The sequence below is a fragment of the Pteropus medius genome, unplaced genomic scaffold (assembly GCF_902729225.1).
Source record: "Pteropus medius unplaced genomic scaffold, Ma_sr-lr_union100, whole genome shotgun sequence".
NCBI lineage: Eukaryota > Metazoa > Chordata > Mammalia > Chiroptera > Pteropodidae > Pteropus > Pteropus medius.
In genome coordinates this window covers 3,988,582-4,060,670 of record NW_024349519.1, presented here as the reverse complement: position 1 = coordinate 4,060,670, position 72,089 = coordinate 3,988,582, and the positions used below count along the sequence as shown (strand labels likewise).

The 72,089-nt window shown below is 36.9% G+C and overlaps 1 protein-coding gene and 1 pseudogene across 1 annotated transcript; one reads left to right on the top strand and one right to left on the bottom strand.

Annotated features, from left to right (window-relative positions):
- Positions 1–18,893: 18,893 nt before the first annotated feature.
- Positions 18,894–55,238, bottom strand: DBX2 (developing brain homeobox 2). The gene is made up of 4 exons (XM_039882242.1): positions 54,641–55,238; positions 41,199–41,294; positions 27,276–27,463; positions 18,894–19,499 (listed from the first exon to the last, which is right to left on the bottom strand). The coding sequence occupies exons 1-4, from the start codon at positions 55,047–55,049 to the stop codon at positions 19,167–19,169; spliced, it is 1,026 nt and encodes a 341-aa protein (XP_039738176.1). The 5' UTR covers positions 55,050–55,238; the 3' UTR covers positions 18,894–19,166.
- Positions 33,710–33,828, top strand: LOC120618809 (uncharacterized; annotated as a pseudogene).
- Positions 55,239–72,089: the final 16,851 nt, after the last annotated feature.

Sequence of the window (72,089 nt, the reverse complement as noted above, 5' to 3'; positions counted from 1 at the left end):
CTTGGCTCCCAGAAGGCCACCTGGATCTGGTTAGTGAAGTTTCCAGGAATGAAGCACCAGCTATAGGAATGGCTCCTATGGTAGCGGCAAACTTCAGCACAGCTCGCTAATCAGTATTCCTGGACAATAAGACGCTGACATCAGCTGAGTTTTCAATCAACAATGGCACGAGCTGCCAGCAGAAGCTTCTCTTCAGATTTATGATGTAGATGACGTCACTTTCCCTCTTGCATATGTACTGTTTCATTTGGAAGTCAAGATTGCTGCCATCTAAGTGGGTTCCTGCTGTAAGGGATTTGAGGACATCCTCCTGCTTCATCTGTAGGACACCAAGGGCTCTAGACATTGTGAAAGTTCCCTTTAAGTAACATGGGAACAAAGAACAATGCCAGATGGGCCCCTCTCTGGGTAGCACAGAAAAGGTGTCTATATATTCTTAATTTGGGGAGTTGAGTAAATTTTGTCCTTACCAACTTATAATTTTATAATCAAGGCACAGTAAATAATAGAGGAAAATCAATGTCATGTCATTCTATTAATCAGGACTCTTTCAATTGCTAGTGATAAAACTCCATCTCAAACAAAGTTGAACAAAATAGAGATTCCATTAGCTTACATAAGTGAAAAGTTCTTAGGTCTCGCTGCAGGCATAGCAGCATCTAGGTGCTCATATATGGTTCTCGCTCTTTCTATTTTGGACAGCTCTTCTAGGCACAATGAATAGCTGCAGCCCACAAGCCCCACATCATGCTACCTTAGCAACCCCACAGAACAGAAAGCAACTTTCCCAACAGTTCCGGCAGACAATTACCAGGGACAACTCTTCCTGAACTAAGCACCATAGCCAGGGGACTGGGGTGCTCTAATTAGTCAGGCCTAGGGCATGTGTCCTCTTCTGCATCTGGAAGATGGAGTCCTTCATGCTTAAATTGTATGGAATGAGTTCTCCTCAGGAATGAATGGGATTTGTAAACAAATATGATAAAAAACAGATATGATCTTATCAGCTAGGCAGATAAGTTCACAGATCTTTCTACAATTGTCAAGAAGATGACAATGTTCTCAAAGGCGTAGCTGTAATACCGTAAGTAAAGTTTAAAGTTAAATATATTTAAGTGCCAAAATGCAGAAGGCAAACTGTGTTTGTGTCATAGACACCATTCTCTTAGAAAGAGTCATCAAGAAAAACATTTGGAAGCTGTGAGGTTACAGTAGTCTTGCACCCCTCCTTGCTATTCACACTGTATATACTGCCTAACTGGACTCCCTAAAACACTGCTAAAGAACCTTTGGTAGTTCCTCAATACTTACATAATAAGGCACAGGCATCTTAGTCTGAAGAAAAGAATAGAATTCTTTTCAAATACAGTCAATCATACATATAGTTTATGACCTTGAATAAACTATCTAGCCTCTTTAAGCCTCAGTTTACTCATTTGTAAAATTAAAATATAATGCCTACTTTAGGGGATGTTGGAGAATCAAATGAGCCTATCATAATATCGGGCACATAGTAGATGCTCGAGAAGTACTGTTTTTAGTATTATTCCTCCTGTTCCTCCACAGGAATAGCCTTCTCGCTATTATTCTCTTATCTGATGTTCCAAAAACTTCCCTTGCTCAGTGTAAGCTTGATAAAGGCAGGGATTCTTGCTGCTTTATTTGCTGATGGCTTCTTGGGGCTATACCTATAATAAAGTAAGTGCTCAGAAAGCATTCGCTGAGTGAATGAATAAATGAATGGTCTATCTTAACTCTCACCTCGAAAAGTTCATGCATTCAGGAGATAATCCCTGTTAAATTCATTTTTATAGTGCCCCAAATTCCTAGTTTAGAGCCTAGAACAAATATTTGTTGAATTAATGACTGAATGGGTGAAAACCCAAACAATTCCCTCAAGTACTGTTTTCATTTTTCAAACGCTAATACAGTCAATAAACATTTTAACTGCAATCATAATCATCACTCCTAGCATTTTAAACTCCATATTCAGAAGGAAAAATAATACAAATAATATGCCTGCATGTTCAATCAAACACACATACAAACTGAAGTTAAAAGCGTTAAGGAGTGGCATTTATATTGTTCAATGGCTTTAAAAATGTAAAGATTGCTCAATGATTTGGAGTACTTTTTTCTGAAAACTGTCTGCTTTTTAATCCCAGACAATGAATAGTAAATAGCATGTATTTAATAAAAACATTTCTGAAGTCAGAGCATGTTACTGAATGATCAATAAAATGTGCCTTTTAACTTATATGCAAGGCTGGTATAATCAGCTTTTTAATGACTCCCTTGACTGCAGCAGAAAGTTTTATAAATTCCAAATAGTGAGATTTTTATGAAAGTTATTAGCATACTTGGTCAGCAAAGAACTATACACCATTTCCTGGGATTTTTAACTGTTTTAATGAGGCAAACATTACAAAGAAGCTTAAAGGCTAAACTTTATTGGCAACATAATAGAACAAAGATCTATTTAGCCTTCACTAAGTCATTCCCCAATCACTTGCATATTGGATAAGCATGATAAAATAAGGAAGAGATTACTTGTTTTCTCCAAATCCTAACAGGACTGTGTACTTGAACATGATTTGAACCCATGTTAATCAATTTCCTAATGGAAAAATATGACCTCCTACCTTTAAAAATTAAATGACCCTTTGGAGACTTACTAAAAAGAAGACTTGCCCAACTTTACTAACATTAAATGACCCATACAAAACAGCATCTTGATGTATTAATATATAAATCAAAAACATCTGTATCATGTTTGGCTTAAAAAATACAATGATTTGAAAATAAAAGCGGAAAGTTTTTGTAAAAATGTGTACTTTATTTCAAAGTACACATTTAATGCAAACCATTAAACACATTTTTGATAATGTTCTAAAATTTAATTCAGTCATTTGAAATAAAGCTCAGAGAAGTCTATCTTTCTTCCTTATGTGGGACTATAGTAAACACTTGAACAACCTGAAGGTCAGGGGCACCAACCCTGTGCAATCGAATATCCACATATAACCTTTGACTCTCTAAAACTTAATTACTAATAGACTACTGTTGACCAGAAGCATACTGATAACAGAAGTAGTTGATTAACACATATTTTGTATATGTATTAGATAACATCTACTATATGCATAAGTATATACTGTAAGTATAAACTAAAGAAAAGAAAATGTAATTAAGAAAATCATAAGAAAAAATATATTAATAGTACCATATGGATTTATTGAAAAAATAAATAAATCCACGTATAAGTGGACCAACACAGTTTAAATCTGTGTTCCTCAAAGGTCAGCTGTACCTAGAACCTTCCAGCAGGGATTTTAGACCTGAAATCAACTGACTCTGAGTAGGCCTGTTGATAGGTTTCAGGAAGCCCCTGAAACCACTGAAGTTGTGCTCAAAGTTTTGTGTGTATACACAGACATGTCTTTTTTCCAGAGCAGAGTTTCTCACCTTGGCATCATTGATATTTTCCCACTCTCTGTCGTGGGAACTGTCCTATGGATTATAGAATATTTCACATTATCTCCAGCCTCTACCCACAAGATACCGCTAGTACGGCCCCAGTCATGACTATCAAAATGTCTCCAAACATTACAAATGTCCCTGGAGAACCACCGATCTAGAGGGAGGGTCCACTGCTTTTATCAGATTCCCAAACGAGTTAAGAGCCACTCCTTTAGTGTGTGAGACTAGTCACTTCACTGCTGAGTCCCATAGATATACACATGCTGGTCTGGTCTTTGGGATTCCCCCCAGAATGAAACCTATTGCCGTCACTCTTGTGGCAGGCCGAGTGGTGGGTCTCCCCATCACCATCCTTCCCTCTGTGAGATGCAATCGCCTAAAAATCTGGTTTTTCAAAAATCTTTGACTAAGGACTCCCAATTGCTGATGGCTTCAGAGAGTCTAAGGATGGTGTTCAAAGAAGGGGAGTCAGAGAAACCTGGTAGGTTTGTTGAGGTTTGTTGCTCATGTTATTTTGATTCCCTGCCACACAAACCGGGACCTGACTTGGGTAATCAATACACATTTAGTTAATGATTGGATAACTGGACTGTGAAACCCACGGCATCTATGAGAGCTTATTCTTAATTAAAAGACCCACGGTATAAAGTAGTTCTGAAGTCACATCTTCCCAAAGTTCTGATTTTCTCTGCCTACCTACCATAAACCTGTTGCCTCAGAGATCCACCCCGTGGAGAGCAGAGCCCAGTAAGCCCATTCCACACCATTAACTGTACTCAGTGGCAGTGGATTATCTCTATGCTCCATGTAAATTTGGCCCTATGTGTTGGTCACAGGTACCCCTGAAGGCATACAACACCCAAAGTATCCTTATCACCTCCACTGGAACCCTTGTGGGGTGTAGGATAGTTCTCATGCTCTGCTTTTCTTTTCCCTTTAAAACTGCTCTGACCATCCACTGTCCTTGATGTCCTTTTCCAAATCCTTCCAGTGCCCTACACACACACACACACACACACACACACACACACACACACACACACACACTCATACACACTACTTTCTTTCCTACCCCACACAGACTGTATTAAACAAAACAAAATTCAGCCACATACTATTTCAAGAGATACCTCAAAACATAATGGCATAAAAAAGTTTAGAAATAAAAGTGTGAAATACCACCCAAAAGAGAGCTGATATAGCACAAGGGACTCCAAGTACAATAGTATCACCAAAGTTAAATACATTTGCTACATGACAAAGGTTCAATTCACCGGGGATACAAATCTAAACTTACATGTACTCATAAAATAACTTTGACATATGTGAAGCAAAATTTGACAGCACACAAGCAACTTAACAAATCCTCTGTTACAGTAAGATTTTATCATAAATTTCTCAGTAATTGGATCAAACGAACCCTATATAATAAGTATATAAAAATTTGGTAATACTGTAACAAGCTCAATCCAACATACATATATATTTCAAACCTTGTCCATACAATCCACCTTCCAACCAATTCCTCTATGTAAACCTCCACTATTTCCTTCCTATTCTCTCTTTCAGCTAATTTCCTTGCTACTTCACTGAGAAATTTTAAGCAGCAAGAATTTCTCCAGACTCTCTCTACTACTTCTAACCACTTACTATCATCTGCACTCATACTCTGCCTTCCCACATTTACTGTAGATGAACTCTCTGAGCTCCAGTGTAAAATAAGTCCCTGCCCTTGTGCACTGGACCCCATCCCCTCTGACATTCTTTCTCTAGTAGTATTCCTTTCTCTCCTGTTTCAGTCTGCTAAATCATTCTTACTAGCAGTCCCATTAGCGTGACCCCATCTCCCCTGCAAATACTTCCCCTTTCTCTGCTCCCCTATGCTGATAACTACAGTCTCTTCTGCTACTCTCAAATCTATTTTAGTCCAGCTTTCACACCCATCGCTTCACTGAAACTGTTCTTGTCAAGATCTCCATTGCTATATCCAGTGGTCTTTTCTGAGTTTCCACCTCACAATGCTAATGTCAGCACTGATCCAGCACACTCTCCTTCTTTATTCACTTTCTTCTTTAGCTTCTAGGACACACATCCCCTTGGCTTTCCTCCCACATCAATGTTTGGTCCTTCTCAGTCTCTTACTGGTTACTTGTCTCCTCTCAGACCTCATAACATTAGCCCTTGGGCCTCTTCTCTTCTCTTCCCATACTCGCTCCCTTGGCAACCTCATTCAGCCTCAGGGCTTAAATGCTGTCTATATAATAATGACTCCTAAATGCATATCTCCAGCCCAGGCCTCTCTCCTGAAGCCTAAGTTTCTATATCCAAACGCCTACTGAACACCTCTGCCTGAGGAATTCATTAAGAACACAAACTCAGCATGTTAAAAACTTAATTTCTGATCTCCCTCCAAAAAACCTAACACTCACAGATTTCCCTATCTCAATAATGATGTCACCATTCCTCTGTGAGCCCAAGCAAAACAAACAAACATAAAAACTTGGAGTCATCCTTATCCCCTCTCATACCACCTTTACTCTGTCAAGAAATTCTTTTGGCTCTATTTTTAAAATATGTCCAGAATTCAACCACTTCTTTCTACTGCCATGTTAATATCATGGTCTAAGTCAGCATTATCTCCTCTGAGGATTGTTATACTATCCTCCTGACTTTCCTGCTTTCATCCTTCCCCTTTTAGTCTATTCTCAACACAGTAACCACAGTGACCCTTTGAAAATGTAAATCATATCATGCCACTGCTCTGTTCCTTCTCTCACTCAGTGAAAACCAAAGAACTTATAATGAAGTGCACCTCTTATTATCTGACCTCATCTCTTACTATTCTCTTTATTGCTTGCACCCCCCTCTAGTCACACTGCCTCCATGCTGTCCTTTGAACATACAAGCTCCCATTTAACACCATCTCCATCTACATGGCCTGTCTTCCTACTTAGACCCTTTGTACTCCCTGTTCCCACTGCCTAAAATACTCTTCATACATGACTAATTTCCTCACTTTCAAGTCATTGTTCAAATGTCATCTTCTTAGTGAATCCCTCCATGACCACTTTATTTACAATTGGAAAAACCACCTCCAGCCCTCCTGTATTACTTTTTCCCTCATAGCCTTTAACAGATTCTTACACACTTATGTGCTACATTCATTATTTATTATCTATCTTCCTCAACTAGAATGTAAACATTTAGGGCAAAGATTTCTGGCTACTTTGTTCACTGAGTTATGTCAGGCATCTCCATGAGTTCCCGGCACATTTTACACAGTAGATATTTGTTAAATGAAAAAAATGAATGATTGAACAAATAAATAAATGAATGAAAGCATAGAACACTGCACCCAACATTCTCGTCAAAACATAAATGAAATCATTATAAAATGTGAGCATGTTATAAACAAGTTCAAAAATCACGATCGTACAGACTAGTGAGGAAGCACACTTGCCGTTATAAAAGAGGAAGTACAGAGTCTATCTGAAAGAAAAAAGAGGAATGTCTCACCCAGAATTTTAAGTGCAGGTGCATATTAGTGGAAGAAATAATATCTAGGAAATTTTAAAGATGTGTATAGCTGAGGAGTAGAGTGGAGGAGATTTGAGTGTTCTAGGCAGAATGAAAGAATATGAGCAAAGATCGGAAGGCAATAGTGAGAGTACAAAGAGTAAGAAGCACTGAAAAGAGATGTTAGTGAATGATGAGGCTGGATTACAACTTAAGTAGGGACCATTTCACAAAGATCTGTGTGCATCCTATTAAAGAATTTAAACTTCATCCTAAAAGCAATGGGAAGTCTTCTGGTTCCTTCACCTCTTTATCATCAATGACCTTTCTCTCCACCCTATTAGCTACCCATCCCCATGGCCTAACCCTAGACCTCAGCAGCACCAGAAACTACATTACTTCTAAAATCTGAATTTCAAATACTACAGTTTCTAGCCACTAGATCACTTGTTCACATATTCGCACAGCTAAAAACCTTCACCTTCACCAAGACGCCCACTACACTGAACTCACCACTTTCTCACTAACAGTCATCCCCTGTATGTCTCATGCCTTTCCTCTTCTAGCCAAATTCCATGGTCCACCATCAGAATCCCATTCTTTTCAAAGACCCTGAGCTCTCTTACTCTTTTATCCTTCCATACGACTCTCCAGGCTAAACCCTGATTGTTAACTTGCCTTCCTCTTATTTGCACTGACATCTGAAAATTCGTAGAGAAAAATTATATACATAGACTTAGTTGTTTCACTTTAAATTCATATCACAACCCACAAATGGGTACTCAACAAGTCTCAGAAATCCTGCTCTATTTCACTGATATATTTACTTCCCACCCCTGTACCACTTCCTCTCCTTGCCCTCTAACCTCCCATACCCTTCCTCAGCCTTCACCTTCACTCTCAGCTGATGACTTTGCCTCATCCTTCATTGAGAAGCCATAAATGGGAAGATTCTTCTCACTCTTTACCTACAAACAGACTTGCCTCTGCTCTGCTCTCCTCAATGAGTCCAGCAAAGAAAGTGCTCTCTCCTCCTAAAGTGCTCTCTCCTGCTTTACATGTGACTCCATCAAATCCCTCTTGCTGCAATCAAGATAGTCCCTTTCTCTATGTTGTCATCATTCCCTCTCAACTGAATCATTCCATCGTTTTATCCTAAAATCCTCTTGTAGCTCCAACTTAAAGACCCCGATCACTTCATTGCATAAACCCCTCCGGTTCCATGCTCTTCCTCCACTCTCCTGCACAGAAAAACTGCCTCAAACTTTTTCTATACTCAACCTTATTTGCTTTTATACTTTTCATTCTCTCTTCAATCCACTTCTCTCTGGCTTCTCACTTCCTACCATCCCAGTTAAGGCTATTTTTGCTTATGTCATTATCATCCTCTCCGTAGTCAAATTCAATTTCTCCAATTTTATCTTACCTCTCAGCACATTCCAGGAGGAGGTTAACCTTCTAGTTCTTAAAATCTCACTGCCTCGATACAATATGTTGCTTTTCCTCTTACCTCACTGTTTACTCCTTCTCACTTTCTTTTGCTATCTCTTTTGCAAACTCTATTTATTGGTATTCCTCAAGAGTCACTCCTGAGCCCTCTTCTTCTCTTTTCTCTCTAAACTTTTTCTTCTATGATCCCATCCAATAGTTCTTAAGCAGTTTGAGATGACTCTCAAATTGATGTCTCTTGTATAGATGTCTTCTCTCAATCCCAGATACCAATAACCATCTTTCACCATTGTCTGGTTGAATGACTCACCAGCTTAATGAGTCAAAAATTAAATTTCCAATTCGAACCCATTCCTCATACTTCGCCACCTTAGTGAAGACCTTCATTGCTCATCTCATTGTTCAACCCACAAGTCTCAGAATCTTCACAATCCTTTCATTTCCCTCATCCATCACATTTAATCCATCAGAAAGTTCTACTGATTCTAGCTTCAAAATCTACCTCAAATATGTCTTTTTCTTTGTATTTAAAATGTCATCACCTTTTGTCCATGCCACCATCATTTTCTCATTTCCAATCTAGTCTACTAAATAGCCTTTATTTTCTTTCTTCCTTCCTTCCTTCCTTCCTTCCTTCCTTCCTTCCTTCCCTTCCTTCCTTCCTTCTTCCTCTTTCTTTCTTTCTTTCTCTTTCTTTTTTCTTTCCTTTCTTCTTTCTTCCTTCTTTCTTCCTTTCTTTCTTTCTTTCTTTCTTTCTTTCTTTCTTTGCTTTCTTTCTTTCTTTCTTTCTTTCTTTCTTTCTTTCTTTCTTTCTTTCTTTCTTTCTTTCTTTCTTTCTTTCTTTCTTTCTTTCTCTCTCTCTTCTTTCTGTTCTTTCTTTCTGTCTACTTTTGCTTACTTGCTCATCCCTTCCCACTCCATTCTCCACACACAGAAAGTGATTTTAAAAATAATAAAGATTATTTCCTCACTCTTCTATAGCTTTCCCTTATACTTAGAATAAAATCCAAACCTCTTAATATATGTTGTACAACTGGACCCGATTTAGTCTCTGCCCAACTCTACACACTCTCTCTCCTTGCTGATCAGTGCTCATTCCCATAGGCCTGGCCTCGGTTCCTCAGACACAGCATGTTCTCCTGTCTCAGAGAATTTGCACGTGGTCTTTCCTCTGCCACAAATCTTCTTCCTTCCAGTCTTTTCATATCTAGCTTCTTTTCTTCCTTCGGGCTGTACCTGAAATGTTACCACTCAGAGTAAAGTCTGTCTCACCTCTACCTTGTTTCTTTTCTAGAACATATTATAACTTATATTTTCTTATTGACTTAGATTGTCTGTTTACTGAAAGTGAATGTAAGCTGTATGGTCAATTGTCCCATCTAACCCATTCACCATCATATCTCTGTGGTCTAGCACAGAGCCTGGTACAACACATATTGGTCAAGTGAATTAAATAAGGAATCAATGAAATAGCAGGAGGGGAGTGATGTGATCAAACTCCTGTTTTAAGGTAGTGGTTCTTAGCTGAAGCAATCCCCTCTCCCCCCACGGACAGATATTTGGCAGATATCTGGAGATATTTTTTATTGCAATGACTGAAGTGAAGGAGGATTTGCTAAAAAGTAGAGGCTAGGGTTGCTGATAACACACAATAATGCTGAGGTTAAGAAACTCTATGTTAGAGATATCAAGATACATTTTGAAGAATAGACTATGGCTCATTAGCCTCTTTCTCAGCTGATAATGGGAACATCAGTTAGAAGGTCGTTCTAGGTAAGAAAAGATGCCCAAGAATGAAATAAAGTATGCAGGATGGAGAGAATTAAATACATGTTTAGAATGTATGGATATAGGATAAGTGTTTAGATTATACTTTGTGATTAATCATATGGGGAGGAAAAAGAGTCAGACAGACAGAAAGCCAAAGATATCTAGGATTACTCGCAGGCCTCTGGTTTGGATGTCTAGATGAAAGTAGTACATGCTTTGAGTCTGAAGATAAAGAAAGTGGAGCTCACTTGGAGAGGAAGATACACTCGGTCTTAATGAAACATGAAGTTAATAAATGCTTGTGGAACTCACAATATGAGCCTAACAATTTCCATTGCTGAAGTAAAAACCATGAATTATAAATTTGCAGAGATAAATCAAGACAAACCTTATAAAGGTGAAAACGATATGGTATGAATAAACAACATACAGTATAGTTACTAAAGATTTTTTATAATAGGGAAGAAAATAAAATAACATGAAACAAAATAAAAAGGAATAAAACTTTCAGAGATGCAGTGATTAAACACGCCTAGAGAAAACAGAGCTCATACAATAAAACACAAATACAACTTAAAATAAGTAAAGATGACAAAGAGAGTAGAAAACCTTTAAATTAAATGTGTAATTCCTTTTAGCACAAATGTGCAATGAAAGGGCCAGCTGTATTATTTATGTAAAAAGAATTTAGAAGTTTTATGATATATAAAAAAGACAATAGTACCCCATTTTAAACAATGGTGTTAATATATAATACTACACACACAAATTTACAAGATACAGTATAAAACCATACTTTTGACCAAGAGAAACTGTAGTTTAAGATCAAAGCTTAATTGTAAAAAGCTAGGATATTTTAAAATAGTGGTTGTAGTGAGCTGAAGAAAACCTCCTTTTCTCCCCCGAAGATATGAGTTCCTAATCCCTGGCACTGTAAGTGTTTCCTTAACAGGAAGAAAGAGTCTTTGTAGATGTAATTAAGGATCTTGAGATGAGAAAACTATTCTAGATTATTTGAGTGAGTCCTAAATGCAATCACATGTATTCTTATAAGAGGAAGGCAGAGGGAGATTTGACACAGACAGAAGTAGAAAAGGCATAGAAGAGGAGTCCATGTGATTATGGAGACAGATTGGAGTGATACAGCCATAAGCCAGGAAATGATGGCAGCCAGCAAAAGCTGGAAGAGGCAAGAAATAGATTCTACCTTAGAACCTCCAGAAGAAGCCAAACCTGCCAGTACCTTGATTTCAGCCCAGTAATAATGATTTTTGGCTTCTTGTCTCCAGAACTGTGACAGAATACGTATATGTTGTTTTAAGCCAAGTTTGCAGTAATGTGTTATTATAGCAGCCATTGGAAACTAAAGTAAAAGTATATTTTAAATATTTATATACATCAAAATATAGTTTAAATTTTATCAATATATAATAAAAGAAGATGTAGATAATACTGTTATAATCTGTGTCCCTTCAAAATTCAAATATTGAAGCTCTAACCCCCAATGTGACTATATTTGGAGATATGGCCTTTAAAGAGGTAATTCAGGTTAAATGAGTCATAAGTGTGGGGTTCTAATCTGATAGAATGGTGTCCTTAAAAGAAGAAGAAGAGACACCAGAGACTTTTTTCTCTCTACAGAGCATAAATTTCAATAGTTCCATGGGACTTCATTATATAAATTTGCTAAAATCGATTTAACCAATCCCATATTGTTACCAAAAATATATTATGAGAAGATGGTGAGGGCAGCGAAACTACTCTGTATGATGCTATAATAGTGGATATATGCCATTATACATTTTTCAAAATCCATAAAATGTAAAACAGCAGTATTGAACTCTAATGTAAACTATGGACTTTAAGTGATAATGACGTGTCAGCATAGGTTCTTAAACTGTAATAGTGGTGCTAGATGGTGCTTAATGTCGATAGAGGGAGAGGCTGTGTGTATGTGGGGACAGAGGGCATATGGGAGATCTCTTTACTTTCCACTCAACTTTTCTATGAACCTAAAATGACACTAAAACATAAATTCTAATATATTATCATGAGCATCCTTCTATATAAAACTATTTGCACATTTATGACTATTTCCTTAAGATAAATCCCAGTAAATAGAATTGTCTGGTCAAACGGTATGCTTGTTTGTGTTATCAGTTTGCTCTCCAGAAAGTTTTTGATACCTTACACTCCTACTAAGAGAGTATACTTGAGTTGATTTTTGATCCCTGACACAAAACTGCCTGGGTTATATTTCATTCCATACCTCCACCTACCCCATCCCCAAAATAGTGCTGTAAAAATATTATTGTATGTTTCTATCAACAACATCACTATTTTCTTAACCACAATACAGTACCAAGTTCACTCTGTCTTTTGATTACCAACTAACTGCATCTCTGAGAAAATGTATGCCATGCTAATTTGTCTTTATGTTAAATTTCAAAGACATTCCCACATGGATCCCAGATGTTGACCATTTAATGTTAGAAGGTGTTTCCTCATTATACAAATATGGTATGTGTCCAAATGTTGACATTGTTTAGTTTATGAATCAGTTAAAATAACTATATCACAAAAACAATGGTTCACGTGTGAGTCATAAATTAAACAATGCCAATTTCTTGATGTGTACCACATTTGTATAGTAAGGAAACACCTTCTTGGATTAAGTGGTCAACATCTGGAATCCATGTGAAAGCTTTAAAAAATTAGTGCTGTATTTTCTTAAATTGTCCCAGTGTAGAAAGAAATCCAAAATGGAGGCGATTTTTACAAAAATTTCTCTGCTTCAATATTCTTGCAAGTAGTGCCTCGCTTGGTTGGTACAAAAGCTTAAGTCAAAGAAATACAAGTCAAATTCCATTACAGGGAATATAAAGGGAGTCTAAGTCTTGTTCATTTGTTTGTTTGTTTGTTTATTCTAGATCTTTTACTGTGATATTGTAGAATACAGTTATAGTGGGTTGAATAGTGGTTCCCAGGAAGGTATGTTCATGACTCAACTTTAAAACCTGTGAATGTGACCTTACTTTAAAAAAGGTCTTGAGCACATGCAATTAAGAATATTGAATGCGATCATCCTGGACTTAGAGTCAGCTCTAAATCCAATGACAGGTGTTTTTAGAGAAAGGCAGAGGGAAATTTGTGACACAGATGCATAGGAAAGAAGACCACATAAAGTCAAAGGTAGAGACTGAAGTCACACAGCCCAAGCCAAAGAACTCCTAAAGCCACCAGGAACTGGAAGGGAGGCAGCTTCCTAAGAGCTTCAGAGGCACCATGGCCCTGCTGACTCTTGATTTTGGATTTGTGGCCTCCAACAACTGTGAAAGAATAAATTTATGTTGTTTTAAGCCACACAGTTTGTGGTAATCTGTTATGACAAACCTAGGAAACTACAATGAAAATTCATAGTAATAGGATTAGATATACACTGAGTTAATTATATCGCTATATTTTATTCAAATTTGACATGCCTGATTTTTTTGGTTTTTGATTAGAACCAAGCACTTGGTCGTTCTGCTTTGGGTTTAAATAATATTAAAGAATCCCTTATAACCTTGTTCTGATCCCCCAAAATTCTCCCCATGATTTTAAGCAACTTTGAGAGATTACCTAAAGAGTTGTGAGATGTGAGGGATTTAGGCTAAATAGGAAAAGCAGCCTTAAATAATCTTGGCCTTTAAAATGGTGACAGATGCCGGATATCCTTTAGTTTGCTTGATTTCTGCCCATGTTGTGGATAATATGTGTGTAGAAAAGCTAAATATCATATCAATGTGACCGTAAAGCATAATTAAAGACAGGTAGAACATTACCCTGCATTGACATGTTTGCTGCTGGCTATGTACTGAAATCCAAGTGTGTATGCTCCCTCAGATTTTAAAAGGATCAGATATATTTTAATAAACTTCAGGGTGGTTTTTTGGAAGAGGCTCTCCTTTTGGTACATTTGGTACACCTTGATATTCAACACCAAGTGTAAGCTCAAACTCTTTAAATTTTCACTTTACGTTTTGTGTTTGCTGAGCTTTCCTTGAGTTAAGAGAAATGAATATCAGATTGTTATTCTTGAGTACATTTTATGGTATAGTGGCCCGGGATCATTTTTTCCATGACCTACCATCTCCTGGCCCAGTCCCCTGGTTCACCTCAAGAAGTGAGAATTACAGTGGAATATTATGCCATCATAAATAGTCTTGAAGAATTTTTAATGGCTTGGGAAAATGCTCTCTGTATAAAGTTTAATAAAAAAAAAATCAAGATAATCTGGATATACACTATGATCCAAATTTGTCTAGACATACACACATTTATAAATACATACATTCAAAAGTAAAAATTTTCACGAAATTGCTAAATTAGCCACCTCCAGATGATGGAATTATACATAACTTTTTCTTTGTTAACTATATTTTTGAGTGTGTTTCTTTAAAATGAGCATGTACAACTTTTATAACCAAAAATAATAATGTAATGGAACCCAACTAATACCTGGAAGCTAAGAATCACCTTTGTGCAGCAAGGACTACATTTTTAAGGTAGTTGCTTACAAAATAAGGTCGCTTATTTCAGAAATGGTTGATAAAGAATTTACATTTATTCTGCAAAAATTTCCCTATGTATTCAAGAATATTCATGATCCTCGTTTTCCCCCACTTGTATTATTTGCTTTTACCTTACTCTTCTCACCCACCATGGGTACAGGTTGATGATAACAGGCTGAGAAGGTAGAGAGAAGAAAGTAGAGGGTAGGGTGCACTATGAACAAAAGTTACTGAATACTTCCCTTGAAGTCTTTCTACCTCTGGACCAATGTGCCCCAAATGGAGGAGAGATAGCATAGAAAACCAGCAATGCCAAGTAGCTTGTATTTTTCTGAATAGTGGAGAACTTAACCCCACCACCAACCCTACTGCCACTGCTAATGAAAAGACGGGATTTTCAGAAGATGGCAGAAGATAATTTTTTGCCCCAAATTTACTGGATCCAGTCACCAGGAGCATAGAATATTTCCTAAGTTGTTTGGCAAGATGACTAGGTCATAAGATCCTTGAGAGCAAGAACCATGCTCTCCCTCATTTGTTTTCATTGAGCCTAGGACAGTGCCTCACACGAAGTTCTCATTAAGTGCCAAAATCCAGAAAAAAAATATATTTTTATGGATTTCTGATGACTGCAGAGGCAGTGCCTAACAAGCTGATGAACACTATGAAAAGAGCTTTGTTGTATTAAAGGCCAGCAGTATTTGATGAAATCATTGATCATCAAGGGATGGGTTATGGAGCATACTGGGGAGTATGTAGCTTTTAAAAGGATGCATCAGAATAAGGTGTGAAGGTGGAGAGAAAGGACACATGAGGTTTGAACAAGCTTATTTAACTATGATTTTATATTTAAAAAGTGAAAGAAGTCTATGTATAATGATTCTCAGGGGTGGAGAGGGTGGTGTAGATGTTTAAGAGTATGAAATATGTCAAAAATCTAAGCACGTACTCCAAAACTGGTTAGAAGGCATGGCATATTAATGTGTATGGATTTTTAAAGTTTAAGAATCACTGAACTAAATAACTGGATTCCCCATTCAAACTACCTCATAACTATAAAAATAGAGTTGCCTTAAATATTAATGATTGTGGCCTTCTCTGTCTCCAGATCCAGTGATCATTCCTAACCTGCTTACATGCTTCCAACACTTTATATATAGCTTTATAAAATAATTACCTTTGTAAAAGCTAGAGGATGGTTCTCACCATTTTTTTATTCTCATCTGCTTAAGATCCATTTGACGATTTCTTTTCAAAAATTTTAAATATTTTTGTCTCTAGACTTCTAAGGTTCTGATGCTTACCAGAGCAGTATTTGTCTGGAAAGCAGACAACAAATATACTAATATGTGATCACATAGAGAAAAAGAGTCAGCATCTAGATAACAGAAGAAAATATACATGTAAGTACACTGCAGGTGGATGGCGGGCTAGCAGAGTACAAATTAAGAGAGAAGGGAGACCCTCGTCATTTAGAATATCAAGCTCAGTCAGTGGTCTTCTCCAACAATTCAGATAAGTGAAGGTCAAGAAAAGGCATGTTTTTGTGCATGTTTCCTAAGTACTTTTAATATAGTCATCCAAAGAGTACTTTTCCTAAGTCTTAACACATTCTAAAGTGGAAACCAATTAAAAGATTTATTTTTATATTCAAGCCCATCTTACAGAGAAAAGCCTCTGCTGGGTCTTAGAGCTTGGAGTGAAACCTTGGGGAAGATCATTTAAGTACCACTTAGCTCACTTCTAAAACCTGGCAATCAATGGCCATGACAGTTTCTCTCATTTGAGTTTCAAGTAATTCTAAAGAAAAATTGATCACAGATAACCACTTTATAATTTTTAGCAGTGAGTAATCAAAAAATACATTTCTATTTCACATTTAAATTAAACACTCCTATGGGGCTGTTCTCTATAGCAGGGGTCCCCAACTCCTGGACCACGGACTGGTACCAATCCGTGGCCTGTTAGGAACTGGGCTGCACAGCAGGAGGTGAGCAGCAAGTGAGGGAGGTAAGCTTCATCTGTATTTGCAGCCACTCCCCAGTGCTAGCATCACTGCCTCAGCTCCACTTCAGATCATCAGGCATTAGATTCTCATAGGAGTACCACTGCTACAGAGGCTTCATAGGCGTCATAGTTTGCAATTCTTTAATTTCCCTAAACGTCAAAATTAAGAAAAGAGAATTCTTAAGAGAAAACCATTCCCCAAATAAGAGATTTAAAGTACAATGTGCTTCTGAGTTTCTTTAGTAAATCTCATTGCAATCCCCAAAATGTATGTCTTACAATGCATCCCATAGCTAGGTGAATGCATTCCAGTGGTATGCACCCCCACACGGTTGATAAGATTTTAAGATTTGAAAGGATTGCCAGGGTCCAAATCCCATTGATTAACTTCATGACTATGGGCAATCACCCTAACTATACTGCTTCAAGTTCCTTGTCTGGGTAATAGGAATCCTAACAGCAATAGTGCCTACTTCATAAGGTTATTGTCATGAAGATTAAATGAGTTAACCGCCCTAAAGGCTTAGCACAGTCTCTAGCATACAAAAAGGACCCAATAAATGTAAATGAGGTTAACATCAAACAAAGAAAAGAAACCTTACTATAAATCATTTTTGGGGGTGATCACTTCATAAGTATATAAATACCTAATCACTGTTGTACACCTGAAAATAATATACTACTATATGTCGACTGTAATTGAAAGATAAAAATTTTTAAAGTCTTGCAATTTAAATTATTGTCAGCAGATCTGTCTCTACTGCCTACAAAAGGGCATTGAGACAAGCTTCTTCTGAGATGACTTTTAACTAAAAGATCTTGTGATAAAGACACAAGCTAGCATACACCAATTCAAATTCCATTCATATAAAATAATTTCCTGATGCTGACTAAAACTATTATCTTCTGAAATATTACCTTTTTTTATACTTTATTTTTCAATTACAGCTGACATTCAATATTATATCAGTTTCAGGTATATAGCATAGTGGTAAAATATTATCTTTCCTAAACCCTAAACCCTCAAAGTCTATAGCTAAGAGCGTAAGCTATAAATTAGAAGCCAATCTCTTTATGTAGCGTTCCCACTAACAAAATCCCACATCACAAACTTCTAATAATGTTTCTTGTCCGCAGATTAATAACCTAGTTCAAAACCACATCATTTCCTTTTTCTGCCTCATTTCTTTCAAAGTGAAACATAATTTTTTCTTGAACCAGAACTAGAAATTTCTAGATTAACTAAGCAAATCATTACCAGAAATGCAATTTTATAATAATAGTATTTCAGCAACTCAACAAAATATAAAATATCTTTGTGGTATCTGTTAATACATAAAAATAACCTAATACATATATAGTATATACTGCCTAAGTGGAAAATTAACTGTATAACTAGACATACAAACAGAAATCACTATAGATTCCATCAATGTCGTATTTTGAAGTCCAGTTAGAAACATTTAAAGAACTGTGACAATTCTTTAAGTCTTGGCCGGATGTCACAAACTACTTAGCACAGTTTTGTTTGGTCAACACAGTATTTTAAAAATTATTAAATTCAAATATCTTTAGGCGAGCCATTCCTTTTTTTTTTTTTACTTGACAGGCCTTTAAAGACATTTTACTTTGCAAACCTTGATTAAGGCCCAGCCTTACAGAGAAGAGATCAAAAGATAATCATTAGTTAAATGGGTACCTCCTTCACTGATGGCCTGATAAAGTCCAGAGACTTGAAAATTATGGATACTAATAGTTACATTGAGGAATTCTTCTAGCGTGTTTGTTGGATTAGTTTAAAATATATGCTTTCAATGTATGCATCTAACAGTGAATCATTTGATTAGGATTACTGAGTTAAGAATCATTTACAGCTGGATACTGAAAGAAACTAGAAAATAGAAAAACACTTTAAAACATGTACTTATCATATGAAGATTTGAATTAAAGTCTAAATTTTATATTATTTTCAAAAAATTAATAATATTTGGTCAATTGTTGGCTTTTCTTCATAGAATAGGAAGTGAATTTGCTCAATGCAATATTAAGAGAGGAACTAGTTTCTAGTAATGTATTTTAATGAATATTTATACATATACACACATAGAGACACACGCATATATACAAATACTCAGAGTAAGGACTGAGACAACTATTACTCTCATTCTTTTCAGTTCCATCGTACCTTCTGGGAGATTCCATTCCACTTAACAAATTAAGTCTAGGACCCAATTAAGAGAACAATGGGGAGGGTTTCCTAAAGCATTAGTTCATGTATCACTCCAGAGGTGTTAGGTTTTAGGCACTGATGAGGCACAAGCTGGCTGACTTTAGAGTCCAAACATTATTAGTTAAGTGTTCTTTTAAATTAACATGGAGGAATGCTTCCATTCAGATGGCCCCATTAAGTACACCCTTGTCTCCAGCTTCTTCTTCAGAACACATATACAAGGCACCTTGCAGTGAATTTGCTTCTGGAGGCTGTGCCCCTGAACTCTCATGAATGAGTCTTTCTGGAGCTTCTGGTGAATTTTCCCTCCATCTTGGACTTGAGCGTTGTTGGGAGACTTCCCAGAGTGATGGACATGGAGAAGGGAAACTCAGAGCAGATCGTGACAGGGGATCCTCTTGAAGGCCTGCTTCTTGAACACATCTGTTGGAAAGTACTTCTTTTTCTTTGGAATTCCGCCATTTCATCCTTCTGTTCTGAAACCAAATTTTCACCTATTGATAAATAATTAGACAAAATGATCACTTAGTCCATGTTACTTTGGCATTTTAAACTGTAATTTCTCCTATTTTGCCTTCTACAGAATATCTTATTATGAGAGCCAGCCCAGCAAAGTCCTTGTGGTTTTTCATATGTGCTCCTTCAAAAAAATCTGAGAAATTACTTTAGTACAATATTCCCCCACACAGTTAAGAAACAAAACTACCGTGGTAAATTAGTTATATCCTGTAAGTCTGACATCTTCAAGAATGATTTAACTCTCACATATTTTAAAATATCATTTAGTCTGTGCTAAATTATTTATTAAAAGGAAATGTTATCTACTAGTAATAGCATCTGAGTATTTATTTTGTACCAGGTGTCAGGCACTCTACGTGGATTATATAATTTGATCCTCACAATGACTGCAAAAAATCTTCATTTAATATCTAAGAAAACTGAACTTTAGAGCGATAAGTCAGTTCAAGGTCACACAGCTAGTGAAATGGAAACACGTAGACTTGAATCCATGACTGTTACACTCTAGTGTCCAAGCTCTTATAAATATTCAGACTTCATCAGGAACATTTTATAATGTTTTACTAAATTTCAGGCTTTATACAGTTTCTAAGTTTGATTATTCCCAGAATTTATCAAACTCGAATAATTGGGCTCAATAAATAACAACTGATTGTAATTAACCCAAAAGTACTTATGATGGCGGCTTCTAATTTGAGCCATATATCTTCCGGCTGCCCTACCTGAGCCTCTCTTTACTATTAACCTCCTTCTTTACCTACTGTGTAGTCAACTGTGCCTGAGCAGAAACCTTCACAATTGATTTTCTGATATTTCAAAAGCTAATCACATTGTTTTCCTGTGCATTATATTACATCCTTACATAAACAGTTTCATAGATAATCTATTTTCTAAAAAACTGGAAAATTTTTACCAAAAGAAATAATTATTAAAGTATAACCACCAAATATTTCTCCCAATGAAGGAAAATATTCTATTGAAGATATTCTATCTAGACAGGCAAAACAATTTCTTCATTATTTCAACTTGATTGGCAATGTTCAAAATGGCTAAAAAAGAAACCTACCCCAGGCGATTGAGTTTGAAAGACTGTATTTCAGTTACAATCCTGAGATTAAGGCTTTTCATAAGAAAACAGTACTAATGTGTACATACCAGAGCATTTGGTTCTATTCATGAACTCATTTATTATTTCCAGTGGGCATTTATGCCTAGAAAGCCCGCCAAGTATTTCTAACGGGTTTTCACTAAGACCATTATTTGTTCCCATTAGTGATTCTTGCCTTTCTCATCATATTCATTATTTTCATCTTCCTTTAGCTTTTCTGAATATCTAGACACTTTTTTTGAGTGTTATCTCAATTTTTAAAAAAATCATGAGTTTCTTCATAATCAATGGTACTGGGACAAATGTACATATTTTGGAAAAGCCATACAACAGAAAATAAGAAGTTTATATACAAATAAAGACACCACAAACATATGAAAAAGTCGCCAACTACACAAAGAATTAAAAGCAAGGACTCAGAAGCTTTTTAGTTTGATGTAGTCTCACTTGTTTATTTTTGCTTTTCTTGCCCTTGCCCAGTATCCAAAAAGATATTACTAAGAAAGATCTCAAAGTTTTATGCTTTCTTCCAGGAGTTTCATGGTTTCAGAGCTAACATTTAAGTCTTTCATCCATTTTGAGTTTCTTTTTATATATGATGGAAGAAAAGTGGTCCAGTTTCGGTTTTTTGCACGTATCTGTCCAGTTTTCCCAACATTATTTATTGAAGAGACTGTCTTTACCTCACTGCATATTCTTGCCTCCTTTGTCATAATTGACCACATAAGTGAGGGTTTATTTCTGGGCTCTCTATTCTGTTCCATTGATCTAATGTGTCTGTTTTTGTATCAGTATCATACTGTTTTGATTATTACAGCATTGTAGTATAATTTTAAATCAGGGAGTGTGATACCTCTAACTTTGCTCTTCTTTCTCAAGATTGCTTTGCTTATTTGGGATCTTTTGTGCTTCTATATAAATTTGAGTACTATTTGCACTTGTTCTGAGAAGAATGCCATTGGGAAAAGATATTTGCCAATTATATATCCAATAAGGAGCTAATATCCAATATGTATAAGGAACTCCTACAACTCAACGTCAAACAAAAATTAAAAAATTAGCAGAGGACCTGAAGACATTTCTCCAAAGACGACAGGCATATGAAAAGATGGTCAAGATCGCTAATCATCAGGGAAATGCAAATCAAAAGCACATGAGATATCACTTCATACCTGTAAAAATGGGTATTATCAAAAAGTCAACAAATAAGTGTTGATAAGGATGTCAAGAAAAGGGGAACTTCATGCACTGTTGGGTGGGACTGTAAATTTATATAGCCGCTATGCAAAACAGTATGGAAGTACCTCAAAAAATCAAAAACAGAGCTACCATACAACCCAGTGACCACTTCTGGGTTTTCATCCAAAGAAAACTAAAACACTAATTCAAAAAGACATGTACACATCCATATTCATTACATTATTTACAACAGCCAAAAGCAACCTATGTGTCCATTGACAGATGAAAGGATAAAAATGTGCTATATATACACAATGGAATATTATTCAGAAATAATAAAGAATGAATTGTTGCCATTTGCAACAACATGGATGAACCTAGAGGGTATTATGCTAAGTGAAATAAGTCAGAGAAAGACAAATACCATATGATTTCACTTACATGTGGAAACAAAAAAAAAAGAACAAAAAAATAGAAATGGACTCAGATATAGAGAACAAACTAATGATTGCCAGAGGGGAAGTGAGGAGGGGATGAGTGAAAAGGTAAAGAGAAATATGAGGTATAAACTTCCAGTTACAAAATAAGCCATCGAGAGTGTACATCACAGGGAATATAGTCAATAATATCGTAATAACTGCACAGCGACAGATGGTTACTAGACTTACTGTGGTATCACACTGTAAGGTATAGAAATGTCAATGTTGTATACCTGAAACTGATATTGTATGCCAACTATACTTTAATAAAATAAAAAAAAGAGAGAGAGAGAGACTCATGTTCTTAGCAGCATTATTCAAAATAGCCAAAAGGTGGAAGCAACCCAAGTGTCTATTGGTGGATGAATGCATATTATTGAAATATTATTGAGCCTTAAAAAGGAAGGAAATTCTGACACATGCTACAACATGGATGAACCTTGAAGACATTATGCTAAGTGAGATAAGCCAGTCAAAAAAGGACAAATACAGTATGATTCCACTCATATAAGGTACCTAGAGAAGTCAAATTCATAGAGACAAAGAATAGAACGGTGGTTGCCAGGGCTTGGGGGAGGGAAGAATGGGAAGTCATTGTTTAATGGATACTAAAACTTTTTCAAGATGAAGAACGTTCTAGAGATGGATGGTGGAGATGGTTGTACAACAATGTGAATATACTTAATGCCACTAAATTGTAAATTTAAAAAAGGTTAAAATGGCAAATTTTATGTTATGTATATTCTACCACAATAAAAAAAAAGCCACAAACTTGGAGAGGATTTTTGCAACAGCTATAAAAGGAAAATGTTACTAACCATAATATTCCAAAATTTTTATTCACAGTCAAAATAACTGCTACATATCAACGAAAAAGACAATATGATAGGAGAAAAAATGGTGCAGCCTTGAAAAGACCAATTCACAGATTAAAAATAGCCAGTAAAATGACTTTAAAAAAACCCAGTTCTGGTATTTAGGAAAATTCAAATTAAAAAACAATAAATATCATTTCCAATGAAGTTGACATTTTTAAAAATTATGAATAGTGGGGGGTTTGCAAAATGGGACTGCTTGTTATTAAGAGTGCAAATTTTATATAATTCAGTAGCTTGATATAATATTACACTTGTAAAGGAATTTTTTAATCTATCACAGTTTAAAATGTACATTAACACATAAATCCCAGTCCTAGTTCTCTGTCTCACAGAAATATTTTTAAAGTGCATGAAGATATGCAGTAGTGAAAACCGGAAGTAACTTAAAGTTGAGGATGCCTAAATGAATTATGTGTATCTATGCAATGGTCTGTTATGAGATATTGAAAAAGAAGTAAATTTTTATGAACAGACATGGAAGGATGCATCTCATGACATTTGAATGGGGAGGGAAAAGGAAAGTGCAAAATAATAGGTATTGTCAGCAGCATTATTTATAATAGCCAAAAACTGGTAACAATCCAAATGCCCACCATTAGAATGTATAAGCTGGTACACCATGTGATGATGTACAGCAATCAGTAATGAGCTACTGTATATGCAACATGAATGAATCTCACAAACATAATGTTAAGTGAAAGAAGCCACATACCAAACAATATGTACTGAATAATTTTATTTATACAAAGTACAAAAACAGGCAAAATTAGTCTATGCTGTTAGAAGTCATAGTGGAAGGAGCAGGTAGTGACAGGAAAGGGACATGCAGGGGCCACAGGTCCAGGTAAAGTTTTACTGTGTGATCTGGGTGCTGGTTACACAGGTGATTTGTACTGTTCTATAGAAAAAGTCAAAATATGCAGAGTATGGTCCCATTTTTATTTAAAAATATGTAAACACAATTCTAGGTCTCAGCTATTTCATTTGTAAAATAGCGAGAAAAGTAGCTATCTCATACAGTCATTTTAAGGATAAACGACATCAAATGTAAAGGCACATGATAGTCGTTATGCAAGTGTTTGTGTTATTATCTGTTACTGCATATATAACACACATACCAATTTATTTTTAAACTAATACATGCTATCCAATAAATTCAAAGAGCCATTTAAAAAAAATGACAGTAGTAACCAAGGAGTTGGATTGGAAAAGGAGTAGATGAGTGTTCATTTTTTTTTTCATGAGACACATAGAATTTATTGGGATTAAAGTACTAGAGAGAAACATTCTTGGCAAAATATATTCTTTTATTTTTTATTTTTTTAATCTTTATTATGGTGACATTGATTAACAAAATCTGGTAAGTTTCAAGTGTACAATTCAACAGTAAGTCATATTTATATTGCACTGTATGTTCACCACCCATAGCTAGTTTTTTCTGTCACCACATATTTGACCCTTTTATCCCATCTACCTGTCCCGTCCCAACCCCCAGGTAACCACTAGTCTACTGTCCATGTCCATGAGTCTCTGTTTGTCACATTTGTTTGTTGCTTTTAGATTTATATCCCATGTATAAGTGATATCATGTAGTTTTCAACTTTTTCTGTCTGGCTTATTTTGCTTAACATGATTATCTCAAAGCCATCCACTTTGTTGCAAATGGCAGTATTTCATCTCTTCTTACAGCTGAGTAATAGTCCATTGTATGTATGTACTACATCTACTTTATCCAATCATCTATTGTAGGACACTTCAGTTGCTTCCATGTCCTGGCCACTGTGAATAGTGCTGCTATGAACATCGGTGTGCAAATATCTTTTTAGACATATATTTTCAAGTCTTCGGGGTAAATACCCAGTAGAGGAATTGCTTTACCAATTTCTCTTTGAATTAATCATAATAAAAACCATGTATTAATTGTGTAATTAGTTCCATAAGCAAATAAGAAAATGTTAAATTAATTCTGAGATGTTCACCAAATTTAATCAGATAAGAAGCATTCATTCCTGAGGCACTTCAATTTTAAAAACAATAATAATCAAATATGTAGAACAATGCCCCTGTAGAAAAGAAATGGAAGATAACATACAAATAGGAAAATAGTTTGTTTCCTTGGAGTGGAGAAATTATGGTCATCCTCCTCAAAAATATTCTTTCATATGCTTGGTGTGTTCTATTTTCAAGTCAATTTTTAAGATCATATGTACTATCAGAGATTTTCACATTTTCTCACAGCACTATCAGATCAAACCTAGCCACTATTCATCTTTAAATACCTCTTTCAAGTTCCTATTCAACCAAAGCCCCCTTCCAACCCTCTGACCTCCCAAACTTGCACATTTTCTCCCCTCTGATTCTAGAATTTCTGATCCATGCCAAGGGGTGCAGACCAGGCCTACCAAACCCCCATGTGGTTCTCACTCAAGCCCCACGATTCCTCTGTGGATCTGATAGCTCCATCACTAGACTCCCACGGCTATGTAGACCAGTCATACAGCTTTTTTCCAGAGATGGGAATTAATGTAAGGTTCCAGAGATCCATAATTTTGAGGACCACTGATCTAGCTCCTTTATTTGGCAGTAAATCTAACCTGCCAGGTGCTTTCTCCTATATGATTATCTTATATTGGCATCTAACTATTCATGAGCTTCTGCTTTGTTTTCTCAGTGGCTTGTATAAATTCCTGGGGTGCAAATGATGTATCTTAACCAGCACTTATCAGTATTCCCCCTTACTGCCTACCTACTACAGTAGCTTGCATAGAATAGACCATCTAGACACAACTTCCTATTTATATGTCATATACCCAAAACTGCTTTGTGACATAGAATTCCTGTATTTGTCCTTGCTTTTTAAGTGAGACACTGAAGTACAGAGCAGTCAATTAAGGTTATGGACTTATTAATTACCACATAATGAGTAAAACACAGACTGGCTTATCTAGACCAATTTCCCTTGACTACAACACATACTGCTTCCTAAGACTAGAAAAAGTTGGGGTGGGGTGGAGAATGGGGAACAAATTACTTCCCTAGGGAAAGGAAGCAAGGTTAAGAAGAGTTTCATCCAAATATAACTGGTTTAACTAAAATCCAAAGTTAGAAACCAGGTAATTTGTACTGAGGGAAGAACAGAACATGGTAGCTAACACAGAACCTCGGTTAGCCCTTCAATACCTTTATACTAATTCAAAAAATCCAGGATGTAGCCCTGGACCAAGAAAGCCAGGTTGGCAAGCAGAGTACCTGCTGCGTTTCAGTTGCTACCATCCTCCTCAGCCAAGTGCTCTTGTGTAGTGAATATCCTGCACCACTGTACATGGTGGCTCTAGGCTAAGAAGAATGTAAACTCCAGAGTCAGGTTGCCTGGGCTGGGAGTCCAGTTCCAAAGCAGCTTTACTATGTGACATTGGATCTACGTTTCTTCCTCTACATTTCTTCATTTGGAAAATGTGGATGATTCTAGTGCTTATTTCATATGGTGACTATAAGGATTGAACAGGAAATGCTAGAGGCTTACACTGCTAATTACTTATAATTAGCAGGCCAATCTTTAAATAGAGTATTCTGCATTTCCTGAAAGGCCAGAAAGTCTCATTCAAAATTATATGAAACATCAATGTACAAGAAAGCTTTCTAAGTGTTGCAAATATGAAATTACTTAACTATACTTGACATAAGCCCAAAGTGCAAAATAATGAAATCCATTAAGAGGCAATTGCACCACTCATTCATACCTTGATTTTGGTTGGAAATGAAGAAAAGGACAGGAAAATCAGTTCCTGTTTTTGTAGAGAATTAAGTAGCCTGCTTTTCTGAAAACACAGTAAATAATTTAATGATGTAAATGCCATATCCTTAGTATTTTTGTTCATTTAGGAAGAATTAATAAGGCGAAAACTTAGACCTCTCAGCAAATGAACCTATTTCCAAATCATAATTGTGACATATATTTATCTCTGCCCACTAAAAAAGAAATTATGAAAATCATTTCAATAATGCTTCAGGGCCCAGCCTAATACAATAAAAATATGCCAAGTGAATGGCTTTCATTGTATTCCTTCAGAAATCAGGAGCAGTGGACATCTTCCTGCTCATTAGTACCTGTGATTCCTTTAGTCCCAAGTTGATGGCAAGTTTCTTTCGGTCTGTTTTGCTGATATATTTCTGCTTCTGAAACATTTTCTCCAGAGCCTTCCTCTGGTCCTCAGAAAAGACGGCTCTTCTTAAAATACCCCTCCGAGCTTTGGAGTTAGAGTCCTGTGTCAGGAGAGGCAGCACACTCTCTTCTCCTAGAAGGGGAAAAAGATACAAAAGCCCAGTTAGCTTTTAGTGAGGATAAGTCAGTCTGTCTTTCCCAGGACAATATCCTCCTTCTTCATACCATGGACAAATTCTCTTGTCTCTGAACTCTGTGAACTTAGAACAGTACTTCTTTACTTCTTTTTGGTCATGGACTCCATTGAGAATCTGTTACTCTTTGCCCCACATTGGGGAAAAAGTACATACGCTTGTCCTGTCAATTTTGCATGCCATGTCAGAAAACCCACGGTCCTAGGTTACAAAGCTCCAATGTATAACAAGTAGAAAGTGGTTTAAACACATCATTTTTCTCTAAGTCTTCATTTATTCATTCTGTCAAGAAATTTTTGAACACTGACCACATTCCAGGCACTCTGCTCAACCCTACTCACTGGATAAGACGTAGGATTTATTGCACTTGTTACCTATAAAATCTAGTGGAAGGCATTTAATAAATTAGCATTGCAAGTGTAATAAAGTATTTCTAAAGAGTGTGCCTTAGGAGTACAAAACAAGGGGTCTAATCTTAATCTGCAGTGTCAGGGAAAGCTTGCAAGAATCAGAGATGCTTAATTTGAGAAGGGAGGCTTGGAAGACCCTCAATCATCACCCCACTCCCTACAATTCAATTGACCAGCAACTCCTTCAAGTCCGAGGCATTTACTACTTTTTCTGTCCTTTTGTGGCTAACACAATACTGGTTCCCACCCTCTGAAAATTTCATTCATTATCCACCATTCATTCATTTATTCATCTCCCCAATCATGGTAGGCAGAATAATGGCCTTTCCAAAGATACTTACGTCCTAATTCTCATTCCCTAAAAATATGTTACATTACATGGCAAGGGGGAATTAGGGTTGTGGATGGAATTACAGTTGCTAACCAGCTGACCTTGAGATTAGGAGAGTATCCTGGAATATTTAAGTAAGCCCAATGTAATTACAAGGGTCCTTATAAGTAGAAGAGGGAGGCAAAAAAGGAAGTTATAGTCAGAGAGAGATTTGAAGACACTACACTTCTTGCTTTGATGATAGAGGAAGAAGCCATGAGCCAGGAAATTCAGACAGCCACTAGAAATTGGAAAGGGCAAGGAAACAGATTCTCCCCCAGAGCTTACAGAAGTAATGTAGCCCTGCTGACAACTTGATTTTAGATGGTGAAACCATTTCAGTCTTTATACCTCCATAATTGTAAGATAATAAGTTTGTATTATTTTCAGATGCTAGGTTTATGGAAATTTGTTACAGCAGCAAGAAGACAGTAATACACTGGGTATCAGGCTCACTGGGCTAATTGCTAGGGAAACCAGACAAACAGCACATGGTCCTTACCCTCAAGGAGCTCCCCTTCTCAGGGGAGGACATGAACATCACTCTAGAAATAGGTACCAGGGGATCAGGGACTCTAGTTTACAGCTGTAGCTGGTATGCATATTGGTGCTTAATAATTACTTCTAAATAAACAAGCAAATGAATGTTTTAAGTACTAGAATACAATAATCTATAAGAAAAAAAAAACAACTCTGGCATCACAAAGGAGGAAATGATGAGTTTAGAGAAAATAGTCAGACTGAGCCAAGTCTAAAAGAACAAACCAGTTGAAAAGAAAAAGAACCAAGGCCAATCCGAACAGAGTGACTAGCATGTCCAAAAGCACTAAGGCACAAAAGAATGAAGTTTATGCAAGGAAAAGTAAGCAGTCTGCAAGGCTAGGGAAGGGCATGAAGCAGAGTGTGCAACGTGGCGACGATATCCAGCTTGTAGATGGGCTTAGAGTGTTTGGTCTTAGAGTATTAAGAATCTTGATTTAATTGTCCTATATATTAACTGGGAGGTTTCATGGGAAGTTCAAGTTTCCAATATCTCTTCAAAGGTAACCGCACTGGGATCACTTTTCCACAAAGCAAAGAGCTACAGGGGTAAGTAGCAGGTACTCCATTGAGATGCAGTATGTAATTCCCGTTTGCCATAGCCTCATCTAGCTTGTATTTTCCCTGCCAGGCTCTTGAAGACATTTGGACCTCTGGCATAGAGATTATGGAGTGGAATAGAGCCAGATCACAGAGGACTACAAGGGTTTGGGACATTATCCAATAGGTAGTGAAGGTCAATAAAAGATGTTTAAGCAGGTTGTGACATGATCATAAAAAATATACACTGAGCCCTTACTCTGTACCATTGCACTTACTCTGTGTTAAACTGCATTATTTCATTTACTCCTGAAGTACATTATTTCATTTACTCCTCAACCAATCAATTCCAGGAACACTATTATTATTTTCCCCATTTTACAGATAAAATGAAGCTTAGGTAGCTTAAGAAACTTTGTTCAAAGTCATATGGCAGGGGTTTCAAAAGCAGGAAGACTGATTCCAAAACAAAAGCTCCTCACCCTACACAATACTTACACAATCTGACTTGTATTTTAGAAAGAAAATGGCAATAAATAAATAAATCTTGTTGTCTACTTCTATAATATGAAGCTTCCTGTCCTATTTGTCTAAAATACTGCAAATATCTCCCAGTTAGTCCCTCATTCCGGTTCAGCCTCGGAATGCAAGAACTACTGGCCTCTCTTTCTTTCCTTCTAGCTCTGTAACAACTGCACCTCCTTAGAAATGTCATAGCCCCTGGGATGTAATGCTGCCCAATTCTTCACAAAGGTCTATCCATTTATCCTCTCATAGGATCTTAGTTAATTCTCCATTTACAGTACCGACTTTTTTGATTGTCTCATTTGATTGTCACAGCTTGAAGTCAGGTTTTGACAACTGGATTCACAATTTCATTAGAAATTTAAATGGTTTTATGAAATACTAGTCAATAAAAATATTCTAAATACCTCAATATGTTCATCTTTTTCTAAATGTTTTTCTTTTTTGAACTTTCCTTGGAATAGAGACCTTGGAATTGGCCCTCCTACATTATTTCAGAGCCCAGATTTATCTAGTGGGAAGATGGTTCTCTAGGAAACCTCAGGACAAAGGACTTTGGAGGATGGTACAAATGGGTCTAGATCTCAGCACTTACCAGAGTAACATGGATCAAGTTAGTTTCTTCTAGCTTATCTTATAGGGTTGCTGTAAGGATTTGATGAAATAGCACAAGAAAATTTCAGTGCCAAGCCCACAGTAAAGATCTCACAAATCTATTTTACTTCTTCTCATTAGATTTCATTTGATTCTTCTAACAGTCATATGCCACAGACATCTTCTATAGAGATGAAGTGTTCAGAGTGATTAAGGTCTAAAGCTACACAAAGGACACAGAGCTCAGCTGGTAGCAAGGCTTTCTAAATCTAAATTCTTGGCTCCATCCTCCGCCCCACACTGCTTCTTTACTCAGGCATGACGGGCCAAGAATGGGAAGGAAGAAACATTTATAAACACAGCCAGAGCTCTTGTTTGTGACTACAGGCTTCTATACGCTGTCCTGGATCAGTCTGTGGACCTGAACTCAATGGTACCTCCTGTATAGCCTGGTAACTGTGTCCTCAAATTCCAGTGTGTCCTTCTTACTTCATATTTTAGTTGTGGAAGTCTTAGTTTAAAGGATGGGGAGCATGGCATAGGGAATGCAGTTAGCAGTACTGTAATGGCGAGGTGTAGAACCAGAGGAGAGAGAACAATCAAGGGGATCACTTATAAACTATATAAATGTCTAACCAATGTACTGTATACTTGAAACTAAAAATAAAATAAAGTTAAAAAATAAATATATACACGTGTGTGTGTGTGTGTATTCTACCATTATTAAATGTGTATGTGTGTGTGTGTGTATCACCATTATTTGTGTGTGTGTGTGTGTGTGTGTATTCTACCATTATTAAAGCCATATAAAGCCATTATCAAACACTTAGAGGAAGAAACCTACATATCCAAAAATAAAGTACATTACGCTAAATTGACTCAGTAAAGTTTTAAAAAACTATTAAAGATGAGGACTATGATGATCGGGCAACAGCAAAGAAAATATACCATAATACATATGACACATAAGATACATACTATGCTTACAATTAAATAAAATTCAGGGAAAAAAGATTGAAAAGCCAAAAGTAAACACTAAGATAAGCTAGTGTTATAGTTATGAACAAATAATTTCTCTCTACTTCAGATTTTAAGTCTGGTTCTATTTTCTAAGGAAAACAAGCAAACATTGTAGCAACAGTTTTGAGAGAATGATCTGGCAGAGTGATTGAATTGTTGCTGAGTGACAAGTGAAGATGAATCCAATCCATCCTTCAGGTGCTCACAGCTGATAAGGAGAGGTCTGAGAAGAATACAGACAGCCACGATACAGTGAGATAAATACCTGCAGATCATAGCAGAAAAAAAAAAAACATTTATTTAAAGCACCAGATAAAAAGCTACTTATTCTTGGAGCCCAACAGAGTAAGTCCTGAAAGAGAAAAGGAGCTAGAAGAATAGCAATTTCAAGATTATGCATGGTAATGGTAGAAAAACATAGACCAATGGAACAGAATTGGGAGCCCAGAAATAAATTTACATGTATACATGGGCAAATAATTTTTGACAAAGGAGCCAAAAAACATACAATGGAGAAAAGAAGTCCTCCTCAACAAATGGTGCTGGGAAAATTGGAAAGCCATATGCAAAAGATTGAAACTAGGCAACTATTTGATATCATACACAAAGATTAACTCAAACTAAGTCAAAGACCTAAATACAAGGCCTGAAACAAAATGCATAGAAGAAAACATAGGTACTAAACTCGTGGACCTTGGTTTTAGAGATTTTATGAATTTAACCTCATAGACAAAGGAAGTAAAAGCAAAAGTAAATGAATGGGACTATATCAAACTAAAAAGCTTCTGCACAGCAAAAATAAATCATCAACAAGACAAAGAAGCAACCAAAAAATGGAAGAAAATATTCAAAAACAACACCTCTGATAAGGGGCTAATATCTAAAAAAATAAAGAACTCATACAACTCAACAACAACAAAAAACAAACAATCTAATTAAAAAATGGGCAGAAGACCTGAACAGACACTTCTCCCAAGAAGACATGCAAATGGTCAACATATGAAAAGATGCCCAACTTCACTAGCTGTCAGGGAAATGCAAATTAAAACCTCAGTGAGATACCACCTCACACCTGTTAGAGTGGCTACTGTCATTGAGACAAATAAAAACAAGTGTTGAAGAGGTTATGGCATAAAGCGAACCCTCAAATGCTGCTTGGGGGAATGTAAACTGGTACAGCCGCTATGGAAAACAGTATGGAGGTTCCTCAAAAAATTAAGAATAGAATTAACATATGACCCAGCAATCCTTCTTCCAGGTATCTACCCAAAAAACTTGAAAACATTTATCTCTAAAGATATATGGACCCCTATGTTCATTGCAGCATTATTCTCAGTGGCCAAGACATAGAAACAACCTAAGTGCCTTTTGATAGATGACTGGATAAAGAAGATGTGGTATATACATACAATGGAATATTGTTCAGCCATAAGAAAAGATGAAATACTGTCATTTGTGACATGGATAGATCCTGAGAATATCATGCTAAACTAAGCAAAATTAGTCAGACAGAAAAATTCAAGAACCATTTGATTTCACTCATATGTGGGATACAAAACTGAAAGCAAAAACGAACAAGACAAACAAATAAAAACTCATAGACCCGGACAACAGTTTGGTGGTTACCAGAAGGAAGGAAGGAGGAGGTAGATAAGTGTAAAGGGGGTCAAATATATATTTATGAAAGGAGATGTGACTTTGGGTGGTGAATATACAAGGCAATATACAGATGATGTATTATAAAATTATACACTCGAAACCTATACAATTTTATTAAGCAATGTCACCCCAATAAATTTAATTAGATAAAGGAAGGAAGGAAGGAAGGAAGGAAGGGAAGAGGAAGGAGGGAAGGAGGGAGGAAGGAAGGAAGGAAGGAAGGAAGGAAGGAAGGATAGCAATTTCTCTTGCTGGCAATCTATACAAAGGCAGGCGGAGCAAAGAGATTAATATTTGCAGACACATGAGTTGGGATGAGGACAAATGTGAAACATGGTGGATGTTGGAATCTCACACGGTTTGGTATTTCCAAATTGCAAGGTATAAATGAGGAGAATACAGGAGACAAACTGGTAAGGTAGATCAGGGTCAGGGGTGACTAACACAAGTTTAGGTTATAACTTGCCACAAAGGAAAGCCTTTTGAGGAGGACCTGACCAATTTAACATTTTAGAAAGGCCAGTATTGTCTACAGCCATACCACCCTGAACAAGCCCGATCATGTCTGATCTCGGAAACTAAGCAGGGTCGGGCCTGGTTAGTACTTGGATGGGAGATCACCTAGGAAGACTAGGTGCTGTAGGTGTAAAAAACAAAAAATAAGAGATTGTGAGCTGACAATGTCCTGCAATCTGTGAAGTCAACCAAGGGTTGCCTCGTCTAAAAATAAAATGTGAAATAACTTATTTCACATTTCTGTGTAGAAATGTGAAATAAGTTTATGGACCTATAAGGCTGGTTTTTAAAAAACTGACACATATTTCTCTCTAAGTAGAGGTTTTATAAGTAGAAGTCATGATTCTCCTTATGTCAGCCCCTTCTTCACCAAGATCAACATGTTTAAATAAAACCACGGGGTAACACTTAAATGTCCCTGAAACTTTTCACAGGAACATATAGGTTTTCCTAATGAACTATTTTTAAGTACAGAGAAAGAAGAGTCCTGTCAAGGTAATACACAAATAAATTATTCTCACCAATGCAGTAAATACTAAGATTTGGGGGGTCATGGACCCAAACCAGACCTCACTTTTTGAGAGACCTGGCGTGGTTGCGAGAGTCAAAGGGTTAACTCCTAGGTCTGGCCTTCAGGTTTCAGTGCCCAATAACAGACACGAATACCACCAATGAACAAGCAAAAAGTATGGCGAAGTTAAAGAATATTACATTCTTCCTTTCTTTGATAGTTGCCTGGTTTCTTTTAGTGCTCCCTCAGTACAGAAATCATGATTGTTTTCCTAGAGTGCTATACCTTGGGTTCTGACTAGAAGCATATTACAAGATGCTGCCTCTACCACTGATGCTCCTTTCCATGTCCCACCCGTGAGTCTTTTATTGGCTACCTCTGGATCTCATTACAAATCATTGATGAACCTACACCATTTCCATACTTTTAGACCTATGAATACATGCTCAAATAGTGCTCAAATCTATGCCTGCAAAACAAACAAGGACTTCAAGAACTTGTTGGTGACATAAAAATCCCTCAGAAGCTACTGAAAAGTTATAGGCAACAAATACCTCTGACTATTCCTAAAGTCATGACAAATGTCTGACTTGTGACTTTGTCCAGGTGAAAAAAATAAACGAATAAATAGTATAAAAATAAAAATGAATATAAAAATTAAAAAAGGCTCTACCAATTTGGAGGTATTATTATTATTATTATTTTATAATGTGACTTCTGTGCATATTTGGTGCTCGACATGTGCTGATGTATGTACCAACTATACGCAGCATGTCACATAATCTTTACAACAATCCCGAGAGGTAGAGATTGTCATCCCCATATTCCACGGGAAAAAAACAGAGGCTCCAGAAAATTAAGTTGTGCAACTCAGGTCACACCTCAAAGCAGAGTGAGGCCCAGTCAATGGTCTTTAAAATTATTCCAAAGATAGTCAAAGTTGTGAGTGGGCAGGGAAAGAGGTCAGGAGGTGGGGAGAGTTATAGTAAAATGGAATAATGATCAAGGATAGAGAAAGTTTCAAAGGCATGATTGCCTGGATCCTGAGGTGGCTCCCACACACCATGCCCCAGGGAATCCCCATGTGATGGGTTTAGTGAGAGCACTGCAAATGTGTGTGTGCCATGTGTGAATGATATTGTTGATGGAGGGATGGGAGATGGGGGAGCAACAGAGAAACAAAGCATAAGATAAACTAGTGGAAGCCTTTGCCTCTTCCTTTTCCTTGACTTCCAAAAAACATGCCTTATTTCTAAAGACAGGGCACTGCTATTTATAACAGCCAGCAAGCCCTAGAAAACAAAGGGGTACCCAATATAGTCACTTTCTAAGACATCATCCTGAGAGCAAAGAGCTGCAGCTCTGCCCTGTCTTGTCACTCCTGCAATCCAACAGAGTCCCGTCCCGGGAAGAGTGTGCTAGTACTCTGTGTGATGTTAAATGCACCTTGACTCAAGGGCATCTCTGAATTGTTGATCCCACTAAGGTCAGCCTCCTTTGTCTTTCACTTCATTGCTTCAGGAAGCCCTGTAAAGAGTTTTGGACCGTTCATGCCTATTGCTGCCTTTGCTCCATTGTAAGCTCCTGGACTCTGTCATGGCACTGACCTTGCTGTTTCCCGTTTCTTATTCTCCTCTACTCCCAGCTGAGGCTACCTTGGGATCACAGCAACCCAAAGAGTACTGTACAATGGCCACTCCTAATAAGCTATTTGTTTCAGGTTTTCTGAGTTTACACGGGCTTAGAGTATTAAAAACTAATTGATACTACAATATCCTTGTGACTTATAGCACAAGTCTATGAAGCAACACTGAATCTAAACCTCACAAGGCTTTTAGTAGGAAAAAAAAAATGTTATTTCAGGATAGCTCAAATCAGAAACTGCCGAAAAACCTTTCAGAAGCAGCATTCTTTCATCTTTTTATATAGATTCAATAGTAGCTTCTCATAGCTAGGAGAGACAGGAGAGCATTTGCTTAATTCAGGCCTGTCCACCAGGCTAGCTACGATGCCATTGGCCTCCATTAACTGTTTCCTTAAAAGTAAGTTATTTCAAACCATGAATCTGTGTCTCTTCTTCCTGGAATCAGCTATACTCAAACATGGGATGGTTCTTGTCTGAGGACTCATCTTTTTCTGAAGCAACACTCAAATAGCTGTAACTTACAGGATTTTATACCTGTAAAACTCTTATCTTTCAGGGATTTCTCAATTTCTCTCCTGTGAAGAGCACCTTATCTTTCTTATTTTCAAGTATGTGTGCGTGTGTGTGTGTGCGTGCACACGCACGTGTGTGTATTTTATGTAATTCCCGTGGATTTGAGGTTTGGAGAGAGAAGTTATAGCATTTGCCTGGCCTACCCTATTTGAACTAGAAGTCCATCTTCCAATCTCTATATAATCGAGTATCTATGAATGCTATATAATAATATTTTATTATCATACAATTTGATTTGCTAAAATATTTTCCCTTATATTAAGCCCAAATGCAATTTCCACTAAACTCTATACTGAATATAGTATATCTAATTTGAAGACAACTCTTATGTTCTCCCTATTATTTATCTTCAAAGAGAACATATTCAATTGCTTTCCAAAATTTCTGATGAGTCATATAGACCGTGCACCATTTTAGTTGCTGATGACCTCCTGACCTGGTTTTTATATGTAAATTTGTTCAAGGTGCCTTTTAAAGAGGGCCTCCAGAACTGACAGGTGTAGGCAGTCTGACCATTCCAGAGTCCAACAGGACTATTATCTCCCTTATTCTGAATATTCTGTTTCTAAAATCACAATCCAACACTCCCACATCATTCTGTAAACACGTACTGAGCTAACAGTATAACCCTTTCCTACTTTGTTCTATTCACTCAAATTCTCTCCCTCCCCTATTCTGTACTCGTTCAATTGTTTTGAGGAATCTAAAACCAGGACTTTATCAGCTGTCCTTTAGATTTCATGTTGTGTTCAGGCAAGGGCTATAAACAAGATGAGAAACAAGCGCCCTATATCCCTAAGCAGTTCCCCTCCTCATCCCACACCCCTACTACTTACGAACATGACGGGAGAAAGAGAACTCCATTCCAGGAACGTTACTCATATACTTTCACTGCCTCTGCAGAACTGCTGAATAGAGCCATCAACTTGGAAAATCTATTGTCTTTGAGTCTCTGACTCCTTTAAACATATTCTTCCTGGTTGACCGAGTGTCATTATCCCTTCACTATTGAAAAGTCAAAATCTATATTCATTCAACTTATTGCACAAACTTGATTATGTTTTCAACAAAATAATTGGGCTTCTTTCTCTGTCTGAACATAATGCTGCACCCTCCGAGGATAACAGAATGCTAAAGAGACATCCTTATAAAAGAAACTTTTATGCAACCTTTTATGGACTTACATAGGTCTTGGTCAGTTTCCTCAGCCCACTCACCACTCCAGCTGAGAGCACAGCCAGGTCAGGTGGCAAGAATACTAATCAAAGCATCGTCCCTCTGACAGTAATACTCACAGGACCAACTTAAATGCACAATAATAACAATAATGTCCCTTCCCTGCTGCCTTCGACAAAATTTTAAATTCAAATTGGGAGAGTGTATTATGACTCTTTAAGTTTTAACAAAGAAGAGAATAAAATGATAGAATATAAGGTCATCTCCCAAGAAAAAGGCAGAACAGTTTGTCCCAGAGCATTTCCCTACTCATTGCTGCTCTGAATTTAAACTTTGTCTTTTAATACCTAAAATTCTCAAAAGGTCAAATTCAAGTTGGGTACTCAAAGACCAAACAAAATAATTATCTGATGCATTCAATTAGCTATTCTACATAATTAAGACTCCTGTCCTTTTTCAGGTAGTTTTTTTAAAGTCATTCTCTGCATAATTTCCTCAACTTTCCATTTCCTTTTAGCTGAGAAGTATGTTATTTTGAAGAAGAAAAAAAAAACCTTATGGACGTAATATCAAAGATTTTCCTTACACCGCTTTGAGGGAGAGGAAAACTTTTACCACTGCCTTTTAATTTTTCCCCACTGTAAGGGTTGTGCTTAAATAGCCTATTAAACTATTTATTATATGTGAGAAGGGCACGGGATGAATGATTGTTTCCACATTGCAACAAGTCAATCATAAATCTAAAAGTTAACAAGAAAAACAAAATCAATTTTAAACAAGTGAATCATGTTAAAAGAGTCAAAATGGTATTTCACTTCCTAGTTACAGACATGTTGATCTGATCCTACACTTTCGGAAACAGTGAAGTTGATATTGTGAAACAATAACGAGTCCATATTGTGAAACACTGATTTCATCACTTATTAAAATTTTTAGGATAAACCTTAATTTTGGCTATCCAAGCTCAAACTTAATAAGAGATTACTTGAACAGTTTGTTTTCCTTCTTTTTTACGATGGAAAACAATTAAAATGCTTGGTCATAAAAATCATTCTTATTATTAAAAATGGAAGAAAAGAAAAAAAGAAAATCTAGTAAATGCCTCAAATAAAAATGATTACTGTGCAGACATAAGCCTTATTAACTGTTCCTTGGTATCACCGTTACTTATATAAAGTACTTTACCGATAGCATAAATCCACCACTTCATTATTACTTGCTGCCAACATGATGAATATTATCAACAAAAAATAAGAAATTCATTTCAGATTTATAACTAATGAGACACCAAAGTTTATTTAAAACACTTGTAGCATCTCTAAACTGTTTTAAAATGTCAACTTTAGAAATGAAAACAAAACAAATGCAGCATTCTCTGTCCTCGATCTTAGCTGTGCTGATTTTCCCATTGTACGCTTTATTAAATAAGAAAGATAAGCTTGAGATTTTATAAGCCTCCAGGAATTGATACCACAATTTTCAACGGTTATGCCAAAAGCATATAGTGGGAAGGACTGAGAAGCCTTAGTAGCATAGAGGGAGGAAAATGAGACTCCTTAAAATTTTAAACTATTGCGAAAACTAAGTTACCTAGGAAATGTCTTTAGAATTACTGTTATCTGTGCTGTACATATTAAACTGACCTGGGCATAAGAGTACTTTCATGGCTTAGAGACTCTTATTAAACCACTACCAGAAAATGAATACACACACATTCACGAATACATGAAAATGTCCACCTGCTACGTGGAATTTTGTTGTCCATTTACACTTACCTAAGCTCCACTGCCAGAGGTTTTCTAAAGTAGAACATTAATATTACATCAAGGCGAAATAACTGAAACTAGGTGCGGGACCTTTTTTACTCTCCACCTCTGGAATACGACACTAAAGATTTAATTCCATAGAGATGCCACTATGCGACAGTAGCAGATATTTGGGTTTTTAGTCTCTATTCCAGCAGTCTCTTTTCCTAATACTCAAATATAAGGTGATAAATGTCTCCTTAATTTGCACAACAGTTTTCAATTGCCCTTATGGGAGACCACCTTGAAGGAGCGAGTAAAAGGCTTAGTCATGGTTTCTATTTTTCTATTTGAATCAATACATTCTAGTTAAATGGACAATTAATAGGTCACTTCCAAAATAGTAGTGTATCAGTTGTGGTTAATAAACAATCCCCACAATTGATAATGGGTCCTATGTATTCAGCAAGTCCTGTATACACTCAGCTCATCCACTAAATCCCTTTTCAGGTAGACAGGGTTATATGGGAAGATGAGCTAGAATGAGTCCATAAAAGTCAGTTTCATTCACTGCTTTATTTTTCAGTCAAGTGCTTTAAATGGTGTCCAGAAATTCACTCGGAATGTGAGACAGGAGAAAAGACTGGCACATAGAGCCTTGCTTTATGACCATACAAAAGGGCAACTGACCCTTGCCCAAGCCTTTTCCATGTGAAATGGTTCCTAAAGTTCATCTGCACAGTGAAAAATCGTGGTGAGGTCGCGTGTGGATGAGTCAAGTGAAAGTGGCGATTGGTCACGGGTCTGTCGCCCATTGTGGCTGGGTCCCAGCCATGTAAAATGCTCTGTGGGAAAGTACCAGCCCCCTAAAGAGGTACTCAGAAGCTTGCAGCTCATTAAACAGCCAGCATTTGCTGCCTCACTTGCCAGGAATCATTCTGTTGAGCAACTGCCCTCCTGAAACATTCATAAAACACATGCAGAGAGGCAGCAGCAATCTGAATTCAACCAGGGTAGAGCCCTGATTTTAGCCTGACTCAACTCCTACTTCACATTTCCTCTGACAGAGTTGTTAACCTGAATTAACACTTTCTCTTGGGCGGCTGAAATAAATGCACTCCTCTACTGAACTGCTTTATCATAAACTAAAATTCTCTGCCTACAGATTCTTATCTGACCTAGAAATCTCAAGACCAAGGTGAATTTTCTTTGCTTTTAGTGAGACATTTTTTCTTTACATGTGCAAGTGTGTATGTGTGCACATGTGCTCTGCAAGTTTTTGAAAGTTGTCATTCTCACTCTACCTCTGGACACTGCTAAAGTTTTGTAATGATTGAAGAAAAGTTCTCTTGCAAATATTTCCTGTGATGTTTGTTGGTTTTCTTCAAGATTACAAAGAAGAGATATTTATCTCTTTTTACAATCGACAATTTAAAATTTTTTTCTATGGACAACTAATGACTTTCTGTGTCACATTTTAAGTTGACTGGAAATTTTACACAGCATAATTTCTTTGCCTTCCTTTTTTTCTTCTTTAAATGGGTATTGCTACACATTTCAGAAAGAGCCAAACTGGTCCTTCTAAGATCTTTTATAGCAAATGAAAAACAAGTCACTTTCCTTGGTGTGTCAGCCCTGGGTTTCAATGCCATTAGAAATCGTTCACAATTGCTCAGTGTGCTGAGGTTTGATAAATCTCTGGAAACTTCCTGAATAGGATCGCTGTGATTTTTAGTGAGGAATTAGCTCCTTGCCATTGCATTACCAATTAGTTTTCCAGAGCACATTAAATCCTGCTGCTTTGGTTTACAGAATAACTGAGGCATTGCTGATGAAGCATAAAAACTTACTTGGAAAAGCAGTGGGGGATGCAGGGCGCCGACAGGACCCACCACAGCATGCCGAGTAGAATGGCGGGGCACTCAGGAAAAAAGGTTTGGAAGGTGCTGCAGAGAAAGCAATGATCTTATTGATTAGCCGTTTCTTTTAGACAATATTCAAAGTTCCAGTTTCGCAAAAGTCATTGAGTTAAAGCACTTCATTTTCTGAGCCTTCACCTAGTTGTCATTTTTGCTGAAATAAAAGTCATTTAAAAGTAGCCTTTATCTGTCAAAGAACTTGCCAAACAGTTTCATCAAGATTTTAAAAATGTGGTGGAAAGACTCAAATTATCGTAACTAAATGTAATAGTTCATTTTCTGGGTAGTCATAACTATAAGTAGTAAATATCAAATATTCCTTTATTCAAAATATCCTAGAGCAACACTATCCGAGAGAACTGTCTGTGATGATGGAAACATCTTATATCTGCACTATCCAATATGGTATCTACTTGCCGCAGATAGCTACTGAGCACTTAAAATGTAGCTAGTTTGACTGGGTAACTGAATTCTTCATTTAAATCGTTTTAGACTTAAATAGACTCATGTGGCTAGGGTACGGTATCAAATTGAAAAGCACAGTTCTATATCTAACACCAAGAAACAATTTCAATGTTAAATGCTGATGTTTAATTTTTTAAAGAGATTATAGATTACTATTTAATTTCAGAAGGTTCCTTGAAATACATAATTAATTGGATTCCAAAATTTATAAGAGTTAATATACTGAACAATTCCCTTTAAAAATTGTTTTTTTTTCTGATCACATTTACACGTATAAAAGTATTTGAAGAGTAATAACATTTTATCACAAGAGACATCTAGTTAATCTGAAAGCACTTACGTTTACAGTATAAGGAGTTGCCCTATAATTCCGTTCTGCTCATTTTGTTAAACTATGCCATTCCTAACATTTTCAATACACACACACAGGCTAGTTATCATTACTCTGGTAAATAAAAAAATGTTTAAACTCTGTTCCTCAGTAGATGAAAAATAGCTATAAAGGATGTCATAGAATATTAATAGCTCTTTTTTATTGAGCATTTACTATATGCCAGCTTTTGGTTAAATACCATAAATACACCATATCCTTTAGTATAATGAGGTTAATACAATATAAATATGGGTGAAATTTCCTGTAGGTGGGCAACTTCCTTTTGCCAAGGCATACCCAGGAAAGTACCTGGCACATTCTAAATGTCAATAAATTTTCAATGAATAAATGATCTGCAAATCTAAGAAACAGAAAACTTCTGATCTTCTTAGGTAAAGAATGAGAATCTGGAAGTTAACCCCTTCTCTGCTCCCCTGACTTATTCTGAAATACAGTATCTTTGGTAACAGATGACCTTGAAATCTAGAGCATGACTTTATTACTCTCCCTTCAAAGTCAATGGCAACTCTTTTCTTAATTACATACAGTGAAAATTATTTTGATACACATACATACCTTTTTTTAAGAACACAGTAATTTCAGGCTCATATTTTAACCAATTGATGAGCATGTGTTTATATTCACCAATGCCTTTGAAAAATGTATCAATATGTGTATTTCCCAATAAGAATTTTATAGTCTCAGGGTCCTTAATGCCCTCAAAATGCTACCTAATCATAAATGCAGGTTTTTTCCTCTAATATAATGAAAAATGGTCAATATTAGTATTTTTATTTTTTAAATCTGGATTTTCCAATAATATTTTCTGTTCTGAAAATATGACGACTAAGCAAAGTATGAAAAAAAGTCCCACTTTGGTATTCAAAATGTCAATAAAACTTTTTAAAATTTCATTGCTATAAGTTGTTCTAATGTTGATAATAAGAATTAAAACCCTCACAAAAATGATAAGTCATTTCATTTGAACTTAACATCCTAAGTTATATTTGAATAATATTATTGAGGCAGAGTTACATTTTCCACTATTTTTATGGATATATGAAGTACTCTGAAAAATGAAAATATATTTCTATATACAGAGGTTGCATCATTATGTTTATTCTCAAGCATTTCTGTTAGCTAATTTATTTCATCCCCAAAATAAACACTCCATAGATAACTAAGTTATGGCTATTATGCTATTAGGCATTTTTAAGTTGAGATCAAAGAAAAAGACTCAGCAATGTTGCACACATACATACAATTAAACATTTATCTTGATAGTTGGGAACATGCACAAAAAAATATTTTTGCTCAATATAAAGTGTAAAAAATAAGTATGCTACTATCAAAATAATGATACAGAAGATGTACAAGTTACAAATTTTACTACTCTAGCGAACATGTTTCTCAGTCTAACCCTATGGCCCTAAAACTAGAAAAAAATAAATGGTAAAAAATGGATGGTTTATTTGAGACAACTGATCAATTAAATTCATTTGTGATAAATGAGGTTCTAAGATCTACATTGTAGTGTTAAATTTAGCCAGAAAAAGAGCTGTAATTGAACAGCTTGTTATATTGCTGTCTATTATCCTATCTTAATATAGTAAAGCTATAATTAAAATGACATGCTATCTACAGTAACAACTCTAGCAGCTAAAGAACTACATGTGACATGACCAGGCTTAAAGTTCTTTCGCATAGAATTTCTTCACCATTTTAAATCACCTCTCTAACATACATATATTTACACAGATTAGTCAATTCCTGATTTCTATACATAAATATACCTTGTTTAAGCTGGTTTATGTGGAAATTGCTGTGAAATTCCAATTAAGTGCACCATTTTTTTTTTACTTGCTCTGACTTTGACATAACTGCTAATCCAGCTGAATATGTGATTGCAGGCATGTTGAATGGCGTTAGGAAATAACCATTTAAAACAATTCAATGAATTGAAAAATATAGAATTTAAAATATTTGTAAACCACATACTTTTTAAAGCAATGAGCAAAAAAGGAAACTGAAGTGTGATAAAAACCAAGTGACAAGTTAACAAATGTGTTAAAACTTTTGTTAAGTCATTAAGAACTACTTTGAAGATGCTCTGAAAAGGGCAGAAAACAAGGCGATTTCATCCCAAATGATATGCATTTCAAAGTCCATCAATGCACTCTAGATGCAGTGACTTTATCATTTATCATGTTAGGAACAATTCACTGTAGGCTTACTGAACAATAATTACGATAATGATATTTAAGGAACATCTACTATATGCCAGGCTTTGGACCAGCTATAAATTTAACACGTGCTATCTCATTTATTTATTAACATTCAACCTCAAATGGGCATGATAATAATGATGACTGCTTTTAGTAATTTTTTTTTTAAAAAAGGACAATGGAAACATCAATGTTTCATCGTAATTGTTATTAGCCATGACCGATAAGGATTTCATGCACAGAAATGGTCAGTTATTCAAAAAGAGCTGGAGCCCAGAAAATGGATACATTTTCAAGCTTTCCAGAAAAACAAATAGGTTTTCCTATGGAAAAAATACACACTGTCAGTTTCCACAGCATGTTAGGTTTTCTTGGTACAACATTTCAGAACACTCCAAATTTTGTATCCTGCCAACAAATCTAACTTCCAGTTTCTGTGTGAAATTGTTACAAGTTATAAACACATGACTTAAAATTTTGGAACTAAACTGACTGAATCCAAATGACTAAAATCACTTATTCGCAGAATACTTCATAAACTTTTCATTGCTTAATAAAATGTTCTGACCTTTCTGAAAACACAATCAAAACTTCTATTAATTATTTTGAATGTTTAATTAAGATGTGAACTTAGAGACAACTTAATGATGAACTGGCCTAATGTTTTTTTTAAACTTAACCAACTAGATGGCTCTGTGATATAAGTATCCCATAGCCAAAGATGGTTACAAGCCTGGCTACAGAGAAGTTGTTTTCAAAATTCTGTTCTCTAGAAAGCAAGCAATAAATTTTGTAATTGTTTTTGTTATTTTCATTCTTCTTTCTTGATGAACAACGGGTATCTAAATGGGGCGAAACGCCAATCTTTTTATTGTCAATGCAAACTGACTTGAGCTGACATTTCAAAGAAAGAATACTAAAGACCACTAATAAAACCTTCAAATAAATTTCAGGAGCCCACTGCGATGTTACGCTGTTTAGGCAGACATTTAAGAAAGATGAGAAACGAGAAAAGGTTCCAAGATGTCTTATTAAGGCACCAAAGGGTCAAAAATACCTCAAGGAAAGAATCCCAGAGAATTAAATAATTTCAAAAGGATGGTTTTACTGACCCCCTTCAAGTTCTGGGTACATAGACACTGGAAATAAAGCTATCTAAACTTCTGACCTGAAAATAATACGCAACTGAACAGACTATCTGGAGTAGAATGAGACCAAAAATGAGACTGTGATAAATGGCAACCATCTGTTTTGAGTAGTAAGACTTAAGAAATATCAATTATCTAATGATGTATTATTTATTTTATCACACAACCTAAAAATAATTCATTTATTTGCTCCACATGCAAACTTGCCTTCAATCGCAAGGGAAAGCAAGTTAAGTAAATTCATCTTTTACCTTTCTGCTTATCAGAAATCAGTGTGTTTTGTGTTTGGTTGTTTGTTTTGTTTTTTTTGTTTGTTTTTTGCCTCAAGTATTTCAGAAAAACAAAGGTCGTGTTCTGGCACAGCTCATGAGAAGATGCATCATGTGCAATGTCTACTCTTTTGATTCTTTCAATTCTGTGCAAACAATATGTACTGCATATCTATTGAATGCCACATAAGGCACTGTGTGTTGGGACTAAAAGGATGAAAATGGATAGTTTCCATTCCTGGAAGGGTTTCTATTTTTTAATGTTCTTTAACATACATATTTTGAATCTGCTGGTCAAAGAAATGAAATTTACATTTCTCTGTACTCCCAATTTAAGGTTGTTCTGTCGAATATGAGGCATTGCCCAAGAAAGAGATGAGATCTGAAAAAATTCATTCTACGTGTTTCCCTAATGAGTGCTTCTTAACCTTAACACACATTAGAATTACTCAGAGTGCTTTTCGAAGATACAAATGCCTGGGCCTGACACTAAATGGATTAAATTAGGCTGGCTAGGAGTAGATCCCCTAGCATAATATTTTTTCAAAAGCTGCACAGGTGATTACAATGTATAGCCAGGATGAGACCACCAAAAGGAACACAAAACAATGCCTGACATGCAGTCTTTACTCCTATCATATAATTTGAGATCAACTCTAAAACAAACAAACAAAAAAACAACACATAAAAAGAAGCAGCTTGGTCTAAACTTCTGCTGAAATACAGAAGCAAGTAAAAAGGAAAGAATATTGTTAGAAAGGCTTTGTCAAAGGCTTAAAGCGGGAAAGACATCTAAATCTGGACCTTGAGTTAGATGGTATTTGGAATGGTAAAAGAAGAGAAAGTAGGCATTCTAGGAAGGAAGGGTGGCATGAACAAAAGGAAAGAGGGCAAGGGTGGTGGTGACACTTGGGGCAGGTTAAGGAGACCACTCTGACTGCTGGGACAAGGCCAAGGGAGTGAACATTAAGCAATGTGGTTGGAGGAGCTAAATGTAGCTGAATAAATGAAGGTTTTGCAGGACAAATATTTTTATTTGACCTGATTGTCAAGTGGGATAATTAAGGCTTTCCTAAGTAGTTTGGTGATATGATCAAAGCTATATTTTGGATAATTTCACCTGGCAGTAGTGGATGAGATGAGGTGGAATAAGGGATGGGGGCAGTAATGGAAGGATCCTATTGCAGTAATAATATGCTGTGGCAATAGGTAATGATAATCATTTATTTGGACACTCCCACTAGCATCTTCTCCTATATCCTTACAATACTAACAGGTGGGCAGGCACCGGCTTCTCCTCAAACTAGAGCCCTAATTCATTATAATAACCAAAGGAAGTCACTATCTCTGCTGCCTCCCCTTCAGAGTCTCCATTAGACAACTCTGAAAAAAATGAGCTAAATCTGAGGAACAATCTTGCTCCTTTTTTGGTAAAGCTGATGTCACAGAAGAGAATAATGTAATAGAATAGTACCTGTAGTTCTCGAAACTTTAAAAGCCTAATAAAGGCTCCATGAGCTCCCAGTTATATCACTCCATGTAATTAATTCCTGCATTGGTCTATGCCAGCAGGAGACAGACCTGGTAGGAATTGTGTCTGAAGATGGTTATCCTGATTTCACCTGGTGGCAGATTTTAAATGGCTGCAAATTATTTGGTACTCCTCCCACTGAAAGGTGTGGTCTATTTCGCATTCTCTTATACTTGAGGTGGTCTTGCTGCCTTGCTTGACCAAGGAATATAAAAGAAATGACATTCTGGAACTTCTAAGGCTAGGTGATAAGAAGCCTTGAGTTACTTTCTGGGTTTCTTGGAATGTTTGCTCTTAGAAGGGAGCTTTCAGAAGCCAGGCATCATGCTATAAGAAGCTCAAAACCCTTAGAAAGTCCAATTGAGGATGCTGGAACAGCTCTTGTCGAGCACCCAGTCAGCAGGCAGCATCACTGTCAGCCAAGTGAGTAGCCATCTTAAATATCCAACCCAGTTGAGCTTTCAGATAACTGTAGCCCCAGCTGACATCTAACTGCAATGAGATTCCAAGTGAGAATCACCCTGTTGAGCCCAACTCACAAAAATGAAAGACAAAAAAAAAATTGTTCCTTTAAGACTCAATATTTTGAGATGGTTTCTTATACAACAATACCTCTTTTACCAATATTTTACTTATGGTAAGATGATGGAAAGGAGTTTCACATTTTCCCTGTATGTTATAAATGGACTTTTGAGATATGTGTTTGAAAGTCAAATGCTGATCCTAATATCTGTTCTCATTTTGAAATGAGGAAATGGAAGGTCAAGGAGATTACTTAAGTTATTTAGGATGATATAATCAGTAATATAAAGATCTTAGACTTGAATCTAGGTTTCAAAATTATAGTAGCACTGCTAAAACCAGCTTAGAAAACTATACAATATTTTGAAATTTACCCAATTTGCAATTTATGCTTTGGAAAAAATGTTTGCAAACTTTTATCATAAGTGTCAGAAAGTAAATACATTAGGCTTTGCAGGTCATATGATTAATTTGTAGTGTGAAAGCACCTATAGGAAATATGTAAGCAAACAGGAGTGACTCTGTTCCCACTTTAAAGAATCAGATTGTCTTCTGGTTTCGGACCTAATATAACTTTAGAATTGATTCAACACACTTAAACTCAATCCAGCCCTAGGTTAGTCTATTAAAAAACTTGCCAGCAGTAATTATTTTTATTCTCTTTTAACGTACATAAATCTTCCCTAAGGATAGCGTACTAACTCTTTCACACATTGCAAGAAGCATTAGAGATTTAAAGTTTTAAAGAACAAGAAATTTTGAGTCCTCTCAAGAGGACTGGTAGAAATATATAAACTATTCTATCTCTCAGTCACTTCGAATTAATACAATTAATGTTATGGCACGGTGCCTGAATATATGTAAGAAAAGTGAAAAACCTAGTTTATCTTTGGAATATTTATAAATAAGAAGGCAATTAAATATTCAACAATATATAGAAAAAGACTTGAAAATTTTTTCTTTCCTTTTCCTTGATGCTTTGGTTCTGAAACAAAAGTCAAAACTTAAGAGGGTTTTTGATCTTTGACTTCAGAGAGAATTTTAGTGCCTTAAGTTTACTGTTCACAAAACTCACAAAAAAAAAAGTGCCCCTGAAATATTCCTAATAGCTGGTTGACAAAATGAACACTATTAAAAATGAAATCAGTACTGTAACTTTGTATAAAGTGATGAACACAGCATTGCCAAATCAAGTATTGACTGGAGGCTAAAAAGAATGAAAAGGAGAGATTTCATTAAAAGTGGAAACATTACTGAAAGTAAAATAAAATGTTTTGGAATAAAATATACAAGGATCTGGTAAGCATAATATACACTAAGGCAAATATCCAATTTTTTACTAAAAGAGTGTAAAACAAAGCATGATCTAATGAAGTCTTAAATAGGGATTCTAACAAGCATTCCTAGATAAAAATTATAGTTTCTTTTTACAATTTGCCTTTTTATTTCTGACAAATTCCAGGAGTACTTAAATGAAAACTTAAAGTTAACGGATTTAAACATTGTGTACCTTCACATGTAAAAAAAAAAAAATCACTGTATTTAAGAAACTTTTAGAGCCTCCGTTAACCTAAGATTAAGTGGACAAACACTGTATTAAGATCTACAAATTAAATCCCCTTAAAAGACATAATAAGATGAATTCTAAAGGTATGGACAGTATCAATAGAAATAGGGTGGTGGAAAGTAGGTTGAGTGAGGAGTTAATGAAGTATTTACAATCCCCTCACCTTAACATAAGGACGTTTGTTTAAATATTATAAAGATAACATTTTAGTTCTGTAAAAACTTTCATAGCAAAGAATCTCAAAGTATTCTATAAACACATCTATTACCTATGTTGCTCCTTCACTTACTGCCAAGTTGCTGCCATTTCTACCATTATTCAGCAACAAAACCAACCATATGTCTTCTTAGAGCAACAAGAGACTTTTTCTGGTGGCCACAAGAAGGTAGGAGGTGGCACAAAGAGAAATACAATAGAGTCTAATGCACAGTCAGGTTCTAATCTGAGCCACATTTATGGCCAACAAACATCGATAAAATCACTGTTGACAATCCTTTTAAATTGCCCACCCAATATGGCATCTTTTGGCTTCCTGCATGTCGCCCTGAAGTCTCGGAGTCCTATGTTTATTTCTGCATAAATTGAATGCAATTTCTCGGCATTCAAACCATTGTGCCTCTTAAAATAACCTTCAGATTCCTAAAGTGAATAAGAGTCAAGGAGAAACTTCTAAAATGTTCCTACATGTCTGCTGGATTTATTCCTGTTTTATTGTTAAACCTCAATAACTTCAATACATGTTAACAGAATGAGATTCCTTATTGTTAAAGCAAAGTAGAGAAGCGTATGTTAGGGGCTGAGAGAGGGCTCAGTGCTAAAGTCAGAAGCAAATTAAATGCACATTAATTGCTACGCTGTTGTAGTTCCAACTCAGACATTATTTTGTAAGGAATGGCTTATTTATTCAGTACCAGAAGTAAAGGGACTGTCTATTAGCCTTATTGATTCTCTTCACTGCAAGAGCTTCTCCTTTAACCTGAAGGAGTTTATTAACTTATAGACCATATGACAATTTGTTCAAAGCAGATTCTTGATGAACTATATAAAAGCTACTAATATATTAATATAAATCTAAAGATTTGTTGAGCAGATTATAAAAAATATTCAGATAAAGTAAAAATATGATGAGGTAGTATCTAAAAATTCCAGCAAAGGATGGTTGGGGTGATGGCCTGAGCAAAGATGGGACCCATTCGATGGCCCAACCAACGAATGGGTCCCATCCATTATCCTCTTCTGGATTCTCATTCTCTTTGTGCTGGTTCTGGGTCAGCATCATCAACAGTCAAGATTCTGTGATTTTTGATTTGTCAATACAAATCTAGAGCATAGTGTTAGTAAAAATAGAGGACAAACTGTGGCTTAATAAATCAGATCATAGAGTCTTCATCTGAACTGGAATCCTCACTTGGAGCACAGATCCATTTTTTCCTCCCTCCTCCACATGCCTAAAATGTAAGGGAAGTTATTTTATTTTACACTTTCAGTGTATCTCAGTGAAAGTGGAAAAAACTACCAATTGGAACACAAAACATAAATTTAAGACAGTTAAGGAATAATCGGTAAACAGTAACTAGGACTGAGAGGTGGAAAAGAAAACTAGATTGCACATTCAGTAATAATGGTAAGAAACCATCCTAACGGTGCCAGGAAAAAATACTATGGTTCCATTTCTGTATTATACAGTACAACTTACTCGACAAAATTGCTTTAAAATAAAAGACAGTTCAATTCACCCATCCAGAATAAACATTTGCTTTCTAATCCTTTTATAGGCAGCACAAGGAGCAGATTTAATAATCAATAAATTATATTCAGGAAATTATCTCTATGTCAACCATTGTCTAAAATGTTTAAAATAACAAATGTTATTTAAAAGCAGGGGTATTTGTTCTACTTATTTTGAAGGTAATTGGTGGCATAACCAAAAGTAATTTAAATTTTTCAACTTTTTACATTTTAAGACCCTCTTTACATATGAAAACATAAATATTTTAATCTAGTACAGTATTTGCCAAATAATGACATTTACAAACCTCTGGGGAAGGATGGCTGATGTTTAGGATTTACTTACAAAACCTCCTGGTTTCCATCAATAAACAATAACAGGACTTTATTTACTTATTTTTTTCAGATACAACCCCTGGAGTTGAACCTTCTTACTACCTACTATTGCACTAAATGGTCCGTCCCTCTCAAGCCTTGAGGAATGTCCTTTGAGTTTTAAAACTATTCTACATGAAGAACTTGGCAACATGTAGCTATGGACTGTTCCTTTTCTTACACTACATACTCAAATGTTTGCCAGTTTTCAGGGGCAAAGCACTGACAGCTATACTTTCATCCATGACCTGTAAATAAATCTGTGTTACTGTTTAACTGTCACCACTTTTCAGATACATAATGAAATAAAGAAATGGAAAGGTCAATTTCTTTTATAGGCTCAGATACAACATCACAATCTGATTTATTATTGTGATACATGTAATTGGTTATCCCATTATCTCTCATTAGTTTCTCATATTTGATGAAAGACTAATTTAAGGAATATGAAGATGTAGGGCAATTTTTTTTCTCTTTCACAAGTTCACAGATGTTTAAACTATTTCAGACAAAAACAAAACTAGGAAGTGAAATAATCATTATAGAAAAAATTGTTCTATTATGAGTATTAAAGCAACTAACAATTTAAAAAATGCTTGGTAAACCATAAAGCAGTACAGAAGATGCCCCCGCTGGGGCAGAGACAGTCATCTTATTTGTTCACTGATTATCCCAATGGCCTAGTGCAGAGCCTGACACATGCGGGACAGTCGGTAAGCATTTGCTGAATGAATGAAATATATGGTACAATTAATAGCGGGTAACAAAAATAATGAAGCAGAAATGCATCCCCTAGTTAAACGGTGCTGTATTTCACCAATGCACTTAAAAAGAGTTCTGCGGTTTTCTTATTCGTTTATACTGGAGCACTCAACAAATAAAGGTTGCAAAAAAGTGGGTACTCAATACACTGAAATAATTAAAAATCCCATTTTGTCATCCACTCCTCGGTTAGTGTCTAAAGGATCAAAACTCGTTGTTCACTGCCATTTCAGAAATATCGTTATCTTTCTGCAAACAGTAGCTTTTCTATCTCCTTTATACTCTCTACAGAATATAATCACTATTTCATCCCCATCTAATTTTCAGGTGATAGCTAACATTTTCAGCACTCATTATAACTTCATAATTCTACACAGTATAAAAAGATTCCTATAACATTTGGTAAGGCAAGAATCAGTCATTTAAATAAAATTGAGCAATGTTCATAAAACGACATTCTTTGTCAAAATATGAAAATAATATAAACACTGACTTTAAGCATATGATTGTGGGCACAAACTCACAGGGCTTTAATTTTCTTAAGATATTTTTCTAGTTTCAAAAACTAAATGCACTCTTTACAAGAATGACTTTTTGAAATAAAAGGTCATTTATTACAATAAAAATTAACATAGGAGAACTTTAAATCTTCAATGAAGACTGGTCAAAACATTAGGAAAAAATATATGCTTAAACTTCATTAGAATGCTTAAAAGGGAAATATAAATTCCTATACTCTTAATTATTCCAAAAAAATCATTTTCACATTTTGACACTTTAATAAGTGAACAAGAATGAACATGTTCTTGAAAAAATTTTTTTTTAAAAGTAGTTAGGAAACCTTTACCCAATAATTTATCCAATAATTGCGACATTTTGAATGAAATGATTAGGTATCCGAAATTATGTTTCAAAGTTATTGAAATATCTGCATTTTAGTTTATTTAATTTAATCTGTAAAGTCGACAAAGGTTAAAATTAAGTAAATTTCCATTGATGAGTAGCCAATCATGATCAGGAGCGATATAAGAATCCTTGAAAAATAACTTCTATGAGCACAATGCCAAACCATTAAAAGTTATTCAAATCACTAAATTTTCTTGAAAATGTTATTTTTATGCGACAACATTAATTATTTACTAATACTTCCTATGTGAAGTGGCTTTATATGTTTCTAATTTTCCTACTACTTCAAAAAGAACAGAGCGGCCCAAATTTCCAAGGCATATACACTTTGCCTTAACTATATTTGTTCCTCTCTCAGGCTGCAAAAAGGCTTCCTAGAATTTAGGTTTTACACTATGTGAATGAGACCGGTGGTCATATAATTATTCTTGTTCCATTCTGTTAGTAGCAATTGCAAACTGAAAGACGAGGACAGATTCTAAACATGTTAAATTCTATAAAGCCATTAGCAATAAATTTGATCCGGCAGTTTACTGGGACAATGGAATTTGCTGAAAAAGCGTCTATTAGTCATTGTGGACAAACCCACCGGGATTGAAAGAATGAGTTAAGATCGTCTAAGGACGCAGATAAAAAATTTAATCCAACTGGATCTCAGTTTCTGAGTCTCTAAGAGCCTTTTCTCCTTTTCACTGACGATTTCGGTTGCCCCTCCATAACCTGTAGCTAATATTTGACTAAACTGTCCGCATCAGCTTCCCACTCACATCACTTAGGTTTTATGTGTGAATTAAAACAAACCCAAACTGCCTTTCTTTTGGTAAATTCCTATTTATTGATGAATTTCCTACTCCAGGTGCCAATTCAGCTGTTTCAGCTCAGCACGAAAAAAAACCGGCCTCGATTTCCTTGCGCTTTAGTGATCGATTCAAAATGTGAGAGTGGAGAAAGCCAAAACTTTGCCCAACTCTCCTTCCAAAGATCTTTGAGAGCGTTCTTGAAGGGCCCCGACCGTTGCAACAGTTTAAGAGGCAAAAGCCTCCAAAGCGGACAGCGCGAAGCTCTTCTTGCCAAGAACTTTCCCGGGAATCGACGGCGCGCGGCCTCCGGGACAGAAACGCTGAATTTAGGAAATCCCATAAATTGGTCCAGCGAGCCCAGAGGTGGAGAGACTGGGGCTGCCCTTTCGGGCTAACAAGGTGACTTCGGGGTATCTCTAGAAAGGCCTGAAAATGAAGGTGTAGCCCTACCACTTGTTGAAAGGGGACAGAGAAGAATCTGGTGGTATGGGATGCGGGCGGAGATCCATTAGTGGTGGTACCCTCCTTACCCCCGAAGTGGCACCTCCACTAAAACTCAAGACGTTCTAGGAATGTTCCAGGCCAGAGCGGATTCCTGCGCACTGGAGCCGCAGCGCCCTCCGCGAAGTGCGCATCGCCAGCGCGCCCAGACTCCGGGGCAGGAGGCGCGGGGCGCGACTGGGGAGGGGAGAGCGGGCTCACCTGGGGCTGAAGGCTGGAAGGTACAGTCTCGGTCTGCCGTAGGGCGGCCCGGCAGCCTTGCGTCATCCGCTGAGGGGCTGAGCACTTGAAAAGCCCACCTCGTGCCGTAGGGCGCCCCGCCGGGACTGGCTTGCTCGGCCGCAGGGCACAGCTTCAGGGGAACGGGGTTGGCAGGCAAGGGCCGGAGCTGCGCGCCTGCGGCGGCGGTGGCTAAAGCGGCTGCCGGACCGTGGGGCGGGGGCGGCTGCAGCCCGGGCGGCGGGGCGCCCCCAGCCCGCAGCAAGTTCTCGATCAGGAAACTCTTGCCCAGGTTGCCAAAGCCCGGCGCTGCGGGGAAGTTGAGGAGCGCGGAGGAAGCCACCACGTCCCAGTACGCGCCCGCGTGGGCCGCCACGGCGCTGGGGAGCATGGCGAGGTGCCCGCCGGCCGGCCGCACGCCCGCCCGAACTCGCGCGCCCAGGGAAAGGAAGACGGGGCACCGAGGACGCCGGCAGGCTTGGAACGGTATTATTTATTTGGGTCGATCGTCTTTTTAAAGGATGGGAGGAGTGAATGTGGGAGGGGGAAGCCGTGCGTTTCCCGGGCCCGCGGCGTAAGCTCCGGGGGCGCCGGGGGCGTCCCTCCCGCTTTCTATGCAGATGGGACGGATTTTTTTCTTCTTCTTCTAGAAGGCTGGAAGGTGTGTCCAGCTCATCCATTCATGTCACCCGGCCCACAAAGTGACAGACGCGGCCAACAATAAGGGCAGCCCCGAGAGTGCGAGCTTTGGCAAAGGGAGGGAACGCGTAGTAGGAGGAGGTGGGCGTGGAGGCTACGTGAACCGGCTCGCTTGTCCCTCTCCCAGCGGCTGGGCTGGGCCGCAGCCCTAGCTCTGGAGCCCGCGCAGCCCCCCAGGGTGCGAAATCGCCTGGACGCTCGCAAGGAGGGCTGGAGGCACTCGCTATGGTAGGGCGCTCTGTGTTCCACCTATTGGGCGAACCTTGGCTCTCTGGTGTTGATGTCACTTCTTCAGGACCCTTCGGGCATCCAGGGAAAGTGAACTTACTCGTTAGTGTCTGGAAGGACTGTAGTTATCAGAGAAAGTCACAAGTGTTACTGAGGCTGTTGTCGTACTGACGAAAAGTTATCTTTAAAGAGTGGGCTGTTTGCATATTAAATGTGACCCCTATTTTTTTAAAGGTAAAGGAAATGAGTTTTGGAGACTTTTTAAGAAATTTCTGTTTCCAGTAATTCATTTCCGGTCACTTTTCAATAAGATTTGATTTAGTGGTCTGAATTGGGGTGGAGCTTTGATTCCAGAGTTCAGACTGAGTGAGACTTAGCTGTATTCAGCCACTGCTCACCCTCATCCCCATCCAAAATTGTGCCAATATATATTCCCTTACATGTGGGGCCTCTCAGGTTAAGTTTCACAGGGAACTCTTTGAAGAGTAAGTTCAGACAGAGTGTCCTGGCTGTGGGAAAGGAAAATACTGGTAATTTCCACCGTTTAGTGTTGGTACTCCCAACCCCTGTCTTCCAAAAGTTGTAATTTCTTCCATTTGAAGAACTAAGTTACTTTCTTCCACTTTACTTTGTCTTCTCAGCTTTGTCTTAAAACTGTTCTCCGCTACTATCTCCTCTCGGGATTTGTGGATTCTTACCTTTTTTTATTTCTTCACTGTCATTTTAAGAGTCTGGGAAAGGAATGCAGATAAGTTGGTCACCCAGCCATGTTAAATGGAAACCCTATAGTGTTTATTTAAAAAAAACAAACAAACTAGAATTCATATCATTTCACCCCCTGGTATGCCCTCTTAAGGTCCCCTCACACTCCTCTGGTCACTTTCTTAGACTTGACCTTAACCTTTCTTATCCTTTGACCATATTTGCTTGGCCTGGAAGGCATCTGAGTGTTCCACCCTGTGCTTAATCCATGCTCCAGTTCTATCACTCAGGTGATCTTGGTCATAACAGAATGGCAATTCTGTGTATATGTGGCAATTTCATCTCTGCCAGTCCCATAGGAGCCAACTTCAGGAACAATATGAATGCAATATGCTTACATGAAAGGACTCTTGCAAAAGAAATCCTACCATAGCACGCAAAAATACAAAAAATATCTTTAAGTGCTTGGCAAAATAAAAAGTTCTTCCTCCACCAAAAAATTTAGGAATCACTGAAGAAGAAATAGACTAACGCATTTTGATCAGAAGAAGAGGATCTTAGTTGGAGTTTGGTAAAATGGCAAATGACAGGTGGTTGGATACAAAATTTGGGAAGAAAAACCACCACCAAGGTCTAACCAAATGTGGTTATGTTGAGACCAGAATGAGAATACTGAATTACTTAGGATTATAGTTACTCCTTTTTTCCACTGGAAATGTGAGTATTTTACAGTTTATTAACAGTCTCTTAAGTAGAGACTGGACAGGTGAAGAAAGTGTGTGTGTGTGTGTGTGTGTGTGTGTGTGTAATTAAAAGTTCTTTTAACCACAAGGCAACTTTAAAGCGCCTCATTTTGGAAACTTTCTATATCAATGGAGTGTTAAAACTATAACTTCTCTGTTAATTAACACTTCCCATTGCCACTCTCCAATGCAGATTTAGATGAATTTATTTAAAATAAGGTTTTTGAAGGATGTTTGCAAAGCTTGGTGTCACATATATAGTTTTTCTCTTTACCCTAAGAAAAATTTAGTCCCTAGCTTCAACTTACTTAAAAGCTGACTGGAGTTGGCCAGGCTAGTGAGATAAATTTCCTTTTAAAAATTCACATGGTTGATAAGTGTTTCCTTTACCCTAGGTATATCCAAAACCTTTTAAAGGTCTACCCTCCCCACCTGATGCTAAATAGGAGAGAATTTTTTTTTGCAAGGTTGGCATGTATTACTAATATCCATTCACTTATTGATTTAGTCAACAGAACTTTACTCAGTGTTTCATATTTATCAAGCATTTGTGGTATTGGGAATATATAGAGAGAGAAGAAAGTTTCTGTCTTTGCCTTGTAGGCATTCACAGCCTAGTGAGAAAAAAAAAAAAAGTAACACCTGAGAAAGGGCTTGTAATTTGGAAGGAAAAGTGTGGGCAAATTTCCAGAAAATGTCTCCCATAAACTGAGTCTTCAAAAGTGAATAGTGGTTGGTGATAATATATGAAGTAGTAACTTTGCGATTAGCAAAGAAAAGAGATATCACATCATCACTGCCATCACCCCAATCATAGTAGACACCATTTGTCCAGTGTTTATGTTCAGGGAGGTATATTACTACTTTATAAATACTAACTCATTAATCTTCACAGTAATCCTGGTAAGATTGGTACTATTATTATACCAGTGTTACTGATGGGGCAGAGAGAAATAACTTTCTTAAAGCCACACAACTAGCAGAGTGATGAGACTGAAATACAATCCAAGCCCGATGATTCTAAAACCTTCAACCCTTTTAAGTTCAAGCGTCCACCTCTTCACAAATCTGATTTGTCATGCCACATGATGTTACCTAGCCATGTGAGAGAGGCTGAAAAACAAGTATTGTGTTTTTCTTTAGTGGAGAGTGGAGATGAAAATTTGAGTCAAGAATAACTGTTGGGTCAGCCAATTTGCCACAGCCAGATAGGAAGCAATTGGAAAAACCCAGACACAACATGATGTGGCATTTAATAAAATTAATGGCAAGAAAAAGGAATGGCAGGGATAAATATTGCAATGATTGACTCCATAGAGCTGGATAATGCAGTTCTCAATTGGGGATGATCCCCTCCTTCCCAAGGGCACATTTGACAATGTCTGGAGATAACTGTTTTTTGTCACAACTTGGTGAAGGTGGGAGACTTAGCTACTGGCATCTGGTAGCGAGAACAGGGATGCTACTAAACATCCTATAATGCACTGGACAGCTGCCACACAATGAATTATCTCGTCTTAAATATCAATAGTGTGGTGGTTGAGAAACTGCAGTTATAAAGGCAAGGGAAAGAATGAAGGATCATTTCCAGTTCTCTAGTTTAGTGACTGAGTCCATACCTCCCTACCTAGATGGGGACTTGTAAAATGAGGAACAGCTTTTACATGGGGATATGAACAGAAAGATGGAGATAGATGTTCTGGTTGTTTATGAAATCTTCCAGGGAGAGTCGTGTAGCAAGAAAAGAGACAAGAGATAATGCTGGGGAATACCAACATTAAGGGATGGGTGAAAGAAGGAGGAGCTGAGGAGGAGACTGAAAACAAGCAGTCAAGATCTGAAGATAGAAACCAAGAGAATGATCTTATAGAAGACAAAAGAGAGAAAGTTTCAGAAAGGCAGCCTCTGGTAAATAACTGCTGTATGCTCAGCAGTTTCTTTTTCCAACTGGACAAACAGCTACAATGCATTTCCCAGCCTCCCTTTCAGGCTGTATATGGCCAATGGAATGAGTAGAAGTGATATATTTCTCCTCTAGTTCTGACCCATGCTAACAATACACACAGTCCTCCACACTCTTTGTTCTTCAGCTGCCAGATGCAGAGGTCTGGCTGAGGACTGTAAGTCTCCAGGAGATGGCCTAAGTCTCTGAATCACCACCTGGAAGGCCAACAAAGATGAATATCTTCATGAGTAAATCATGACACGAGCAAAAAATAAACATTCATTAGGTAATGCCATTAAGATTTAGGAATTAGTTTTCCCAGCATATCTTTACCTACCTTAATTAGTATACTGACTCTGTAAATGCCTCAGACTAATAGAAGTATCTTTAATGACTTGGGCAAGAGCCTTTTATTACTGAGGAAGAGTGGCAGAAACCAGTTTGCGGATGATAGATGATCAATAGAAGATAAGGAAGTGGGTAAATAAAGGTTGAAGAAACAGAAAAGCTAAAGGGAATGAGAGGGTTAGAGAAGAGATGAAAGTATTCGTGAGAGAACAGAGGTACGCACTACAGACAGGAGACAGAAGGGAAAAGAAAGATGGGGTGTTTGACAGAGCAAAAGAGGTGATGAGTTCAGCTCAGGCTTTGTGGGCTCTTTACCTCTTGGTAAGGAATTGTTTTAGATCCGAGGCCCATTTTTATGCAGCCCACTGAAGATGAAAGACTGCATGCAGGAGACTGCCTTCCCCAAAGTTATCTTTATCTTCAGTTAACACTGGAGGCTGTTTCGGTTAGCACAACAGACATTATAAATTATTTTTTCACCTGACAAATAAGTGATATTTAAGATGTGGAGGAAAGCATTCCCACCTTCACATGAAAGCTGGTATTCTCCAGAATGAATCCTTAAGGCTTAATTCTGAACCAATCCTGTGTTCTATCACTAACTTATAGAGAACTCATTGCCTAAACCCAACTATGATGTCAGCAGCATTCAGGGACTGGAACACTGTCACATTTCCTCAAGTGAATCTTTCATGTAGGGTGTGAACTTGAAAGGGCTCAGAGATGGGCATCATTGAGCTTACAAAACATATTATATGACATTATATGTGTAACTGCTTGCATATAAATGTTTATATGCAAGAATTCAGTCTAATACTTGCTTTCACGCCTACTAGTGGGGTTACATGGTGGCTCTGTATCGCTCGATTTGCTTAATTAGCTATTAGAAACAACTGATATTTATGAAAAAGAACCTAATAATTGTGAGTGACCAGAGAGGCTCAGGTCATTTCACTGCAATGTTTTCATTCCTTAAAGAACCACTTTGACCTATGCTGAGATCTGGCCCCAAAAGAAAGAGCATCTTCGCAAACACAAATGCCTTCCAGGTCAGATTGGTAAAAACTTATTATGTAGCCAGGTATAAAATAATAAGGAATGTGAGTTAGCTATGAAAGAAGGAGGGGAGGTAGGGAAGAGGAGAGAGTCTGCCAAGCAAAGCATATGCCTAGATGTACGTTGTCATCGGGCTAGAGTTGTATCCTGGGGCCAGATAGTGCCTTGTGTGCAGCACTCAGGATTTTAGACTTTGTCCTTAGAGCAATTAGATGTGATTATATTTGCATTTTAAAAGATGATTCTTGTGGTATGGAGACTATGCAAGGATCTGGAGAATACTTCGACTGGAAACTATTAAAATAATCCAGATAAGAGATGCTGGGAGTTTGGGCTTGAGTTTGTGACAGCAGTGATGGAGAGAAGCAGTAGAATTTGAGCGATACCTAGAAGGTAGAATCTGTTCTGTGAATTTGGAATCTGGGGAGGTCTTGTTTCTCCCAAGGAATCCGTGTGCTTGGTTTTATCAGATTTTAAGAACGATATAACCCATTGTGTTCCCTGACTTCTTTTGAATGCCAAGAAGTTGAGCTAATTTTAGAATTCAATTGCAGTAACTTTCTTAGCCTATATTTCTCCTTAGTTGACTTCAGATCTTTTATGTTTATTTTGATGGTTCTGTTGTATGTGTATCCATTTTGCGTGCCTCTTAAGGTCTATAAGTAATGAATACCAAAAGAAAAAAGAAAACAGGGACATCTTTTTTATTTTAAACACATATGCTTACAGTAGTCCCACTAAGAATTGGACTTCTCTAAGGGCGTCTGAAGAAGCTTCATTCCTCCATGACCAGCTAAATTCTTCCCTTTGGTCAGGAGAATATCTGTGCTTGGTAGAAAGAGAATCCTTCTCACAGTCCTCATAATATGGACTCTAGATGGCGAACTCTAAGATGAATTGGTGATCTCTCCTATATCTTTAAAAAGAAAATGTGATCATGAGGAGCTAGGTTCTGTTCTCAACTGAAAGGGGAAGGTTCAAGGGAAGCAGTGTGGCCTTTTTAGTAATCACTGGAAATCTGGCTGGTGCACAGTTACTCACGGGGAAACAAACAATTCCCAATAGCTGATAACTCGAGATTCTCTCCGCAGCCTGACACCCACTCACAACTCAGAGCTTTGTCCTGATTACGTCCTAATCCTCGAATGAGAGGGGAAAATATATACCTTAAAGGAAAGTACAACAATATGTTAAGAGGAATATTCAACGACTTCAATAATCATTACCTAATATACAATTCTGCACTTTCTTAAATATGCTCCCATTCCCTCCATCTCACCTCATCCCCAAATACTCTCGGGTTTTTGAAATAAATTCTAAAAATCTGGCTCATTTCTGAAAGACATTTATAAATATGTTTTTGATTTTGATCTGGCAGGACTCATGCTCTTCTTGTCCTACTTTTCCTGCACATGTCTTTTCTGGCTGGCTCTTTTGGCTTTTTATGTATTATTTTGCCATGCCTCAAGCATTGTTTGTCTCCGTGCTCTGCATTCTACCTTCAAGCCCTATTTTACTGACTTTCTTCTGTAACTGGGAGACTTCCCAGTTTCTTCCCAGGCCATTCAGTTTCTTTGGCATTACTTGCTCATTGATCGTTTCTAACCACTTCCCAGTTGCACCGCTTGGCCTGAAGTGCAATGTGCGACTACTGAAAGATTTTGAGGAAATTACTCTGAATGCTGCTGAGCAGCAGAGTCCTTTCAACCATTTCTCATTATCTCAGTGTCCTCAAAGTCACAGGGGCCTCTCATTCGTATTGAAATCCTACAAAGTTTTTTGGTTTGCCCTGAATTACAGCTTTGAACAAAAGGGAGGATAGGATGCACGTTGCATTATGAATTTTATCAAATTCCCCAATGTTTACACCAAAATAGTCCCTTCGCATAAACATTAAGTTTGTTACATCTACTGCCAAAATTATGAAGTACACACAGACAACTTAATCCCTTGTGAAGCTCTGCTCTAAGGCTATGAATCCAGACTCTCCAAACCAACTTTAGGTGTGTTAATCTCCTTGCTTTGGAGTGTCATTTCTCTGGTGAGAATTTGTCTCATGCAAAATATAAGCGGTTTATACAAATAAACAAAAATTAACCCGTAGAGTTTTTTCCTGTTCCCCCAGTCCTCTGCTGGATTTCACAGCTCTAATTTATTTGGAAAATGTAGTAATATTACACATTTTCTGAAGTAAATTTTGCTTTACAGTCTACTATATGTATAAATCTCAAGTGACATTCTTTACATTACTCAAATACCATCCATTTTTTCAAATTGTACGTATATTTTACTCTATCATTCCATCTACTAATCTCCCCCAGCCCCATTCCAACACCTCTGCTCTAGCTACACATTTTTTCCTGTAGCCTAAACACCTTGACCAGTCATTCAGCAATGAATTTGTTAAATGGCACACCATTTAAATGACTGATACACCGACATCTTTCATTTATTCTTTCATTGAAATATTGCATGTACAGATCGCATTGTTTAATCAGGTAGATTCTCCCAATGTCTCATCTTTCTAATAGAATGTAACTACTAATTAGTTTTCTATTTAGGGTTCTTGTTATATTTAAAAATAATAAGTGTGATTTCTTTAAAATGTTCTACAATTCTGACTTCTTACTAATTCAAAATAGCCTTCTCCTACTCAACACTCTAGCAATGTAAGGTTTTACTATCCTTTTTTCAAATATATATATGTTCAAAGACAGGGATAGGCTAGGTTATGCTCCAGTAACACAAGACTCCAGAATCGTATTGGCTTAAAGCAGTACAAATTTATATGCATGTTCAGTGGACTATAGCTCTCCTCTACATAGAATTCATTCCTGGTCTCAAGCTGATAGAGTAACCTCTATCTGAAACATTTCTGACTTTTTGTGAGAAGAAAAAGAAAGTGTACCAAAGCACATACTGACTCCTAAAGTTTCTGCCAAGAAGGGGCACATGTCAGTTCTACTCACATTTCATTGGCCAAAGCAAATCACATAGCCATGTTTGAGTTCAGTAGGGTGAGGAAATGAAATGTGCCCGTAGGGAGAGGCACTATATATTATGAAGAGTAATAAAGTGTACTACAGTATCCTAATATAATGTGCTGCATTAATTAGAAATCAAAACATACATATAATACGGGGCGGTAAAATTAAAGGAAAATATATAAAACAAATTTAGTTTTATATAAGGAATTATCTTTAGTTTGGGCGAGTAGTAACAAGCCTCATAATAATGCAATTAAATTATTTATTTAAATATGTATATTTTTCTTTTATTTCTATTATCCAGATTTTTATTATTTTGCCTAATATGACTGTTAAATTGAGGCAGCATTGAAAACTCATATTTCCTAGTGATATTTTTATATAATACAGATCACTGATATCAGATTTTAGATATTTTAAATTATAGCTTAAATTATTCTATATAAACCAGTCTTTATTTTGTCAGTCATTAAAATGACATTTATTCTCTAAAAATATGTAATTTATGAAAAACTCTAGTTAAAAATAGAGGAACTAACATCTCCCCCATCACTCATTTTTTTAAGATTTGAAGATATTCTATTAATTGTAGTCACAAATAGACAGAAAATAAGTATACTTTTTGAAGGTGAATTAATGTACTTCTCATCTATAGCTACTACTTACCTAACATCTACTAGGTTTACTTTTTCAAAAATACTTATTAACTGCCCCAGTACTCACAGTAGGCAAAGCACTGGGGATAGTATGGTGAATAATACATATATGATCTCTATCCTTCTGGAGTTTAAATTCTAGTGACGGAGCTAGAGAATATATTATTAATTAAGCAAAATAACTAGAGATTGTGGTAAATTATAAGAAAAATTGAAATGTATGCTTCGCTTAAGGAACTAATTGAGATGGACTGAATATGTTCCAAAATATGTGTTTTGGAAATAAAATATATAGATTGTATTGACGTGTTGTATATACAGGATGAACAGTAAGGAGAAATTGAGGATCACTCAATGTCTGGCTAGATCAGGTTGGTAGATGATGATATCATCAGTTGAGATGGGGAAGGATAGAAGAAAATCAGGTTTTGGAGATAGTCTGAAGCAGAGGGCTTCTATATTTGACATGTTAAGCTTGTGAAGTTTATTAAATATAGAAGCATAAACATCAAATAGAGAATAATGTATAATGTATGTGACATGTAACATTATAAGGTATAATGATATATATGTTTTATACATGCATTTGGAGAAAAAGATAGAGTACATTTAGAGATAGAATGGAGGAGGCGAAGCCAGCAACGATGAAGAAGGAGTGGAAAACTTTTTCTGGAAAGGATCGAATAGTAAATATTATAGGCTTTGCACGTTATAGGTCTCTGTTACGACTACTAAACTCTGAAGTTATGGTAAAAAGCAGCCAGAGACAATATAGAAATGAATGTATGTTGCTATGTTCCAATAAAACTTTATTTGTGGACACAATTTGAATTTCATATAATTTTTACATTTCATGAAATATTATCCTTTTTATTCATGTCAGCCATTTTAAAATGTGAAACTTCCTTAACTTACAGGAAGTACCAAAGCAGGTATAGGGCCAGATTTGATCCACGGGCTACAGTTTGCTAACCTCTGAGGGAAATCCCCCTGCATTTGTTATTTATGACTATATAAAAAATTACCTGAAAATTAGCAGCTTAAAACTACAAATATTTACTTTCTCACTGTTTCTGTGGACCAGGAATTGGGGTTCAGCGTAACTGAGTCCTCTAGCCCAGGGTCTTTCACAGGCTGCAGTTGAGGTGTTGGCCCAGGCCGAGCCACCTCAAAGCTCGACTGGGAAGATCTGCTTCCAAGCTCACCCAGTGGTGGTTGGCAGGATACAGGTTCTTTCTGCTGTTGTCCAGAAGACCTCCTTTAGTTATTTGCCATCTGGGCATTTCCATAGGGAAGCTTACAACACAGAAGCTGACTTGCTACCCAAATGAAAAAAAAGAATGAGCAAGAAAGAGTGAGAAGATGGAAGGCAGAGTCTTTTGTAATCTAATCTCAAAAATATGCCATCACTTTTGCTCTCTTCTGTTCATTTAGAGGCAAGTAGTAGGTCCAGCCCACACTCAGCGTGAGGGGACTACAAAAGTGCATGAACTTCTTGCGGGATGGGGATCATTGGGAGCCATCTTCGAGGTTGCCTGCCATACCTGGAGCATGTGATGTCACACACCCAGGCTGAGAGAGGAGAGTGATTTCAGAATCCAGAAATGGTGGGCTGTATTAAATGTTGCTGAAGGGGTTAGAAAGATAAGAATGGAAAATTATTTATTAGATATAAGAGGTTAATAGGAAGAATGAATGCAGGAGAGTTAGAGACTGTGTGAAGGCTGCTTTCAACAATTTTTCCTATAAAACAAAGTCTAGAAATGAGACAGTTACTAGAAAAGGATGTGAAGTAAGGAGGAGTTAAGGGGGAAAAAACAGTCCAGTTGAAAAAGAGAAATTCTTGATGCAAGGAGAAGAAAAACTAAAGGACTGTCCTTAAGTACAGGAGAAGTGATAGGATTCAGGTTCTTGTGGAAGGTTGGATCTCATAGGAAGAAGGATGCATCCTCCATTGTGACAGCATAGAACATGGGAAGAGGTATTGATGTAAGCAGTTTGTCAGTTTGGTGGTGGAAAGATAAAGGAGTTCATGGATATCTTTTTGTGTATTCAGGAAAGTATGACATGGAGCCACCTGGTATGGGAGGTTTGAGGATAGGTGAAACAGAACACTGTTTTTTGGAAAGCAGGAAAGTAAACTTACTGGAAACACTTTTTAAGATTGCCTGGCATGATTGAGCTTTGTGTTCATGTTTTTAATGTCAGTCAGCCTAGAGACTTCATTTTCTACTGTAACTTTCAGCTGCTCAAGTTTGTGCATGGAGAATATGGAAAGTTTGAGGTTTTGCTGACACGTACAGTGGGGTAGGTGGAGTAGAGACTGACTCTATTAAAAGGGAGTAAATAGACCAGAGAATCAAGGGGGGTCCATAGAGAATTGAAACCAGGACAGTCTGATAGTGACGGAGGGAGTGGTAAAATAATAGAAAGTGGATGTTTCTTTATAGAAAAGTGAGATTCAAATGAGTTGACCATTTAAAAATGCTTCAAATAAGTAAAGTCTCATTGATAAAGAGATATTTTACATGTGAAATCTACGTTTAACTTGGAATTAGTTTGAACTAGTTTGATTTGATGGTTTTAAATCACTCCAAAAGGTACAAAAGTGAAGGAATGATATACTGCAAGAAAAGAATCATGAAGTCGAAAGAGGAAATTTGTGATCTTTAAAAGGAAAGAGAAGTTTGATGAGGAAGGGTAGGAGAAGGTTGATGCTGAGAACCAACTGGGGCAGTGCTTCTCTGCAGTTTCCTAATTCTGTAATTTCAAAGCTTGATGTGCATAAGAATCACCTATGTAGAGCTTGCTAAAAATCAGATTTCAGGCATTACTCAGCACCTTCTGAATCAAAATCAGAATTAGAATCAGAATCATTAACAGTCACTACAGAAGTTGCCTATGGACAGTGGAGTGTAACTTCTGCTTCCTGCTTTCTGGAAGCAAGTCATTGTAGAAATGGGTCTATCCAAAGATCAGCCTGCTGAGAGAAGCCCAAGCCCCAGGAGGAGTCCCTGGGAAATTAGATGCCACTTACAGAGACAGGAGCAGATAGGGGAAGAGAGTATTAGGGAGATACAGACATTAAGACACACGAAGGCAGTAGACATGTGAAGGAGCCATTTTGGCTATCGGATTAATATGTCCCTCTCTGTTGGGTCTTCCCTATGTGCATTTAAACTTGCTCAAGTTTCTCCCATCTAACAAACAAAATCACCAATAACCCTAGAGATTCTCCTCTAGCAGTCACTCTATTTCTCTCTCTCTCTCTCTCTCTTACATTCAATCTTAGCCTTCTAGAAAGGGTTGTCTACTTTGTCTCTCCTTCTTCCCATTCACTTAAACAACTGCAACACAACTTCCCCTCTCTTCCTACATCTTGCCCAAGTCATCAGTGACCTTGCTTGCTAAATCTAGCAGTTACTGTTGGTCCTTCTTGAAATCTTCTTGATTTCTCTTGAGCTGATTGTACTGATAACCATTTCCTCCTTCTTGAAACTGTTCCTCCTTTAACTTTTTTGGCCCTAGCCTCTTCTGATTTTCCTCCTCCATTTCTAACATCACATCTCATTCTTTCCCAATGTCCCTTATTCTACCTGTCTCTTAAATATTGTTGTTCCTCAGGAACTTCCTTTTGATATTCTATACACATTATTTGCTCTAAATATTCATCCTTATGGGTTCAACCACTACCTCCATCACGAGAATCCTCTAACATCTCCAGCTTAGATTTCTGTCTGAACCAGAATTCTTAACCTGGGGTCCACAGGCCCACTGAGGGTCTCTGAATTTTAACGTTTCCTTCTATTATGATAGAGGCAACAAACCACAGTGGAATTATCAGTACCTGTACCAGTAGAAACCACAAATATTTTTATATCAAAATATAATTGTTGTAGGTATATTGAAATATTATTTACATTTAACACCACATCAAAATTTTGGTTATTAGATCCACCACTGGATCTTCTTATTATTTAACATATTAATAGGAAAGTTTATATATTACTATGTCACAAATTTGCTTTTCTATATTTTGATAACTGCTTTTTAATATAGTTTACTTTTTAATGCTCTATATTTTATTTTATGATTTTAAGAGATTTTTCTGATGGGTCCATAGACTTTAACTGTAATATAAATATTTCATAGCTTTACAAACCATGTATATGTTTGAATTTTCAATTACTGAGATATATTAAAATCTCTCATTATATTAGATACTTATTTCTCTTTGTATTTCATATTTACAATTTATATCTTCCTTTAATGTTTCATATTTAAAGCCTGTGTTGTCTAATATTAATATAGTTGTACTAGATTTGTTTGTATTACTACTTTCCTGATGTATTTTTACATTTCATCCTTTTTAGTTTTAAATATTGTCCTTATGTTTTCGATGTGTTTTAGATGTAGCTGGATTTTTAAAATCCACTCTGACAACCTGTCTTTTAATTAATGAATTTATCTCATCTATATTCAGTGTAATTCCTGACACTTTCAATTTATTTCTACTATTTTTTGTCTTCTACTTATCTTTTTTTATATGCTTTCTCTTTCCTTCTTTTTTGCCTGCTAATGGATTGATAATATTTTATTCTCACATATATATACCTATATACATATATACATGTATATTTTAAAGTATTCTCAGAACGAAGAAGTGAATCGCATAGGTAAATGTTGGAGATCTGGCTTAAGATTTGATTAATATAAAATGAGAGCATTTTGTATGGTTGTGAGTTTACCTGCATCAGGAGCAGGAACAGAGCAGATAGACAGTTGGACTTAAGCATGGTTTGAGTTTTACTAGTAGGACAGGGGGACAGTGGGGCAAGAAGCTAAGATTAGATGGAAAGGAGTTATTATAATAATTAACGATGAACTCTAAGCTGGGTAAAAAGAGGTACAAGCATGTAAAGTGGGTGATACACTGAAAAAATTGATAGGGTCGATGAATTGAAAATTCCCATGGTGTCAAAGAATTATCAATGTCAGCGTGTTTGAGGAACTGAATTAAAATATAGGACGTGACACTCTCGAGAGAGTGGCATGCTTGCTCTTGGGAGTGTCATGGACTGAATGTTTGTGTTCTCTCAGAATTCATATGTTGAGATCCTAACCCACAATGCAATGGCATTAAGAGGTGGGCCTTTTGGAGGTAATTAGGTCATGAGGACGTAGCCCTCAGGAATGAGGTAAGTGCCCTTGTAAGAAGAAACTTAAGAGAAATAGTTTTACTCTTGGCTATGTGAGGATACAATAAGAGGACAGGTATTTGTAAACCAGGAAGAGTGGCCTCACCAAACACCTGAATCTGCTGGTGCCTTGATCTTGGACTTCCTAGCCTCCAGAACTGTGAGAAATAAATGGTTGTCTGAGCCACTCAGTCGAAGGTATTCTATTATAGGAGCCCAAACTGACTAAGACAGTGGGGTGGGTTGTTTTGGGGTTTTGTTTATGTTTTTGCTTCTTTAGGTAATGACCAGTTCTATGGAAGTAGGTTGCGAGGTAGAGTAAAGAACAAGATCACAGGAGGGAAGGAGGTCAGGGAGAAACTGTAATTTCAGAGCTTGGGATGAAAAAGCCATGTGGAAACAGACATGACCAAGAATAATGACTGGTCATTGAGTCATATATTGTCATTTGAAAAGCAGTAAGGGATGTGCTGATGTCTTCAATGATAAAACAAAAGTGATCAGAAGGATCATGGGTGCCTGCAATAAGGTGAAGTGAAGGGTGATAACCCAATATAATTCTTCGAAAGAAAAGGAGTGTTTTTTAAGCAAGAAAATAGGAGTGGTTGTTGGGAAACAACAAAAGGAGTAAAAGGGCAACCATCTCTCAGGCCCAGTGGCTTTTGAGATGAAAGTGGGAGCAGCCATCGCTTGAGAAGGTTTGTGAGATGCTCTGTTCTTAGGGGAGTGCAAGATTTTCGTTGAGAACAAGTAGGTGGTGAGAGCAGTCAGAGAAGGAGTTTGAGGATAGAGGGAACTTTGCCGATGACAATGAGAAGTTTCAGAGTGCATGGTAGAAGAATTTGGGAGAAAACGAGAGGGAGTCTGGGTTAGATTATCAGATGTACAATGACAATAAGGTTTCAGGTACTGCAGAAAGACCTTAAAGGCTTAGCTTTCTTGTGATCACTTCAGTGGGGTTGTACAGCCTAAGAGATATTTGGTAGAAAATTTAACCCCTACCTTTTCGATCTGTTCTCAGCCATACTTCCCTGAAATCCTCTACCCATTTAATTTAAAATCTCCCACCCACAGATAGACCAGTTGCCCCATACTAATCCTTCTGCACAGTAGGGCTTTTTCACTCTTCTCTCCTGCTTCCTCTAAGACAAGGATCCCCAATTTTCAGGCGGTGGACTGGTAGCAGTCTGGGGCCTGTTAGGAACCAGGCCTCACATCAGGATGTGAGTGGCCGGCAAGCAAGCAAAGCTTCATCTGTATTTGCAGCCACTCCCCAGCGCTAGCATCACCACCTCAGCTCCACCTCAGATCATCAGGCATTAGATTCTCATAGGAGCACCGGTCCCTGATGCCAAAAAAGATTAGGGACTGCTGCTCTAAAAATTCTCCCATATCTTTACCCAGTCGGGATTCATTTCTCCACATACCTCTATAATTGCCTAACATAATCTGCCAGTTACTTATTCATTTATGTATAATCATTTCTCTCACAATAGACTTTGAGCTCCTGAACTGCAAATACAGGGTGGTTCACGTTCTCCACAGAACCTAGAACTGTCGTCAAAGGTCAATAGAAATGTAATTAATTGAATTCTCCCCTTTATTCACCCTGAGGTCTCCAGACTTTAGCATTATATCCACGGCAATGGTAGATTACCCATAAGGGACCCAGGTAGAGGTGGTCCTGCTGTCTCTACCTCCTTCTCCCTGATCCCAAACAAGCCTCGCTAGTGCCTTTGTGGGGTAGACAGCATAGGACTATGAATAGTCATTTTTGACTTGTGAATCATGTATGTAGCCATATAAGATGTGAAAATAAAACACTGCCCAGGTTGGGTTGGAAACTGGAGAAAACTAGCATCTACATGCTTTTTTTCAGTATAAAAACACAACTAAGGAGTATAGAGGCCAAAAGACCCTGGTCTCATAGGAATGATTAGAGCCAAGGGTAACTTAATTTCACAATTTTTTTTTACCAATCCTAAATACACACATACACTTATAAAAACTAATTTTTCTTTATATAATTAAAACTATTTAAAGATCTTTAAAAACCAATTAACAATACCTGCTTTTATCACTACGGGTGAAAATGGGTATAATTATTCTGTTATAATTTAGTAGTATGCATAGAGTTTTAAATGCAATGTAAAGTAAAATATGATTTCACAATTTTAAACTTTTTCTCTACAAAAGTGTATTTTACTGTTTCAACTTTGCTGAAAAGATTTATTTTAATATGTGCCCATTTTATTTTTAAATGTGTCCTTGTGTTTTGTGTTCTTTTGCTGCTTAGTGATACTTAATCTTCTTATTATAAACCTTTTATGTGATTTGTATGCATATTACTGCTTTTCAGAACTGATGAGCTGTTCTCACTTTCTTTCAAACACACATAATAGATTGATTTTTAAATTCCCAAATGTTATAAATAATTACTTCTAAAAGAATTCTATGTGAAATTAAAACTTTTTGTAGAAAACAGATGAATTTTAGCTTATTTAAGCTTCTCAATGATTGTCAATTAATTTCTGTGAATACTGTAACAGAATACAACAAAGACTTTAAGAGTGGCATTGAGAGTCAATGTACCCAGATTATTTTATGGGTCCTGGGTGGGAAATTAAGTTACAGTTAAAATGCACTGCTTTCAAAGTCATACACTAAGCTGAGAATGCATAGGCGTTCAGAGTGTGGTCTCTGGATTCAGACTGCCTGGGTTCAAATATCAGCTTTACCATTTACAAAATGTGACCTTAGGTAAGTTATTTAAGCTGTCTATGGCAGACATTATTATTCCTTATACAAAAGGCATTCTCTATGTATTCTCCTCTGCCTTCTTGTTGACAGAGCCTTCACACCCCCACAG

Coding starts and splice junctions, on each gene's coding strand:
- DBX2 (XM_039882242.1), bottom strand. CDS start 55,049: ATGCTCCCCAGCGCCGTGGCGGCCCACGCGGGCGCGTACTGGGACGTG. Junction 27,464..41,198: donor ATCCCCCACTGCTTTTCCAA/GTAAGTTTTTAT, acceptor TTCCCCTTCTAG/GAGAAGAGAGTGTGCTGCCT. Junction 19,500..27,275: donor TGGGACTAAAGGAATCACAG/GTACTAATGAGC, acceptor ATTTATCAATAG/GTGAAAATTTGGTTTCAGAA.